General features: G+C 54.3%; 1 protein-coding gene across 2 annotated transcripts; it reads left to right on the top strand.

Annotated features, from left to right (window-relative positions):
- The first annotated feature begins 14,021 nt into the window (after positions 1–14,021).
- Positions 14,022–55,923, top strand: TENT4A (terminal nucleotidyltransferase 4A). Of its 2 annotated transcripts, none has more exons than XM_005221668.5 (13): positions 14,022–14,807; positions 39,353–39,476; positions 40,256–40,302; positions 41,146–41,266; positions 42,232–42,339; positions 43,423–43,551; positions 45,699–45,912; positions 47,753–47,879; positions 48,859–48,959; positions 49,507–49,679; positions 49,935–50,093; positions 53,013–53,177; positions 53,764–55,919. In XM_005221668.5, the coding sequence occupies exons 1-13, from the start codon at positions 14,068–14,070 to the stop codon at positions 53,956–53,958; spliced, it is 2,403 nt and encodes an 800-aa protein (XP_005221725.2). In that variant the 5' UTR covers positions 14,022–14,067; the 3' UTR covers positions 53,959–55,919.
- The last annotated feature ends 13,962 nt before the right edge of the window (positions 55,924–69,885 follow it).

Here is a 69,885-nt window from a genome sequence, read left to right as displayed (position 1 = left end):
GTCATCCCCTTCTCCTCCTGTCCCCAATCCCTCCCAGCATCAGAGTCTTTTCCAATGAGTCAACTCTTCGCATGAGGTGGCCAAAGTACTGGAGTTTCAGCTTCAGCATCATTCCTTCCAAAGAAATCCCAGGGCTGATCTTCAGAATGGACTGGTTGGATCTCCTTGCAGTCCAAGGGACATTACTGCAGCATAAATGAGCAAAGCTGACTAATGAAGCAATTTAAAAATTTAATTTAATTCAGTTTTTGGCCGTGCTGCTCGACTTGTGGGATCTTAGTTCCCTGACCAGGGACTGAACCCTGGGCCCAGACAGTGAGAGCTCAGAGTCCTAACCACTGGATGGCCGGGGAGGTTTCGCAATTTGTATTTTAAACTGTTAAACCACACAGAGTAAGCCAAAGGAAGCATGTGTTAGGCCAGTGTGTTCTTTGAAACACAATGCCCATGCCCTCCCGGGCAGGAAGGTTGATGTGATCTCACTGCTTCTGGCTTGTCTCTACTTCTGCCTCCTGCAAGGCATCTGGGCCAAGATGGGCAAATGCAGCACACAGGAGCACCCTCCTTCCAGCCCCATCCGGTAGGGGGATTTGCTGACCCCACCCACTCAGAAGACTCTTGAGAGTCCCTTGGACTGCAAGGAGATCCAACCAGTCCATCCTAAAGGAAATCAATCCTGAATATTCATTGGAAGGACTGATGCTGAAACTCCAATACTTTGGCCACCTGATGAGAAGAGCTAATTCATTTGAAAAGACTGTGATGCTGGGAAAGATTGAAGGTGGGAGGAGAAGGGGACGACAGAGGATGAGATGGTTGGATGGCATCACCAACTCAATGGACATAAGTGTGAGTAAATTCCGGGAGTTGGTGATGGACAGGGAGGCCTGGCATGCTGCAGTCCAGGGGTCGCAAAGAGTCAGACCCAACTGAGTGACTGAACTGAACAGAACCCACTCCCTTCAAATACCAAGTGAAAGTGAAAGTGAAAGCTTTCATCTTTTCTTTGCTGGTGGTAATACCCACACCTTAATCACAACCAGTGGTCTGTTAAGGAAGCACTGTAGCATCAGGTACTGGTTTGAAGCTTCAGAAACAGGCTGCCTCTCGATCGCTCAGTCATTGCCAGGGGGCTGCCCCGCGCTTTGGAGAACGTGACATCCTTGTGTTTCTCCCAACTACTGCTTTGTTTCTGCTGTGGCTGCCGTTCACAGTGGGGGGCCCTAACCACTGCCCTGTGTGTGTGTGTGTGTGTGTGTGTGTGTGCGTGCACTCAGTCTTGTCTGACTCTGTGCGACCCCATGGACTGGAGCCCACCAGGCTCCTCTGTCCATGAAATTTTCCAGGCAAGAACACTGGAGTGGGTTGCCATTTCCTCCCTCCAGGGGATCTTCCCGACCTAGGGATCGAACCCGTGTCTCTTGCGTCTCCTGCATTGGCAGGTGAGTTCTTTACCACTATCGATACTTGGGACACCTGGCCTGGCTCAAATTCAGAAGGAAGGCAACGTGAGGATGAGGATTTTTCTCATCAAACAGCCGATTTGGTGGACAAGGCCGCCCTGGCCCCGTCTCCACTTGCCCTTGTGGCTGCGCAGAATCCACTAGCAATGTCTCCCCAGCAAGTCTCCGCGTCCAGGCCTGCCTCCAGCTCCAGGGCTGCTTGGCTGGGCCTGCGAGGTCTCACTGTCTTGAGAAAAGAACCCACAGCTCTGTCAACTCGCTATTTTTAGGCCTGAGTGGACTTCAGCCAGTTCCCCGAGTGTAGTAATTACTCAGCTATTTTATTGAACAGAGCCTTGAAAAATGACAGCACACATCCTAACTCCACTCAGAAATTCAAACGGGTTGAAAAATGCCACGCAGTGGATTCAGGCAGACGGTGACGAGTCTGCTTGCCCTGCGCCGTGAGGCGGGTCCTGTCTCCGTTTGTCTGTTCTGCTCACTGACACCCACCCGGGCAAGCTCACCGCCTGCGCTCCATGCCAGCAGGGAAGGCTTCCCTCCAAGACTCGCCTCTCTAGACCAGCTCCTCGTCCAAATGCATCACTTCTGTGGCCGGCTGCCTCCTGGGTATCTCCCCGGGATGTCAGGCCAGGACATCACAAACCTAATGTTTCCAAAGGAGCTGCCTCCCGCTGCCCTGTGTCTCCATCTAGGAGAGGAAGGCTCTCAGTTGCTCAGGGCACCACCCGGGGTGGTGCCTTTATTCTCCCCTCTGCCCCACTCCTCGGTCAATCCAAATGATTCTGCCTTCAGACTGCACCCAGCCCCACCCCACCCCACCCACCACCATGGTACCAGCATCCACATCTCTTTGGTGGGACAGCTGTGGCCCCAGACTGGTCCCCTGTCAGGATCCCTCCCTCCTACCGGTTCCCTTCCACTTAGGGAGATTCGTTAGGAATGTAGACTCTACCTCTGTCCCTGGGCTCAGAATCCTCTTGCCCTGGCCTGTGAAGGGGAACATGTGTCTCTGGGTCTTGCTGCCCCTCGTCTCTGGTCTTCCATGTCACACATGGATGTTCTTGACCCGAGTGCCGGTTCAGCAGCAACGGGGACTAGACATGTCCCAGCCCACGCGCCCAAGGGCTCGGTGTGCACAACAGAACAAAACAGACCCCCAGAGGGTTTGTCTGGGGATGAAGATCTACTACAGAAATAGAAAAATGAATGAGTTCATCAGACCTGCGGAGCAGTGAGCTATTCTCTTTCATCACCAGGGAAGTTGGAGCCTGACCAAGAGCGAAAAAACAGGAAGCAGGGCCCTTGACTGCATCTTTCCACTGAGAGCATGAGAAAACTAGGAAACTGAGGGTGTAAAGAAAATTCTAGCTTCTTTAAGAACCTCTGAGGGACTTCCCTTGTGATCCAGGGGTTAAGAATCCGCCTCGCGATGCAGGGGAAGTGGGTTCAAACCCTGGTCGGGGAACTAAGATCCCACATATGGCAGAGCAGGTAAGCCTGGGCATCACGATTAGAGTCTGCGCATTGCAACAAAGAATCCTGCATGCAGCAACTAAGACCCAACACAGCCAAACAAATAAAATATTTTAAGAACCTCTGAGAAATAACATCATGAATACACGTGTAGGACAGGTGCTCTGTGCCCGTCACTCTGGTAAGCACTACACAGGTATCGATTCTTTTAATCTTCACACAGTCCTATGCACGTGTGCGCGTGCCAAGTCCCTTGAATCGTGTCTAACTCTTTGTGATCCTATGGACCGTAGCCCGCCAGGCTCCTCTGTCCATGGGATTCTCCAGGCAAGAATACTGGAGTGGGTAGACATGTCCTCCTCCAAGGGCTCTTCCCAACCCGGGGATCAAATCGCATCTCTTAAATCTCCTAGTCGGCAGGCAGGCTCTTCATCACTAGCGCCATCCTACGCATAAGTTTGAATTATTGTCACCGTTCTGCCAAAGGAGGAGACTCGGGCCACCCAGGTTAATCAGCTTGCCCGAGGCCTCACAGTCAGGAAACAAACAGGAGAGTGACTGCAGTGTGAACCGGCTCCCACAGGCCCTGTTCTTAACCAAAGAAACTGATCTTGGTTTGAGAACTGGCTGTTTGCTCCAGTCAAGCGCTAAGGCAGGGGGAAATTTCAGCAAACTCCTGAGCTGAGAGCCTGGTCCGTGTACCTGGCCCTGCTTCCCTGTGCAGGGCAGTAGCTTACGGATGCCTCGGGCTGTGGAAGGAAGGTTTGGACCTGGCTGGGGGTGACCTCCGTCAGAGGGGGACCGAGCCCGGGGCTGCAGGAAGCGTCTGAGACTCTGGGGTGTAACGTGTGAACACTCAGGAAGAGCTTCTGGTTGTGGAGGCTTCTCCAGGGAGCGGGAGAAACGCTGCAGCCAAGGAGCCTCTATGAGGCGAGAATGAGAGACCGACGAGCGAGAACTCTGCTGTTTCACCTTCAGGTTGCCTGTCTACACTGGAGGTTTACAGCCGCCTGCATCTGCGGTTCTCTGGCGGGATGCGGAGCTCGGCAGGTGGTGGTGCGCGCTCAGTGTTCTGCTGGGCTTGTAGAGGAGCCCCTGCTAGGCTTGCCCAGGCATCCAGGGGTCCTGTCCCGGGCTCTTCACTGGAAGCTCCCGGCTCCGCCCTCTTCCCTTCCTCCACGTGGAATCAATTACGGGGACGATGATTTTACCTCCAAAACATCCCGCGGCAGCGTCAGCGCTGTGTGTCTGCCAGACGCATTTCCTTTCTGCTGGGCTCGCGGCTCGACTACAATTTATAAACTCCCCCGGCTAGGTGCGGCCGAGAGCCTGAGTTCTGGCCACCGGGCTGCCCGCTGCTGCAGATGTGGGCCACACCAGGTGCGACCCCAAACCTCCTGCCGGACCCATCATCCTTCTCCTTCCCTCCCCTGCCAGTCCTTGCCGGGTACCGGGGGAGCCTGCTGGGCCCAGGGAAGCCAGGACCCCTGGACGGGGTAGCCTGCATCCCTGAAGTACCTTCACATTCCCTCCCTGCCCACACCCAGGCCCCATCAGGCCCAGCTGGACGCAAGTATGAATGAGAGACAAACTCACTACAGCCTGCCGCTGAGATCTGAGGGTGTTTCTTCCAAGAGGCACAGCCCCTGACCTGAGCAAGTTTACCTTCAACTAAATGTTCCTTCGCAAACCTAACACCGTGCTTGTTACTGACTTTCCAGTTCTCTCCTCAGCCCCTGGGTCGTCAGCCACTATCACCACCTTCACCCAGCCTTGTGCATCACAATTCCATCTCCTGAGGCAGAGTGAAAGTGAAAGTCGCTCAGTCCTGTCTGACTCTTTGCGACACCATGGACTACACATTCCATGGAATTCTCTAGGCCAGAATGCTGGAGTGGGTAGCCCTTCCCTTCTCCAGGGGATCCTCCCAACCCCAGGATTGAACGCGGGTCTCCTGCATTGTGGGCAGATTCTTTACCAGCTGGGCCACCAGGGAAGCCCAAGAAAACTGGAGTGAGTAGCCTTTCCCTTCTCCAGGGGATCCTCCCAACCCAGGGATTGAACTGGGGTCTCCTGCATTGCAGGCGGATTCTTTACCAGCTGAGCTATCAGGGAAGCCCCCTGAGGCAGAGTGAGTCTCCTTAAACAATGTAGATCCCGTCGCTCCTCAGTGCAAATCTCCTCATGGGCGTCCAGTGCATCTCACATGCCACGGGGTGGAACATGGCCTTCCCAGGCCAGGCCTCGGTCTACAGTGCCAGCCTCGGGCGAGATTTCTCTGGCCACCCCTGGACCTGGAAGCCGGGACTGTGGTGCTCCTATCCTCAGGGATGTTTCTCTCCCCAGGCGTAGAACATCCTTCCTCTGCACGCATTTCCTGCATCTCAGGTTAGATGGGAGGGGACGTCTTGGGATAGCTGTGCTGCTGAAACGTGGTGACCCCTGCCCTGGAGGAACCATGGACGGAGGTCTTTGGTGATGCTCACACCAAGGGCGCTTGAGGACACAGACCCATCTCCACGGTTGTCACACTTCCCAGAAAAGGCCAACCCTGAATTGAACTGAGAGTCTACATCCAACAGACCAATTTACAGAAAACAGAGGAGACTTCCTTGGAGGTCCAAGGGCTAAGACTCCACGCTTCCACTGCAGGGAGCACAGGTTTGATCCCTGGTTGGGGGATTAAGATCCTACATGCCACAGCCAAAAAGCAAAAATAAATCAATAAGTGGGGTCAAGATCTTAAAAAAAGGAAAAAAAAGAAAATAGAGATGACTGCGAACATGTCAAGTGATCCCACAGGGAGATGTACCTGCACAACAGACTGTGGGACAAAGGAGCCATATTCTTCAACAAAAGATTGCCACCCCCTCGACCCCAAAAAGAGAAAAAGACGAGGGAGAAATCACAGATTAAAAACCTGGGAAGATTCAAACCAACCACTGCAATTATAGAGCTTATGGGGGAAAAAACAACCCATTAAAATTTTATAAGATAATCAGATATCGATGATCCAGTAGTCATGGACAGATGTGACAGCTGGTCCATAAAGAAGGCTGAGGGCTGAAGCACTGATGCTTTCGAATTGTGGTGCTGGAGAAGACTCTTGAGAGTGCCCTGGACAGCAAAGAGATCAAACAAGTCAATCCTAGAGGAAATCAACCCTGAATATTCATTGGAAGGACTGATGCTGAAGCTGAAGCTGAAGCTTCAATATTTTGGCCACCTGATGGGAAGAGCCAACTCATTGGAAAATACCCTGATGCTGGGAAAGATTGAAGGCACAGGGAGAAGAGGGCGACAGAAGATGAGATGGTTAGAGAGCATCACTAACTCAATGGACATGAATTTAAGCAAACTCCAGGAGACAGTGGGACAGGGAAGCATGGTGTACTATAGTCCACGGGAGTCACAAAGAGTCAAACACAATCAAGTGTGTGTGATAAGACACAACTTATCAACTGAACAACAACAACAGATATCAGCTATGGATCAGATGTTTGATGATATTAAGTAAGACATTATCATTAATACGTTGATGTGATTAATACCATCAGATCAGATCAGATCAGTCGCTCAGTTGTGTCTGACTCTTTTCGACCCCATGAATCACAGCACGCCAGGCCTCCCTGTCCATCACCAACTCCCAGAGTTCACTGAGACTCACATCCATCAAGTCAGTGATGCCATCCAGCCTCTGTCCATCTCATCCTCTGTCGTCCCCTTCTCCTCCTGCCCCCAATCCCTCCCAGCATCAGAGTCTTGTCCAATGAGTTAACTCTTCGCATGAGGTGGCCAAAGTACTGGACTTTCAGCTTCATCATCATTCCTTCCAAAGAAATCCCAGGGCTGATCTCCTTCAGAATGGACTGGTTGGATCTCCTTGCAGTCGAAGGGACTCTCAGGAGTCTTCTCCAACACCACACTTCAAAAGCATCAATTCTTCGGCGCTCAGCCTTCTTCACGGTCCAACTCTCACATCCATCCATGACCACTGGAAAAACCATAGCCTTGACTAGATGAACCTTTGTTGGCAAAGTAATGTTTCTGCTTTTCAATATGCTATCTAGGTTGGTCATAACTTTTCTTCCAAGGAGTAAGCATCTTTTAATTTCATGGCTGCAGTCACCATCTGCAGTGATTTTGGAGCCCAGAAAAATAAAGTCTGACACTGTTTCCACTGATTCCCCATCTATTTCCCATGAAGTAATGGGACCGGATGCCATGATCTTCGTTTTCTGAATGTTGAGCTTTAAGCCAACTTTTTCACTCTCCACTTTCACTTTCATCAAGAGGCTTTTTAGTTCCTCTTCACTTTCTGCCATAAGGGTGGTGTCATCTGCATTTCTGCTTTATTGACTATGCCAAAGCCTTTGACTGTGTGGATCACAATAAACTGTGGGAAATTCTGAAAGAGATGGGAATACCAGACCACCTGACCTGCCTCTTGAGAAATCTGTATGCAGGTCAGGAAGCAACAGTTAGAACTGGACATGGAACAACAGACTGGTTCCAAATAGGAAAAGGAGTACGTCAAGGCTGTATATTGTCACCCTGCTTATTTAACTTCTATGCAGAGTACATCATGAGAAACGCTGGACTGGAAGAAACACAAGCTGGAATCAAGATTGCCGGGAGAAATATCAATAACCTCAGATATGCAGATGACACCACCCTTATGGCAGAAAGTGAAGATTAATACCATAACTATGTTTTAAAACAAGAGTGCTTATAACTCAGAAATACATACTGAGATATTTACGGATGAAATGATATAGTATCTGGGATTTGCTTCAACGTATTTGGAAGGAGAGAAAGTGGGTAAGGATGTTAGTGAACACATTTGACCATGAGTTGATAATTACTGAATCTGGGTAATGAGTGTATAGGGTTTCATTATATACTTTCTTGCTTCTGTTGTATAAATTTGAAAATGTCCATAATCAATGGTGAGGGTGATCACTCATTTTACAGAAATGCTCACCCCCAAGGTTTACTCTTTTTTAAAAAAATTTATTAAATCGATTTACAATGATGTGTTAATTTCTGCTGTACAGCAAAGTGATTCAATTATACATGTATTATACATATATATTCTAGATTTCCTTTAAGTAGTGGCCCCAGCGCTCAAGACTTCCAAAAAGCTCAGCCTTCACCTTGGTAGGCACAGAGCTCTTTGAAGGACATCTGTCTTCATGGACAAGAATCCTTGGGGCACAGCTCAGGTAGATGGCTCTCGCCTCCTGTCTCTTTTTTCCTCATCATATTATTTGCTTCCTAGTGACCAGAGATAATGCACAGGCCGCCCACCGATGCTTCCTGTCTGCCTCTCTCTGTGTGGGAGCATTTTCTGAGTCCCTGGCTGTTGTTGTTCAGTTGCTCAGTTGTGTCTGACTCTCTGCGACCCCAACGACTGCAGCATGCCGGGCTTCCCTGTCCTTTATCATCTCCAGGATGCTCAAACTCATGTCCATTGAGCCGGTGATGCTATCTAATCAGTTCATCCTCTTCACCCTCTTCTATTGACTTAATTATTTCCTAGCATCAGGGTCCTTTTCCAATGAGTTGGGTCTTCACATCAGGTGGCCAAAGTATTGGAGCTTCAGCTTCAGCATCAGTCCTGCCAATGAATATTCAGGGTTGATTTCCTTGAGGATTGACCGGTTTGATCTCCTTTCTGTCCAAGGGACTCTCTAGAGTCTGCTCCAGCAACGCAATTCAAAAAGATGCTTGCTCCTTGGAAGGAAGGCTATGACAAACCTAGACATTGTGTTAAAAAACAGAGATGTCACTTTGCTGACAAAGGTCCATATAGTCAAAGATACAGTTTTTCCAGTAGTCATGTAGAGATGTGAGAGTTGGATCATAAAGAAAGGTGAGCACTGAAGAATTATGAGCAATACTGAACTCTTATTTTAAGCCACTGAGTTTAGGGGTGGTTTGTTACTCAGCAGTAGCTGACTAATACAAACACATGCACAATCTGATTTTTGTCAGTTACTTATATCACCTATTTAGTTTCTGTGAGCAACTGAGTTAGGAACCTTGAATTAGATAGAGGTTTTCAAACTTTACTGTGCTTAAGAATTGTCCAGGGAGTTTACTTAAAATATTGATTCCTGGGCCTCACTTCTAGAAAGCTTCAGTAGATTAAATGAGCCCCTGAGATCTGCATTTAGACCAGCATGTCTGATTTTGGTACAGATCATTCATGAAACACACATTGGAAACCATTTGCTCATGAGAACACTAAAACTGTGATGTAATCACAAATATTACCTCTCCTTAATATCAGGAAAGAGAGAGAGTGGGTTTTGGCCAAAGAAGGGTACATGCTTTGTCTGATAAGCCAAGAAAAAGATGTCCCGCTTCCCGGAGTCTGAGACTGCGTTTTGCTGTCGGTACTATTTCTTTTTTTTTAATATGTATGTATTTTTCTTCAGCTGCGTCAGGTCTCAGCTGCGTCACACGGGATCTTTTGCCGTCGCACGTGGACTCTCTCCAGAGTGCCGGTGCTCGGTAGTTGTGGTGCACGGGCTAAGTTGCTCCAGGGCATGTGGGATTTTAGTTCCCCAACCAGGGATGGAACCCAGGTCCCCTGCATTGCCAAGTGAATTCTTAACCACTGGACCACCAGGGAAGCCCCAGGATGGTTTCTTCATTTACATAAGGAAATGTTTCTTCTAAATCACATAAAAGGTTTATGATCAAATGCATAAATAACAAAATCTGGATATAATTACAAGAAGTTGACTGGTGGCTGAGGAATCAGGCTAAGAGGGATTAACTAGAGGTAAACAGCAAAGAGGGAGTGGGAGGTCAAGGGGCGGGGGTGGGTGGGGAGCTTAAAAGGGGGAAAACAAGTGAACAGTGACAAGCTGTGTAATCGATCCTGGAAGCTCGGCAATGCAACTGCCTGCTCTCATTCCCACTGGGTCAGTGAGGTGACGACTGGTCATCCCACCAGTTCATTAAGGGCCCATTGTGTGCAGACACAATCCTGGAGCTGGCCCCCACCAGAGAAAAGGACAGGTAAAAATTTTTCTCCTTGTGGAGCTTACATTCCTATGGGGTGAGGGGACACAGATGATAACCAACGTAAAGAAATTTTACATCAGATGGCATAGTGGGTCGATCTGTGTTCCCTGGCCCCTCCCCCTCAAAAAAAGCTCTGGTCAAGCTCTCCCCCTGGGTGCCAGTAGCATGTGACCTTATTCAAAAATAGGGTCACCGCAGAGGTAGTCGAGTTAAGATGAGGTCAAGCGTGAGCCCTGATCCAAGGTAAATGGTGTCTTTATAAGAAGGGAAAAGACACACAGAAAAAACTTGATGAAATACTGGAGGTAGACAGCGATGTACCCACAAGCCTGAGGAGCAGCTAGAACTGCCGACAGCACCTAGGTGGCACAGTGGCAAAGAATTTGCCTGCCAATGCAGGAGATGCAAGGAACAAGGCTTTGATCCCTGCGTTGGGAAGGTCTCCTGGAGTAGGAAATGGCAACCTGTCTAGCATTCTTGTCTGGAAAATTCCATGGACAAATGAGCCTGGGGGGCTGCAATCCTTGGGGGTCGCAAAGAGTCAGACGCGACTGAGCACAGGCACATACACTTCAGAAGAGTAGGTTTCTCCCACAGAGCCCCCCGAGAAAGGCATGGCCCTGGGGACACCTTGATTTCTGACTTTTAGCCTCCAGGATTGTGAAAGAATGAATTTCCGTTGTTTCAAGCCATCTGGTTTGTGGTATTTTGTTCTGTGGTCAAGGAAACGAATGGAGATAAATGCTAAGAAAAACAGAGCAAGGAAGGGAAGGAGTGAATGCTGAGGGTCAGGTTTGCAGTTTAAATAGAGCCACTTGGAAGTCCTCCCTAAGGACTGAGAGCGGGGAGGGACCTCTGCGGTAGGAGCGTCCCAGGCAGATGTAACTGTAAGTGCAAAGGCCCTGGGGTGGCAGTGTGCCCACTGCTTTGTGATTGAGTAGACAAGGTGATCAGGCAAGGCAGGGACTTGCAGGTCATAGCACGGCTAAGTGAGAAACAGAGCCCCCAGAGGGTTTGGAGCAGAAAAGTGGCATGATTCTTATTTATTTAAAATCAACACTTTCTCTTTTTTAAGGCTCACTCAGGTGGCTGTGGGGAGACAAGGCCAAAGCGGGCAAGAATGGGTTGGGGAAAGCCAGCAAGAAGGGACTGTTTAGGTTAAACCTATGGAAGCTTGGGGCTTCCAGGTGGTACTAGCAGTAAAGAACTGCCCTGCCCACGCAGGCGGCACAGGAGATACCCCTTTGATCCCTGGGTTGAGAAGACCCCCTGGAGGAGGGCATGGCAACCCACTCCAGTATTCTTGCCTGGAGAATCTCACGGACAAGGGACAGAGGAACCCAGGGGGCTGTGGTCCATGGGGTCACAGAGTCGGACACAACTGAAGCGACTTAGCACAGCACATGGAAGTTTGGAGGGGCTGTGGGTGGAGGGTGGGGTGGATGGAGGCTTTTGGCTGTTTGGCAGGTGAAGCCTAGAGGGTGTATTGGCTCTGGAAAGAGGAGGCTGGGATGACTCCGAGGGCTTTGGCCTGAGTCACTGGAAGCAACGAGTTCCAGAATAACAACTGACTTGTTTTGTGTGTTTTTTTGTGGTTTATTTAACTGGACATGTTCTAATCCTTGATCATAATTTCCACATGTACCATATACAGGTGCTGAGCAATGTCTGAACAGAAATAGCCACTTTTATCAAGTAACATCATTTGAGGGAAGAAAAAAAAAAAAAAAACCAACACCAAAAACCTAGGTATGCAATACACGGACTTTTTCATGTTGGTATTCCACTGTCAAGTTTCCAGTGTCAAGTACTTAGCGCAGTCCACTCATCTGAGATACCAATGAGGACGAGACCATTTAAAATCTGCTTTGTTCCGAGGTTCGACGGGAAAGGCGTCCAGGCTGCTGGGTGGGAAGGAGGCGAACAGCCTCAGGGCCCTGGCTCGGTCAGGGAAGTCGCCTGGCCCAAGAACGCCCTTCCCGGATCGGGCCAGGCCGGGTGGGGCCGCCGGGTCCGGCAGGCAGGCAGTCTTAGCTCCCCTGGCACAAGCAGACTCTGGACCTCACCGAACGTGTGTGGTCAGTGGTGTGTGCCAAACACCTCCAGCGTCAGAGCGCCGGGCTCAGAGCACCCTCTGGACACGGGAACGCACAGGGCAGACGGCTGGGCAGAGTCGCCGATGAAGCCTGCAGACCCCGGGCCAGCTCGAAAAACCCAGGCCACCGCGGCCTGCTTCCCTGATGGGCAGCGCCGCCGGGCCGGCCTCGGGAAACCGCACCAGTGAGCTAAGCTGCCAGCTTGAGCTTCCTTTTCCGCATAGAAAATCAGTTTTAAAAGCATAACAACAGCAAACCAACAAACAAAATAAGCCTGAGGCGGGATGTGTATTTTCCTTTGGAAACAGAGAGGAGAGAGAAGCTGTGAATATTCAAAACTGTTCCTGGTTAGTAAGATGGGGTATGAAAAATGTAGAACTTGTTTGAGTTTTTAAATTCAGAGAAGGCATAGCACAACGGGTATGCGCTTTAGGCGTTACAGCCACAACAGAAATTCAATGTTACCACCTACTGCTTGTGTGAGGGTGAGAAAGGACTTAGAAATCTCTTCGAGCCCGGGTTTTTCTTCCACTAGGAAATGAGAACAACAACGCCTACCTCACAGGGACGCTGACCTTAGCCCACCCCGGCAGCCCATAGCATTGTTTGCGTTGTTAAAGGATTCATGCTTTATTACTTTTGCTATGATTTATTACTATGTACGTCTTTTTATGTCTCCTAAAATTGGGGAGGATCTTAATCTATTTAATTATAATATTAAAAATGAAAAACAATAGCCTGTGAGGAAACCGGCAGATGAGGGTCGACCCCCCGCAGGGTGTGGGGCGATTCCTCAGGAGGACGCCGGCGAGCACGTGGGCGGCGCCGACACCGGTGACCGCGGCGTGACCGGCCGCCCGCGGGACCCTGGTGGACGCGAGGGGGTCTTTGTGGCATCTCTGGTCTGCCCGTGGGGCGGCGACCGCCCCGCCGAGGGGCCGGTCAGCTCCCTACGTACAGCCTGCTCCCTACGTACAGCCTGGGGAGGGCGAAGACACGGAAACGTCCCCCACAGGCGGCGCCGGACTCGGACTCCTGCGCATGCGCGGCGCGGCGCGGCCAAGCGTCCGCCGGACACCCAGCGCGCATGTCTCCACGCCTCGGCCGGCGCGTGGTGGAGGGAGGTGGGGCCGGCGGATGCAGACGGGACCGAGGGCGGCGCATCGCCTAGCGGCTTCCCCCTCTGCCCCCACCGCTGCCCCAGTCTGGTCTAGAAAGGCCCACGAAGCCGGCGCCCCCTCTTTCCAGCCCCTCCCCCGTCGCGTATCCTTCCGACGCGGTGCCCCGCCCCTCGCTCCCTCCCTCCCCCCACGCCCTCTCCTCAGACGGAAGGGAACGCCAGTACGCAGGCGCGCTAACCCAGGCGGCGGTGTCTAGTGAGGATTTGAAATCGGCCGCGCGTGCGCACTGGCGTCCGGGCCCGGGCACGGGAGGCCGCGCTTCCTGCCCGCTCGCCCGCCCCCGCCCCCCGCCCGGCTCCCTCCCCGCCCCTCATTGGAGCGGAGGCGGCGGCGGCGCCCCCTCCTTCACCCGCGCCCCGTCGCCGCCGAGCGTGTCTTTTCGCCGCCGCCTCCGCCGCTGCTGCTGGCAGGGACGCGGAGCTAGCGGCGCGAGCTCGCCTGAGGGCCTGGCTCGCGGCGGCGGCCGCCCTCCCGCGGGTCCCGGGCCGCGCGGCGCCTGGGCCCGCCCCCCTTCGATGGCCTCCGCCGCCGGCCCGAGTGGAACGCCGCCGCGACCCCCGCGCCGCCTGAAGGGAGCCTGACAGGCCCCAGCAGCACCGCCGCCGCCTGCCCGGGGCGCTCCCCGTCTCCTCAGAGACCGCCGCCGCGAGCCGGGACCCCGACGGGAGCCACCGCCGCGAGCCGGCCCGAGGCGCGGCGCAGGCCCGCCCGCCCGTGCGTCCGTCCGCCCGTCCGTCCGTCCGTCCGTGCGCGGCGCGGCGCGGCCCGGGGGCGGGGCGGGCGGGCGCGCGGGCCCGCGGGGCGGGCGCGTGGATGGATCCGCGCGTGGCCTGGATCCAGCCCGAGCAGAAGGGGCCGGCCAATGCCCTGTGGATGCAGATCTGGGAGACCTCGCAGGGCGTGGGCCGCGGCGGCGGCTCGGGCTTCGCGCCCTACTTCTGCCTCAACTCGCCGGCGCTGGACACGGCGGCCGCGGCGGGGACGGGGGCGGCCGGGCCGGGCGGCGGCGGCGGCCTAGGGGGGCCCGCGCTGCCCGCCGCGTCGCCCCCGCCGCCCCCGCCGCCGCCCGCGCCCGGCGCGGCCGCGTTGCCCCCCGCGCTGCTGACGGCGCTCGGGCCCGCGGCCGAGGGCGCCCGGCGCCTGCACAAGTCGCCGTCGCTGTCGTCCTCGTCCTCGTCGTCGTCCTCCTCGTCCAACGCCGAGTCGGGCACCGAGAGCCCCGGCTGCTCCTCGTCGTCCTCCAGCAGCGCGTCGCTCGGCCGGGCGGGCGGCGGCCGCGGCGGCGCCTTCTTCCACTTCGCGGACGGCCCCCCGAGCGCCCCCAACGGGCACGCCGGGCCGCGCGGGCCCGCGCCCGCCGGCTCCCCGCCGCCGCAGCACCAGTTCCACCCGGGCCGCCGGAAACGCGAGAACAAGGCCAGCACGTACGGCCTCAACTACCTGCTGTCCGGCAGCCGCGCGGCCGCGCTCAGCGGAGGGGGCGGCCCCGGGCCCCAGGCGCCGCGGCCCGGCACGCCGTGGAAGAGCCGCGCTTACAGCCCGGGCATCCAGGGGTGAGTGCGCGCGCCGGGCGCCGGGAGCGGGCGGCCTCGGCCGCGAGGGGCCTCCCGGGGCTGCGCCGCGGGCGAGCGAACGTCCCCACCCGGGGCTCCCACCTCGTTTGGAGGGTGGGTGTCGGAGGCCGAGGTCCGACTCTGCGGGGAGCTTTGTAGTTTCTTATTTTCATATTCAAAGTATGAACGAGCGGTGTGTCGAGATTCTAGAACTAACGGTGCCGGAAAGGGCCCGCTGCGTTCTGCGCGAGCAGGTGTTTTCCTTTTCTCGCTGGCTAAACTGGAAAGGTGAAGAAAACAGCAGCCCACTCTAGTATTCTTGCTGGAGAATTCCCATGGACCGAGGAGCCTGGCGGGCTACAGTCCATGAGGTCGCAGAGTCGGACACGACTGAAGCCACTTAGCAAACTGGAAAGGAGGTCGCGGACTTTCCCATATTACCCCTGCCAGGTTAGGGACCTTTTGTCAAGTGGGATGCAGAGGGGTGTTTTATGTTAACTTGCAGAGGCTTTTTAGTATTGTCGGGAACTTGAATCAAGTTGAAGGCAAATGTTGGTTAAATGTTAACTTTTTTACCGCCCCCACCCCCCGGCGAAAATCCGTTTAGAACAGGACTAGATTTTTCGGTAGCGATACAGTTTAACCAACAGCGAACTTAGAAACCACTTTCTCGTGAAGGGGCTTTCACATTGTGGTTTAATTTTGTGCCGAAATTGCCAAATAGCGTCTTCTGCAGTTTTTTTTTTTTTTTTTTAATAAGTTAGTAGTGTTCAGAAAAAGTAAAAAAACGTTTGTAGCAATTGGTTATTCTCTGGGAAGTGTCATCTCTATTTTAAGTATTTCCACATCAGCCTAATGGGGATTAGAAGTTCCTTTTACGGTTAGAGCAGTTACAGAGGCCAGGACCTGTGAGGAAGATGGGTGCGTGTGTGGGAGCTGTCCCAGGTGAGACTGTCTGAGGTGTGAGTGCTACTTACCTAACCCTTCCTACGCTTTTCCGAGCACCTGGAAACAAGGTATCCGTAGACAGGTTTTTATCAGCATTTTAGGATTTAAGTTATAAACTTTCTTGTACAGTTAGCTGATTTAAAGGTCACCTAAAGATCTTTCAGGGTGTTAAGGTTGTAAAATATGAGTTTTATAAATCCCACAGTTGCTTGGTATTTGGATTATTTGTAAAAGTAACTGTCTGTCTATCTCGTAGGTCTGTTCATTCTCTTCTGAAGTGTGTTGTGAAACCTAAGTTGATACTACTTTAAAGCGTGTGTGATACGCAGTAATACCTGCTGTTTCTGCAGCTTGTTTCACCTGGTGTGGGTTGGAAGCAAGTTACTTTCAGAAATTCCTCAAGTCTTTGAGTTAGGGCTTCCCTGGTACTTCAGCTGGTAAAGAATCTGCCTGCAGTGCAGGAGACCCCTGTTCAATTCCTGGGTCGGGAAGATCCTCTGGAGAAGGGAAAGGCTACCCACTCCAGTATTCTTGAGTTTCCTTGGTGGCCCAGCTGGTAAAGAATCTGCCTGCAATGCAGGAGACCTGGGTTCGATCCCTGGGTTGGGAAGATCCCCTGGAGAAGGGAAAGGCTACCCACTCCAGTATTTAGTCCACAGGGTGGCAAAGAGTCTGACACGACTGATCGACTTTCAGTTTGAGCTAGTACTTCAGCCCCAAGTAGGAGTCCCACCTCCTCTTCTTGTCTCCCTCCAGTTGTTACTTGTGGAACTTTCTGAGCAGAGGTGGTAGGGGTGGCTGTAGGTTTCCAGCCTGTCTCCCCTGGAATTGACTGTGTCTGAGCCCTAGGAAAACAGGAGGGCATGTGGTCTTCACCTGTAGAGCTCCGGGTATGATGCTCTTGTGGGACCTGCTCAGGCTCTGCAAGCGGTGTCCTCACCTGTGGTTTCTGGTAAGCCTGGGCATACGGGTTGCTGTCGCTTTCCTTAAGGAGCCCGCGACCTGCCAGGTGCTGTGCTGGCGTCTGGGGGAGGGGCTGGCGTGGGACATGGCCCTGGGACGCTGACTCGGGCGCCCCTTTCGTGGGCTGTTGTCCTCTCTAGTGAGGTTCAGTCAGGTCCCCCGCCCCCCGCGCACCTCTCTTGCTCCCCTTAGGTTAGAGGCGGAACAGACGCCCTGCCTGCCCCTCCAGGCTCTTCCTGGGGTCTCTGCTCCCGGGGGCCTGCCTCCTCCACCCTCACCAGCCCGTTAGAACGCAGCTCCGCATGGTGCAGGGCTGAAGAGTGGGCTCCCAAGCCGCCAGGGGTTCTGCCTTTCAGCCCCTTAAATAGGTGGGTTTTTTCCCTCTTTGTATTTTTCCCCCTTCCTTGCTGGACTTTGTGGGTGGCCCTGGGTCTGTCCACTCTCTTCCATCCCTGCCTAGAGGAGGAGACTGCTTGGAGCCCACCCTGTGCCTGATGGGCGAGTGTCCAGCGCCTGGTTCCCTGCTCTGAATCCTAGTGGACTGCCGCTTTAGAAGGGCAGAGAGGAGGCAGAGTGCACCCCAGCAGTGGTCCAGCTGGGGGGTTCGCCTGTGGGGGGAGGAGGGATGCCTCCCCGATGGTCAGTCATGTCTGCCGGTCTGCTGGGCTTCTGGGAACTCACCTTTTGGTGTGGAGAAAGAACTGTGTCTGGAGCTTGCTCCTGGCCACCAGCTTCTCTGGAGTGATGAGGAAGGCCACCAGAAGATCTCTCCTTTGTGGCTTAGAAAGGAAAGGAACTGAGGTCAGAGAGCTGCTAGTCCTCCCAGCAGACGAGACTCTTGTTGACGAGAAGTTGCTCAGCCCTTGTAGTCTCCGGATAGCATTTCTGGATGGATGGTGTCTGCAGCCCTCCAGAAAGGGTTGGCACTTGCTGGTGTGGCGGGAATTTGAGTGGCCTCCACTGAACCCCATTGGGCCTCTGCCTGGCAGCCCCTGTAGCAGCCAGCACCACCCTTCTTTCTTGGGGAGCTTTCTGCCCTTGGGAATTCAGCCTGATGGCTGCCTTAAGAGATGGCCAGCCTGTCTTCATCCTCTAGGAAGATGAAGAAAAAGCATGTGAAAGCGGTTGGGAATGAGGGTGAGAACTTCAGTGTGGAGAAGGTCAAATGTTTCTCTTGTAGCTGGCGTTGCCTCTAGTTCTTAGTCTGTTTCTTTGGTTGAATCTCAGTCTTTGGGGAACCGTGTGGGCAGTGGGAGGGGTGCTCTGCCTGGGCTGCTGACCTGGGGATGCAGGCAGGTGGCGGACGGGCTCAGGGCCCCTGTGACCTGGCCTCTGCCTGCCCCACTTCACTGGCCCTCGCCTCCTGACCTCGCTGAGCTTTGTTACTTTGCCCGGGTCAGCCTCAGCAGCTTCGGAAACCTCAGTTTCAAGGTAAAGAAAAGTCCTGCATAGCAAGTCGGGGTATGGGCTCCAGTTCCGCTCTCACATCCCGCCTGGTGCCCTGTGGGCCCCTGGGAAGGAGGTCCTGGGATGAGAGAAGAGGCCTGGCGAGGCCTGCCATCAGGTCCTGCCCAGGCTCGGGCTCCAAGTTTGCCCCCTCTGGCCTGCCCGCGTGTGCGGGGTCACCCAGCAGCCTCCCCGCAGGTCCCTGGACGTTTCATTTTTAAAGGTCTTCTGTTCCCCCAAAGAGAATCCGCTCAGCCTGAGTGTCCGAGACACCCACAGGTGCCATTCATAGGCGTGTCCAGCCGCTCCCGCTGGGCCTGGCCCGGTTCCTTCTGCCCCAGGCCTGTTGCCTTCTCCCCGCTCTCCTGAGTCAGCGCCTGGAGGAGGTCACAACCTTGCCCCTCCCTCTGGCCCAGCCTGCGGTCCAGCAAGCGGCCTCCCCTGGCGTGTCCTCGGCACTGGTGGGAGAGCACAGGGGAAGGCCCAGCACGACTGCGGACTGCCGTGGGCCTGGGGCTGTCTCCGCTCTTCTGCCTTTGTCTCGTCCTGATGTCGTCCTCTGAGCGTGCTGGGATTCGCAGGAATGGTATTTGGAGATCTGCCTTGAAAGGTGGCGCACCTGGGCCTGGTTTTTTTCAGTGTTCATTCCCAGAGGCCCTTGGTTGTGGAGGGCAGCAAGGGTGATGCACTGGGCATGTGTTTGCTGCTGCCCAGGCCATGCCTGAAATCCACTGCCACGCAGGCACTCACCTGTGTGCTGGTCACATAGCTCTTCCTGCCCCTTGCACCATGGCTGGTGTCTCTGCAGAGTGAAATTGGAAAGCTCGCTCAGGGTGCTGGCTGTGACGCTCAGGGAGGTGGCGCCTGGTCGCTGGTAAACAAGGACGGGCTGACCCTCAGGGAAGGGGCTGCCAAGGAGGAGCGGGGAAGGGGCAAGACAGAGCCCTGGAAGTGGAGGGGCAGCTTGTTACACCGGCTGGCGAGGGGGCCTTTGAAACGGGGTCCCTCAGATGGTTTTGTAAAAAGCCTTCCCGATTGCTCCTGTGTGGAGGGCAGGGTGGGATGGAAAAGCCTCGCCAAGGCTGGGCCGCTGAGACACGGCCCGTGGTGGGGACGTGCGCTCCTAAAAGGAAGTCTTCAGTGTCATGAAGTTCAAAAAAATTCCTAAGTGAAGATTGTTTGTCAAAGTAAAGTGTCAGACTTTCCTTTTGTTTGCCATTTAATTTGTGATTTTGGTCCCCGTTTTAAGTGGGCTCATACGAATGGAAGGAGAGGTAGCAGTCATCCTTGAAAACTGCTGTTGTTAAGGTGATTCTGGTTTAAGCTTTGGCTTTTTTGGTTGTGGAGTAAAAGAGGGTTGTCATAAACAGGCAGACACCAACCTGTGTTTTCTAGTTCACAAACCTGGTTTTGATGACGCAGCCAGAACGTGAGCTTACGGGGTGCGGGAGGAGGGCTGACTGACCCACCCCCGGGAGCCCCCGCGTCGTTGGAAGCCACAGTGCCTGCTGGGAACAGTTGCCGGCCTGTCTAGAAGGCTCCAGCTGGCCCCTCAGGGTTCCTCCGCTCCAAGGCTGCTGAGGGGGTCTGGCAGCAGAGGAAGGGGAGTTGGGCAGGCTCCATGATCGGGACAGGTGCCCGAGACACCCGCCCACAGTGCACTGCAAGTGCAGCGTCTTACGCTGAGATCTTAGGGCCACACCTGGTGTACTGCTGCTGTGTAACAAGCGTCCACGGGCTCCGGGCTGCGGAGCCGCTGTCGCTGACTGTCTCACGGGCTCTGTGGGTCGGAGGTCGGGCTGGGGGCTGGCTCCTCCACTCGGGCACTCGCTGGGCTGAAGTCTGGGTTGCCTACTGCATCCTCCACTGGGCTCAGGAGCCCTCTGCGAGCTCACTCCTGTTACGGTGTGACTCTCCCTCATGGTTGCAGGACTGAGGTCCCTGATTTCTTGCTGGCCGCCAGCTGGGGCCTCTTCAGCTCCTTGAAGCCACCAGTGTCTTTTGTTCCTGGTCCTTCTGTCTTCAGACCTGCCAGGCTTTGAATCTTTGGCAGCCTCTGCCAGCTGCAGAAAGCCTTCTGCTTTAAGGACTTGTGGAGTTGGGTCAGGCCCACCAGGGGACTGTGCTAAGGGCTCGCAGTAATACAGTGTGGTCCCAGGAGACACGAGCATTTCCTCAGGGCTGCAGGTTCTGGATCTTCCGGGGTGGAGGTGGGGAGGTGTTCTCTTGTAGATGACCTGTCTGCCTGGGAACTCGGGCTGCACTTTTCTTTTCCAACACTGCTCTCCTTTGACTGGACACTAGCCCGTCACTATGACTGGCAGATTGTCTGTCTTCTGGTCTGGTTGTCACCAGTGAACTCGGGCAGCCAGCACGACCATAGCTCTGAGTGCCTGTCTGTGTCTCTCTCATGTGGACTGTTCTTAAAATATGTTATCTGAGCAGAGTTTATGTGAATGCTGTGGACATACAAAAATCTCAGAGATTGAGAAGTCATGTGTGTGAGGTGTCCTGCCTTGGCTCGCTTAGCGAAGCTGCCCTTTCTGCGCCGGGGAAGGGTGGCCGGTGACTTGCCTGGTCACCCCTGAATTACCCCACAGTCCCTCTGTGCTTTCAGAAGACCCAGCCCAGGTCCCGGGACTGGTGCCTTGCTCAGAAGCCCCGCCTCAGGGCTCTCCCCTTTCCTGTGGAGTTATTGCTGCTCTTGAGAACTGGCGCTGACTCTCCTGTGTTTTTTCGGGGGAGAGTGGGCTGTGTCCTACCCTGCATTCCCAGTGCCAGGCACAGTCTAGCCACTGGTGTGTGTCTGGTGGGCGAGTGAGCGAATGAATGAGAGAAAGAAAGGAAGAGAGTCTGGCAGGTGTGGCAAGTCTGCAGAGTTGAAATAAACCAAATGCTAAAAATAACTTTCACTGTTTTTCTTAGAATTTTTGAAGATTTGATTGCTAACTGAGGTTATTTAAGTGCAGAATGAAGTAAGATCTATCACAGTGTATCTGCCTCCCTTCCTGAAAAGTTGCAGAAGTCAGGTTTACGCTTTGCAACCCAGGATGTGAAAAACAGAATGTTCAACAGTTAGAAAGGCACCTCCAAAAAAAAAAGAAAGGCACCTCCATTTAGTTTTTAACTGGTTTCTCTTTCTTATTATTAAATTAACGCCTAACACTAGGAGGCAGAAAGCTTGGTGCCCAGTCGGTATCCTGCAACCGGGTCCCACGTGCCCTGGGCTTCCGAGGCCCGGCTTCCCTTTGCTGTGGGGAGGGGCAGTGGAGGCTGGGCCCACACCTGCCTGAGGCGGCTCTGCACTCGAAGGTGGACTGCGCTGAGGTTCCCCTTGGCGGGGAGTGGCTTCAATTATCAGCACCATGCCCTTTTCTTGTGGGTTTGTGCTCCTTTTAACTCCCAAGTCAGCTGCTGTGCATAGCCATTTCAGCTCTGTGTGGTTGAGATCAGAGTCAACTTCCTAAGTGATAACAGGTGGATTGTAGGTAGTTTCTATCTTTTCACGTTTGGAAGGGATTTTGCTAGAAGCACCATCGCACTGACATTACTCGCTGGCTTGCTCGGACGCTGTCAGTTGTGTCTGGCTCTTTATAACCCCGTGGACTGTAGCCCGCCAGGCTCCTCTGTCTGTGGGGATTCTCCAGGCAAGAATACTGGAGTGGGTTGCTATGCCCTCCTCCAGGGGGTCTTCCCCACGCAGGGATTAAACCTTGTGTGTCTCATGTCTCCTGCATTGGCAGGCAGGTTCTTTTCCACTGGAACCATCTGGGAAGCCCTTGAAAGGCATTTCAGATCTTAACATTTCTGGAATCCTGGGAATCAGAAGGAATGGCTAGGGTGGAGGAGTTAAAAGGAAATGAAAAATCAAAACATTTGCCTGGTGGTGGTGGCTGCGTGGGGAAGCACGGGCAAGGCCTTGAGCTCACTGGGTTAGCCCCGTCTCGGGTAGCCTGGTTTTCCTGTCTGGACGTGACTGGCTTCTTTGAGGGTCCTGACTTGTGAGCCTCTGTGTTTTCCCAGTGTGTTTCCCACTGTGGCGGGGGGCCCGGCCCTTCGCCGGACCTGTCACATAAAAGGCAAGCGGGTGAGTTGTCACATGGAGGAGTTAGGAAGGCCACTGGTTTCGTTCCTCCCTCTTCTCTAGAGAAATCGAAACCAAAAGTTAGGTGGTTCTTGTTGCCAACCGGCCAACCGGGTAGTGGCAGCATTCCCTCTCAGGCCAGAGCCTTTGTGTTGGAGAGAAGGCTGCAGGGCACTGGGCGGGTTGCAGGGACAGCTGGGGCAGCCCCACCCAGGCCGGAAAACGCATTCTCCCTTTGATCCCAACAAACTTTTCTGCTTTTAAAAATTAAAACAGTGCCTGAGTCTTGGGTCCTCTAGGTTTAAGCGTCCTGTTTTCCCAGAGCTTCCAGGGTCCTCTGTGTATTTACCAGGTGTGTGGGGGCTGCCCTGTGTAACTTGCTTAGAAGCCTTTGGGAGTTTGGTCTTGTCTTGAGTAGAAGGGGCAGGTGTTAATGCTGTTTCTCTGAGCTCCTTGCAGCCTTCAGCATGTGCTCTGGGTTGTGTCACGACTTGCGACTGAACGGCAGCTATGTGTTGTGCAGGAAAGTGGGGTGAGGGTCCGGGTGGGTCAGAACTAGGGCCGCGCCGCCCACAGGACGTTCGTGAGGACGGGGCCTGGTTCAGTGCTGCCCAGCGTGGGGGCCACTGACCCACTGACACAGGGCTGAGGAGCTGGGTTTTCATCATACTTAAATTTACTTAAAATTTAAACAACTTTACGTTCGACAGCACTGAACTGCAGTAACTTCAGATTCTTTACTCAAAACACGGTGCTTGATTTAGTAACTGCTGCCTAAATCACACCCTCACACCAACAGAGGCTGTGTTGCTCATCAAGGTACCACTGGGAAGCCCCGGAAACGGTGTTTCTGAGTTTCTAGAGGAATTTCTTTCCCAGGGCTGCTGTCTGCAGAGCGCAGGAAGCATAAACCAGGTTCCTGGCGGAGGACTCCGACGGCCGGGGGGTCTGCTCCAGCAGGTGGGCGGTGGTCTCCCGCATCCCAGTCTCTTCTGCAGGGTGGTCTCGCCACCCCACCTCCCCCCGCCCGCCCCACAGGTTTCTCCCTGTAAGCCTTCTCCTGTTGTGTAGACAGAAAAGTACAGCCTGCCCAGGCCGATGTGATCTGGCCAGAGGTGCTGCCCCTGGGACTGTCAGTCTGGCGCTGACCCTGGGGAGATGGCCAGAGACTGGGCTGGAGCTCGCAGCTCTGCAGACCTGGCTGCGGTGTGTCTGTTGAGGGTCATCTGCTGTTTTGCTTTCCTGGAGACGGCAGACCAAGGGACGGGGACCTAGGCCCTCCACCCCTCAGGACTTTGAAGGTCTGATGACCAGTGATAGAGCTGGGGGACCTGGGGGGGGGCCCTTCCGGCCTCTGATGTCCGAGGAGTTCCCCTTCCCCCAGGTATTCTGGAACTGCCTGGGGAAGGCCGCAGGACTCCTGCCATCGGGATTGTTCTTAGAGCTCGGGGTTTATGAACAGTGAAGGGTTTGAGGAGCTGTTGACTTGGGTTCTTCTGGAAGACAACTCAAAGATGGAAAAGCAGGGCTGGCGAGCATGTGCCTCCGGCCACCTCGGTGTCGAGGCTGCTCTCACTGTCCTGCTTCCTCCCAGGTCCTTGGGCAGGAGCTCACTGTGAAGAGCAGGTTAAGTTTTGGTAGATGACGCGTCCTGCCCACGGTGCAGCTAGAAAGCCGAAGAACAGGCGCCTCAGCCTAGGCCTGCTGGACAAGAAACCCGGCTTCCGCACTGCCCGCTGGGGAGGGGTTGGTGCCCTCAGGAAGGCCAAGAGGAAGGAATGTGGTGAACGGTCAGGGGAGCCTTGGTGCAGCGCACAGAGTATTCTGTTATTGGCATCTCCTCTGAATTTAAGCAGACAGGTTAAAAACTTGAGGTATAACTCTGGAAATGACTGAAATATAGGAAAGAGGATACTTTGCCTGGCTTACGAAATGCAAAGGGATTCTGAAGTATTGTTACAAGTTATCTCTTGGGAAGAAGTGGATGATGAATCTGTCTGAAGAGTTGGTGTCTCTGTCAAAGACTGACTCATGAGGGACCGACGTACAAACCTCAGTGCAAGGTGAAGTTTAGAGCTAAGAATACAGAGCTGAGTCCAAATTCCAGACACCGGGGACCTGTGAGTATTGTCACAGGTTAAGGCCTGGAGTGAAGGAGAGCTTGCAGAATTGGCCTCTCAGGATGGGTTTTAGAGTAAGCCCGTGGGAAGTAAGTAGAGGGCGGGGCTGGGGAAGATGGCTCCGTCCCAGGGCAGCTGGGCCTTTGCTGCAGGGATGGCAGTGGTCCTCGGTGCGTGTCGTGGTATTTATTAATCATTGTGGGCCTCCCGAGCCCCCACCTCTCCAGGAGGAGGAGAGGGCATGAGGCTCAAGCCGCTGAATCTGAGTGTGCTGTAGGCTGACTTAAATAACGATATTGGTTTTATAAAACAGATTTGTGTGTTTTTTGGTAAAAAGTAAAAAGCTTAAAATCACTCAAGCCTACCCCCGGGAAATATCCACCGGCCCTCAGGTGACTGCCATTGTGGACATCTCTCTAAGTCCTGTTTGGATGGACACATGGCATTATCAGCAGACGTACTTCAGTGTTCCTTAAATACAATTTACTGAATTATTAATTTTGCTTGAAAGCGAAAGTAGGATTCACTATTAAATAGAATAATAGTTTAAGAATATGAAAAAGATGATGAAAACCTTATGTGGCTAAGTGTAAAGAAAAGTTGGAGTAAAGTTTTTTTTTTTTAATGATTTTTTTTTTTTGCTGGGTCTTCATTGCTGTGTGAGGTTTTTCTCTAGTTGTGGCTGGCGGGGCTCCTCTCTAGTTGTGATGCTTCTTGTCGCGGCTTCTGTTGTTGAACACGGGCTCTAGAGTGCTGGCTTCGTGGTTGCGGTACGTGGGATTCGTTGCTCGAGGCATGGGCACGTGGGATCTTCACTCGTCAGGGATTGAACCCGTGTCCCCTGTGTGGGCAGGTGGATTCTTTACCACTGAGCCACCAGGAAAGCCCTAGAGTAAAAAGTTGTAATAAAATCACTTGCGTTTGCTTGCTGCCACATAGAGCTGTGAGCCCGTGCTGGGGAGTTGCCTCCCGCCAGTCACGTGTTGAAGCCCTGGTGCATGCGGTGTGGTGGTGGTAAGAGGTGGAGTCTTTGCGGGTGATGGGCTCAGATGCGGGCAGATGGGGCCTCATCGTGGGAAGACTGCCCTTATGGGAAGAGGACCGTGTTCCCTCGTTCTGTCTCCACCATGCGGACACGGAGAGTTGGTAGTTCGCACGCCCGGACGAGGCCCTCACCGTCGCCCAGACGTGCGGGGAGCAGGTGCTGGGCTTGCGGCGCCCAGAGTCGTGTAAGGCGCCCATCTGCGGGGCCCACGACACGGCCCTCAGTCTGTCCCCAGCTCCTGACATGGGCACCATTGTCTGTCACTGCGCATTAGGCATTGGTGTCTTGTTCCGTCACTGTGATCACTGCCTTCGTTTATTGAGCTCCTCCTCAGTGCCAGTCCCTGTTCTGAACACTGTGGACTCGTTGAATCTTCATGATGATGCCGCGTTGGGGGTGCCGTCAGCAGCCCCGTGTTTTCCGGGGTAAACAGGCCCAGAGTGGTGGGGATCCCGCCCCGACCCCGCAGTCTGCAGTCGCTCAGCCTCGATTCTGCACTTGTGCAGACGTCATGCTGGGCACCAGGTTGTCCCTGCACGCCACCAGCTTTCCACATTCTGGCAGGCGTCTTTGTGGGGCTACCCTGCGTGTGAGCACTGGCGCTGGCTGGGTCTGAGCCCTCGCTCCCCCTGGCCCTCATCCCCTGGCCGCTCCACGGGCTGGGGCCTACCAGTCTGGTGTACAGGAGAGCTCGTGGGCATGTGCTCCCCAAAGCCTGCGGGGAGCCAGCGTCGTGTCCTCAGCGTGCTGCCCACCGTCTCAGTGTCGTCAGAGATCTGAGGCAGGACAGAGCTCTGCGCAGGGACGCTGGTTGCTTCTGGATGCCCGAGGCTGTCTCCCGTCCTTACCTGGTCCTTTCTGCGGCAGGGCCCTGCCTCAGGCCTTCTTGCAGCCGCCCTGCCATCCACATACCAGGCTCTGCCTTGACTTTCGGGGCTGGGTGCTTGTTGGTTTCATCTTCCTGTTGGCGGGAGTCTTCCACCTTCTCCACGTGGACAGCCTGCCTTCTCTCTTTCCCCTCTTTGTCCGCCCTCCTTAAACTGGCCCTTCCCAGGCTGTTGCTGTAGTGGCTCCCCTGTGCTCCCTGTGGCTCCCCACCCTCCTTTCGCCCCCTGTTTATGGCCACATTCTTAGCTAGGTTTTCCATAGCATGAGGCACAGGAGTGGGTTTTCCTGGCCCCAGCCGGCGTCCACTCCTGCACTGGGTTGCCGTCCTGGTGACCTTCGGCATCCTGGTCTCTGCCTCTCGGTTTGCTCTGCCTTGGTCCTGGGCTGCGGTCCCTGAGGATGCGGCATGAGGGTGTCCGAGCCCTCCCACTCCCCTGGAATGTTCCCTTTCTGGCCAGCTGCAGGCCGGAGGGGCTGCTGTGCCTTCGGCGGGCTCTCTGGGACCCGTGGCCCCTGGGTGGAGAGGAGAGTCTTGGAGCAAGTCTGTGGGCCACCTTTTGGGGCTTGAAGCCTGTTCCCTGAAGAGCTCGGCTTCTTGGGGCCCAGCTCCCGTGCTTTCATGGGGGGTCTCCAGGCCTGGCGTCCGTCTGCTCTGAGGTGAGGTCAGCCCAGGGGTGGCTGGCCCTCGTTGCTGGTGTGTCGGCCCCAGGCTCTCTCTGCTCCAGGCGGTGCCAGGTTCTTCTGGCCTCCAGGGCTGCCCTGATCTATGAACGTCTGGCTGCGTCTTGCCCTCTGTCCTAGCTCTTGCACCAGCTCATTGGGAGGCTGCCCCTGACCCCACACCGTGGAGTAGCCGTGATGTTGGCCACGGCCACCGTCTGGAATCTCTGCAGGGTGTGCTGTGCTTCACGTTGGTTTAGTTGCTTGCTTGGCTTCCTCCTCCACGGCCCCTGACCCAGCTCCACGAGACGAGGGCCTGCTTTTCTCTGTCTGGCGCTCTGTGTAGCTGGGGTCAGAGCCTGCTCCACCGGGGTTGGCTGAAGGAGCCAGACGATGACTCGCGTCTGCTTTCTGGTTTTCAGTGTGGACCTAAACCTTCGGGGCCAGTGAGTTCTGTGTTTTGCCCTCCCTGCCTGCCTGCCTGTCTGTCTGTTTTTACTAGTTTTCAGCACTGTTGTGTTGTCCCCCTTTTCTGTAAAATGTTTTCCTGGTTGTCCTGGGGGGGCCTTGGGAGGTTGGCGTGTGCTTTTGCTGGTGTCTTGAGCCAAAACCCCAGGCCTGACCCTGAGACTCGAGAGATGGACATGTCTCAGTCATGCCGGGCAGAACTGGAATAAACGATTTACTGCCTGCTCTACACATGTCGAGAACTTTTGCCGATTGAATGAAAAGTAAACATTTGATAGTTAAAAGTTATGTTTTTATTCTTGTATCATAGGTCACACTTGACTTTGATGTATACACAAATACTGGATACCGTGAAATTAAGTAGCTTTAATTACAGTGGACTTTGAGAAATGCTGACACACGGGCGTGTGGGGAGACTTGGCTCTCATGTGGCCAGCAGCGCACAGGCGCCTGGCGGTGACAAGCGCCCACGTGGTCATGTCCATGGTCTGCCGGGAGCGGGCTCAGGCTCACCGAGTGCCCCCCTGGGTCCCAGGAACATGGATGGTGGTTGGCAACGCCCTCCATCAGGTATGCCACACAGCGTTCTCTGGGGAGAGGCACACAAGGTGTCTGGCGTCGCTGCCCAGTGGTCGGGGCCAGGGACAGAGCAGCTGGCTGGGCAGAGGTCTGCAGGAAGTGGGGGGTGTGCTGGGGAGCACGGAGGCTCCAGGGGGCTCTCGCAGCAGCGCAAGCAGAGACACGTGAACCTCGGGTTCCTGCCAGCAGGTTCCATGTGGGCTGCGAGGCTTGGGCTGGATGCCAGCCTCTGAGCATCTGTAAGGTGGGAGGGGGAGGGGTTCTGAGGGTCGTGCTCGTAACGTGTGTCACAGGTGAGTGGCCCCAGCAGGCAGGTGTGCATGTCAGTTACTGTCTGCCTGGTAAGAATACTGATACGATAACATTGCTAGTGAATTTTAGCAGTTTCTAATTTGGGAAGATCCCCTGGAGGAGGAAATGGCAACCTGCTCCAGTATTCTTGCCTGGGAAATCCCATGGACAGAGGAGCCTGGTGGGCTGCAGTCCACGGGGTCCCATAGACCCAGACACGACAGAGCACACATGTGACATCTGTATGTAGCCTGAGTCCCACTGGGCACAGCCCTCTGGCAGCAGCACTGTTGACAGGAGCCGGCCAGCGGGGAGCCAGCCGCAGTCCCTGGTATGGAGTGGCCAGAAAGACCAGCAGGGGTGGTGGACATCCCTTTCCTCACTGGTCCCCTCCGGTCAGTCATCCACGTCCGCAGAGGTGGTTCTGGGCTTGTAGGTTGGCTTTCTTAGAAGCCTTGTCTCTCTGCTAATAAGCCAGTGACCTGGGTGTACTTTAACCAGAGTTCTAGGGCTGCACGGCGTTGGAGATGAGCACAGGAGGAGGCCCCTGGGCCCCCAAGGGTGCCGGGCAAGGGCCCAGCCAGAGGGAGCGCGTGCGTGGGTTTGGCCTTAATGTGAAGGCTGAAGGCGGCCCGCCTGAAGAGAAGTGAAGCTCAGCAGTGTCTGACTTTGGTCTTTGGAGTGAAGTCAGTCACTAACCCTGCATGGGGACGCGTTCTCTTGGCTTCCATTATAAAAGCAGTATAGTAGTTACTGAAGAAATTCGGAAAATAAGGACAAAAACGACCGATACTACTTTTCTGTTCTTAACATATTTCTCTCTCATTTTTTAATGTTGCTTTAAATGTGTCACAAATGGGTCATTTTGTATGTTTGTTTAAATCTAACTGTAGATAAATGGCTCCTCCTGTCTCAAAAAGCTCTTTTAAACAGTTTTCCAGGATGAAAATTAATGTACATTGTTTCTCAAATAACTAGGAATAGATACATACAACTTTTCACTTTTTATAAAAGCCTGTTGTGCATATTTCTGCCCGTGTCTGTGTGTTGGGTGACTTGCTGAGCGTGATTCCCCAGCCTGTGGCTGAAGGTCAGGATCATGAGCTGCACGGCTGTGGGTTTGAGTCCTGATCAAATAATACTTGCCTGAAAGACTGTAATGGCACCCCGTCCCATCATTTTATAGCAAATACATGGTGAAAAAGTGGAAGCAGTGGGAGATCTCATTTTCTTGGGCTCCACAATCACTGTACAGTAACTGCAGGTATGAAATTAAAAGATGCTTGCTCCTTGGAGGAAAAGCTATGACAAACCTAGAAAGTGTATTAAAAAGCAGAGACATCACTTTCCTGACAAAGGTTCATATAATCAAAGTTTTGGTTTTTCCAGTTGTCATGTATGGATGTGAGAGTTCCATGATAAAGAAGGCTGAGTGCCAAAGAATCGATGCTTTCGAATTGTGGTGCTGGAAAAGACTCCTGAGAGTCCGTAGGACTGCACAGAGATCCAACCAGTCAATCCTAAAGGAGATCAGTCCTGAATATTCACTGAAAGGACTGATGCTGAAGCTCCAATATTTTGGCTACCTGATGGGAAGGGTGGACTCATTGGAAAAGACCCTGATGCTGGGAAAGATTGACAGCAGGAGAAGGGGGCGACGGAGGATGACATGGTTGGCTGGCATCACTGACTTGATGGACATGAGTTTGAGCAAGCTCCTGGAGACAGTGAAGGCCAGGGAAGCCTGGCTGCCGAAGTCCACGGGGTCACAAAGAGCTGAACACGAACTGGCAGCTGAACAACAAAGACTACTTGGGAGACACTAGTGAAAATGCTGGCAACGCGGACAGTACTGTGCAGTCTCCCAGAGTAGTCCTCTTCCCAGACTCTTAACCGTATTGCTGCCCAGAAGATTACCCAGCTTACCTTCGTGAGTGTAAGCACATCTGGAAATAGGACAGAAGATGTAGCTGTCTCCATCTGAGAAGTGATCCAGCTCCTGGAGCCAGGAGCAGGGCTGGGCAGTTCCCTCTGAGCCCTGCGGCCTGAAGGGCCTGTGCTGCGGCTGCCGTGCAGGGCTGGGTGGCGGGGTCCCGAGCTGTTGCGTGTGGCTCACCCAGGGGTCTTCTTGGCACCGTTTGCCCTGGCAGCCCCTTGGCTGTGAGCTCCTCCAGACTGTGGGTCCTGGAGGGCATGTGGGCTCCTCAGGACCCCACTGTCAGGAGGCTGAGCCCCACTGGTCATTTGCACCCCGTGACGGGTTGAGGACTTGCTTAGTGGGAGTTCCTTGCTGGCTTACTCCAGCTGGTGGCTGTGGTGCATCCTGGCAGAGTGATGGTTCTGAGCAGTTGTAACCACCGGAATCTCTGCTCACATGTCTGTGAAATGCTGAGGTTGGCTTCGTCCTGGTCTGTGGGAAGCTCTCAGGTGTCTTAACCAGCATTTTCTGTGTAGAAATCATGTTAGCATGTCTTTTTTGTTCTCGCAGTGGGTTTGAGAAGACATGCCTTAAATTAACTGCCTCTGCCATGATTAAGAGCTTCTGATATCTGACCTCTTGCTTGCTTCTGTGAGGAAGAGGAGATAGTTGTGATTCTCAGGCTACTCGGGGCCCCAGGGCCCTTGCTTGGTGTGTGCAGTATGGTTGGGTTTGGTCTGCCAGGGGGAAGAGGTGCTTCCCCTGATCCACACAGAGGCACCTCTGCTTCCCTTCAGTTCAGGTGCTTGGACGTCGCCTGCACGCAGTTCTGTGTGAGTCATCCCAGGACAGATCTCTGGAGGGAAGGAGAGAGAAAGCTTGCTTTAAAAAAAAAAAAAAAAATTTATTTTTGGCCGTGCTGGATCTTTGTTGCTGAGAGTGCTTTCTCTCGTTGTGGCCAGCAAGGGGCTACTCCTCGTGGAGCGCTGGCTCTCAGGTGCCTGGCTTCCGTCATGTGGTCTGCAGGCTTAGTTGCCCTGCTGCATGTGGGGTCTTCCTGTACCAGGGGTCAAACCCCTGGCCTCTGCATGAGCGGGCAGATTCTTAACCACTGGACCACCAGGGAAGTCCGAAAGCTTGCTTCTGCCAAGAGCTGAATTTGCATGGACCAGGGTGACAGAGTTGACGATTCCTGAGCTGCAGAGCCCTCTGGCCTGGCCCTCTCGTTGTCCTGGGTTGGCCTTGGCCTGGCCTGGCGCCCCAGGGCCCCCCGTCCGTCACTACGTCCTCCTCCTCCTCTTCCAGTCACTCAGCCCTCAGGACCCTCCCCTGGCAGCAGCTCCCCTGGGGCCTCCCTCTGCACTCTGGAGGTCCCGCAGCTTCCTGCAGCGCTGTGCTCTCAGGAAGCCCTGGACCCAGGTGGGTGCTGGTGGATGCAACGAGGCCGAGGTGCGGCCCGCAGGCAGGCAGTGGGAGCCCTGGCTCGGCGACAACCCAGAGCGCTCTGGAGGCACACGGGCTTGTGGTTTCAGTCTCCTTACACTTTTGAGCTTAGGTTAAAAAGTTAACCTTTGATGGTCTCATTCACGGTGTTCTAAATAGTTGGTAGAGATAGTAATTGGTCTGTAATATTATTTAAAAATAAATGCAAATGATTTGTAATTAGCTCACTAACTGTGTTTTAGAAAGGATTGTCCACCCCCAAAATAGAAGTCATTTGGTCATCCCGTGCAGGTCTGTCTGTCCAGGAGCCTGTGCTTTGTAGCCACGGGGGTGCAGGCCTGTCTGTGCCGTGGGCGGTCGGGCACTGGGCTCTTGCTGTAAGAGCATTCAGGTGGCTTGAAAATCGCCTCTAAGACTCTAGTGGTTCACTCCAGATCTTTTCACCAAGGTGCTGTTGGTGGCAGAAATGCAGAGCGTGAACATTGTGGAGCTGAGGGAGGGCACTCAGGTTTCTGAGAAACCACTGGCTTATCAAGGCTTGTAAGGAGAGCTGGAAGGAGTGGGAGAGGGAGAGAATGAGAATACATCAACAGTGGAAGACGGCTTCTAGTAAGTTCTTTTGCCTTTTTCACTGTAATCAAAAAGCCTGGCTTTCCACAGGCATTTGGAATTGACCAGGTTCATGGAGGGTGTGAAAGGGAGGGTGTGAAAGGGAGGGTGACTCGTAGTCAGCAGTAGGGGGGCAGTGGGGGCGGGGGCCGGGGCGTGGGGAGCACGGGATGGACAAGTCAGACGACTGAGTGCCCGAGAGCGCGGTGCTCGTGGGCTTGGGCACCGAAATGTCCTGTCACCGAGCTGGAGGAGGTCGTATTCATTCATCTCGTTTTTCTTTTCCCGCTAAGCGATGAATGAAGTCTGACTTCTGACCGTGGCTTTCCTTGGAAAAAGCCACGGGGATCTCACATGTAGGGGAACAGGCAGCCCTCTGTGCTCCCCCCTCGCAGACCTGCAGCAGCCGCCACTGGGCCTTCCCGTTTGCCCCGCCCCTGCCCACACTGTTTGAAGCACGTTTCGCTATCCTCGATTCTAGTCCCTGTGGAATCGTCTCCTGCCTGCTGTGGTGCGTCGCCTGTCCTCTTGTTTGAGTGCAGAGATGTCTCCATGGAGCCACTCGCAGACTGTGCCGTGCTGGCAGCGGGAGAAGGAGCCTTTCTGCCTGGGGCTGGGTGCCAGGGCCCCGGGCTGGGGCGGTGCTGCTGCCAGGCGCCCCCTTCAGAACCAGCCAGCCCTCGCTGGCTTTGGTTCAGATTTAGCCAGTGTTGGAAGCCATATAATCCTGCCAGCTCAGCTTCTGCAGGCGAAAATCCTCCTCCTGGAATGGGTCATCTGTTCTCATGAATAGCTGTATTAGCTGTGAAATGACATAGTTTGGTACCCAACTTAATACTCTGTCTTCTGCTCTTTAAAAACACTCATTGACTTGGATTTCATAAATATGGACAGCAGCCATGTATTTACTAAATAGATACTGAAACAAATGCAAAAATTCATTTGGCTAATTAATGTACTAAAAATTGAAAAGTCGCTACCTTTTGAGTGGGTTTGAACTCTTACAAGAGAGTGATTGTAAGAAATGTCTCAGAGGCTTGTTTTCTAGCAGTTCCTTAATTAAAATTCACCGAAAACTCTGGTCTCACCATTTGCATCTTCCTTAAAATAGCCAGGAAGGGCATCAGTTCAGGACTTGCTCCGTTGTGTTGTGTCTGTTTGAGATTCTTCCGCCCTGACTATTGAAGCTGCGTGTGGTCTGCCTGGCCTGTCGCCAGGGCTGGAGTGTGTCAGAGCCCGCCTCGCAGACACGACGTGAGGCTGCCCTCTAGTTCCTCCTGTGCACCTGCCAGCAAGGCTTCCCACCACGTCCCAGCTGACGGCACCTCTCCAGAGGCTAGAGCTGCCTCCACAGGCAGCTGTCCCGGGCTCCGTTGCTTGTGGGGTGACCCCTTTAGACCCTGTGGTGGGCGGCAAGGACACTCGGGTCTCCTTACGTGAGGGTGAGGTCTGTGTTGTGCAGAGGTGTCTGGAGTTGATTCTCCACCTCGTGTCTGCAGAGTCACAGTCAGGCCTCACACCCCGTGACCCTCTGTGGCTTTCTCTGCCTCCCCATGGTGCCTTGTGGCCAGCTTCTAATTCACGTGTTCCTTTGGATCTGAGGTGCTGTTACTTGCAGGAACTCGACCCATTTGAAATTGAAATATAAACTTCATATAGACAACTTTCTGTTCATTAGCCAGCTTAGAGGTGTACTGTTATGAAACATGCCGTGAAGAAAGAAAAATACTTAATTCTGAATTGGTTTGATGCTCAGCCATTGATTGAAAGATGCATCCCAATTTTAGACACATTGAAATGTTAAGGGAATATAGTACGTTTTCGTGATAATGGAAGAATAATAGTCTTTGCCCAATTACAAGTTACATCAGTTACTTGGAAAATGCTCTAATCAGGCACCGTTGTTTACCAGGGTCTTGTTGAGCTGTTAAGTCACAGTTTTGTGAATGTAGCAGTGTGTGTATATATAAATTATATCAAGAACTGTAACGCTTACTTTTAACAGTTGCTGTTCAATGCTGTCTGACTCTTGGCGACCCCAAGAATGGTAGCCCGCCAGGCTCCTCTGTCCATGGGATTTCCCAGGCAGGAATACTGGAGTGGCTTGCTATTTCCTGTTCTACTTTAGTGTTATTTCCGGATGTTAAATACAATTAATGGTGTAATGAGCACACTCATGAGTGAACTTGTATGTGCTTCCTCAGTTGGGTTTCCTCTAAAATGCATCTTTTTTCCTTATCACTTTTTAAACATTATCATTTTTAAAAAATTATACACAATTTAAATTATTTTTTGGCCATACCACGTGGCATGCGGGTTCTTTGTTCCCCAGTCAGGGACCCAAGCCCACACCCCCTGCAGTGGAAACTTAAGAGTCTTAACCACTGGACACCAAGGCAGTCCTGTTCACTTTTCAATTTATACGTAGATGAGTATATTCTAATAAACCCCCAAATTCCAGCAGCACCCAGGTGTCTATAGAGTAGGGGGTGGTCACTCTTGCCAGCTTGTTGATCACCTGGAGGAGGAAGCCCGGTGGCCTTGGCTTGTGGCCTCTTGGACCTTTCCCTGAGTTACATGAACACAGAGCGTGCGTGTGTGTGCGCGCGCGCCAGAGCCCAGGTGTTTCAGGCTCAGTGAGGGAACCTTCGTTCAGTCAGACCCGTGATCAGCTGACCCCAGGGTGTGAGGTTCAGTCTGAGAGTGCCTTGGTCTTTCTGAACAAATCCTTCCTGTTTCTGCCACGTGTAGCTGACAGTTTACACACCACATGTTTTTGGATAGAATTTCTTTGCGATGACTCGGCTGTCTCAGTCTTTGGGATTGTTGTGTTTGTGGTGGAGTCTGGAGGTCTGAGGTAGGTCCCTTTGATTTTTCTTCTGTTTGATATTTTCATTTAAAACTTTACCTCTGCCTCTGTATTACGTTTTCAGATGTAGAACGAGGCAGGAATCTGCCTTCCTTTTTTTTTTTAGCTACTGTGTCAGGATTGAGTTTGCAGAGAGGGAAAGTCACAGAGTGATGGTTCCCTGACCCCAGAGTGCCAGGACCGGGGAAAGGGCAGGCGAAAGGGCTGTGGGTGCACCGCCCTTAAACTCTCTGAGAAGGCCCCTGGGGCTTCTGTCGGGGCTCCCTGGTACCTGTAGGAGCAGGAGGTCCATGATCTTTTAAGCACCTGGGCCCTCCAGGTTATCGTCGCTCCGGTCGGTTTTGTGATCCCGCTTCTCTGATCATGATAGAGGAGATGGTCCGCAACGGTCACAGCATAGAAATTTTCCTTGAGAGGTGTGGGAACGGGTGACGCGGGCCCCCGGAGACATGATGACTAAATTGCATGCTGATGCGAGACTCGAGTGTGGTTTTTACGCAGAGGTCTTGTCAGCTCTGAGACTCGTTAGAGATTTTGCTGTGTGAGAAGAGAAGAGCAACCATGCTCATTTTCATTATTGAATAGAAAAGATGAAACCTCTTCCTGGCCATAGTGCTGTAAACCCTTTGGAGAACTGAAGGTGCGTGCGTGTTCACTCTCGGAAGCGGTGATCGTCAGGAGGCCCCGCCAGGTGTCTGATGCTGGTGCGGTCGGCAGCGCTCCGTGTGGGAGTGTGCTGTTCCGCCCGTCACAGCTCGTTTCTCAGGCTGATGGATGCTTCTTGTGGTGTCAGTTCAGTCTCTCAGTCGCTCAGTCGTGTCTGACTCTGCAACCCCGTGGACTGCGGCACGCCAGGCTTCCCTGTCCATCACCAATTCCTGGAGCTTACTCAAACTCATTTCCATATTGAATAACAACATCCCAGCTGTTTTATTTAGGACTGTGTACCTTTTCCTAGGATACTTGGCCGTTTAAGTGACTTGTACTCATGCATTGAGTTATCCAGTGCCGAAGTCAAACACCTTCTGGATACTCGTTTTTGATGACATTGTATAGGGAAGGCCAGGTCTTCGGTGATGAGGTCATCAGCAAACTATGTATTTGATCAAAACGTGATTGATCCCACGAGTATTGATGGAGTGCCTGCTACAAGCCACTGCTGAGACAGGCCGTGAGCAGGTGCCCTGTCCTGAAGGTCGTGTTCCCCTGGCTGAGCCGGACTCCTGGCCACCTCATGCCTAGTGGGGGTGGGGGCACTGCTCCTCCTGCCCGCAGGCCCTGTGGGGCAGCTCTGCCTGGCCCCCAGCCCTCTCCTGCCCTTGGAGCTTCCTTCCTCTCAGGGTTCCTCTGAGAGCCCGAGCCAGAGGAGGCAGCTTCAGGGCTTTCTGAATCTGTCCAGATGATTGTCAGACCTTGTCATGTCTTTGTGCACCGACGGGGCCTCCCATTCCAGAGCCACAGCAGTACCTTGAGGGGCCCTGCCTTCCCGGAGGAAGAGCCCCAGGGTGGACCAGAGCCTTCTTGTCCAGCCAGGCCTCCAGCAAGATCCCTTCTGTTCCCAGAGGCAAAGCAAGCATCCTCTTCCTGACACGTGCTACAGCAGTCGTGAATTTACAGATGCGATTTATTACGTATCTCAGACACGCATTCTGGAGAAGGCAATGGCACCCCACTCCAGTACTCTTGCCTGGAAAATCCCATGGACAGAGGAGCCTTGTAGGCTGCAGACCATGGGGTCGCGAAGAGTCGGACAGGACTGAGCGACTTCACTTTCACTTTTCCCTTTCATGCATTGGAGAAGGAAATGGCAACCCACTCCAGTGTTCTTGCCTGGAGAATCCCAGGGACAGGGTAGCCTGGTGGGCCGCTGTCTCTGGGGTCACACAGAGTCGGACATGACTGAAGCGACTTAGCAGCAGCAGACACGCATTCAGTGTCTCACGGTGGAACAGGACAAGGCAAGTCAACAGCCGTCTGACGCCGCCGCCGGTCACACGCGGCCCTGAGGGCAGGCCTCGGGAGGCTGAGGGGTGGCGGTGTGTGGCTGTGTCTCGCACGACTGTCCTTTCCACTCTGTGGTGGCGTCTGGGGGGTTGGAGTGGCCTGTCTCCTGATGCTTTCACGTGCTGAATGTGTGGAACGTGAGCTCGGATTTGACCACATCGGCTCTGCTGTTCTTCCAAGTCTTCCAGCCAGTTGCCTGGCTCCTCCAGGCCTGTGTCCTCAGTCAGCGTCTCTGCACCTCTGTGCTCTGCTCTTACCCACAGCGCTGAGCTGCAGGGGAGCCTGTGTTCCTGGTGCTGGGGTGGGCTGACTGCTCACCGACGGGCGGGTGACCCAGGGGTGTGTGCAGCCTCCCGGCAGGTGCTGGGGGTGAGGGCTGACGTCCTCGATAGCAGGAGGGTCCCTGGCGTGGTCACTCACCTGGCACGTCTGGTCATGCTGATGACCGTGCTGAGCTCGGGAAATTGTGGCTCACAGCTCTCACGACGTGCCATCTGAGCCGCTGGAAGGGTTGCGGGAAAAGGCTCAGGATGTCGTTGGCTCTCAGTCATTGTTGAGATGATTAGAAGCTTTACCCCCTAAGTCTTGGAAATTTGATTGCTGTTTTGGTAAAATTACTGCATTTCAGTGTGGTGTGACTTACTACCTTTTCTGATTGACTAAAAACTGGACTCATGGCTTAAGCAGTAGCAGCTTGGGGTGATGTTTTGTTTGGAAAATTAGACATGGTGGGCTCCAAGTTAGGTCCCCGGTCAGTGGTGGCCTCGCCGACACTGCCGATGTGCCGTGAACAAGGGTGTTGAGGGTTTGTCTCTTGCTCTGACCTGTCTGGGCTTTCAGTGGCTTCATGTCACTTGTAAACTGAGTCCTAGGACTGTCAGTGCAGGTGAGCTGTGGGGAGGTGATCCTGCGGGCGAGAGAGCCACAGCTGGCTGTGAGCTGAGTTGGTGGAGGACGAGATGTCAGCCGTCTGGCCTCACCTTCGTGGCTAGGCACCAGATGGCTCCGTCAAGTCGTGCCTGCTCTCAGGTGGACTGTCTTGCTCACTGTTGAGCTGATGTTGATATTATTAATGAATGAATTTCACTTTATCTTCTTTTCCTTGCTGCTGCTGCTAAGTCGCTTCAGTGTCGACTCTGTGCGACCCCATAGACGGCAGCCTACCAGGCTCCCCTGTCCCTGGGATTCTCCAGGCAAGAACACTGGAGTGGGTTGCCATTTCCTTCTCCAATGCATGAAAGTGAAAGGTGAAAGTGAAGTTGCTCAGTCATGTCTGACTCGTAGCGACCCCATGAACTACAGCCTACCAGACTCCTCCATCCATGGGGTTTTCCAGGCAAGAGTACTGGAGTGGGTTGCCATTGCCTTTTCCTTACTAGTAATCAAACTTGGAAGGGAACCAAGTAGATTTGACTTGATACATAATTTCTGGGAGTAGGTTATTTGCTCCCTTATCTTTAATCCTGCAAAGTAACTGAGGGTGACATGTCTTCCTTCCAGCAGAACGATGACCCTACGTTGCCCCCCCAGGGAACTGGCAGAGGAGTGACTCTGGGGGCTGGGGTACGAGGTGGCTTTCGGAGCCCGCCAGTCTCTCCTCAAACCACTGCTTTTTATTTTATATCTTTGTTAGAAACGATGGAGTAGGGGAGGGCTGAACTGACTGGTGTCCCTCACGCCTTGGTCGCTGGCTCCCGAGTCGTGGCCTGGGCCCTTGTTGCCGATCTGGGGCGTTGTCTCAGTGGGTCGGGCAGACCTGGCCGCTGAGACTCGGGCCTGCCAGGCTCCTGAGGTCAGGTGTCTTCTCCTGGCCTGGCCTGTCTCAGAGCCCGCCGTGAGGGCACCCCTGGGCCTGGAGCACACCCGGCTGAGGTGAGACCCCTGGGTAACTGGGGTCCCTGTCGTGCCTCCGTTGAGAGCACCCTTCACCTTCTCAGTTTCTTAACGTCAAGTCACTGAGACGTTTCTTTCGGATAAGACGTTAGATGCCAGTCAGAAGCTTTGGTGCAATGCACTCGTGTTACTCTGGGGTGCTGAACCATACTGCCTCCCCACAGAGGGGTCATCTCACCCTGTACTCTCAAGAGGAAACAAGAAACCGGATTTTAAGTGGCCAGTGATAGCTTTTGTGTCACGCTGATCTGATAACAGAACGAGCCGTGTGGTTGCATCTAATGGTAACTCCAGTGTGTTTCTCTTTTGTCCGCTAGACTTCACGAGGAAATAATTGACTTTTATAACTTCATGTCCCCTTGTCCTGAAGAAGCTGCCATGAGAAGAGAAGTGGTGAGGAGGATCGAGACCGTGGTTAAGGACCTCTGGCCGACGGCCGATGTGGGTATATGCGCCGTGCCGTGTCACTGCGGACATCCTGTCTGCGGGCCTGTGCAGACCTGGCGGGCTGAGCCCCCTGCTGCAGTGCTGGGAGGGCGGCGGCCTCACCTGGAGCTTGTTAGAGACGCACATGCCCCTGCCGAGGGGGACCCCGGGAACCCGGGCTGGGGGTAGGGCTCTCCTCAGCCCGCCACCCCCCACCCCCCACCCCCACTGGTGGTTCTGAGTTTCTGACGTCTTCAAGTGTGAAGACTGTCTGCCTTGGGGAATTCTTTTTTGGAATCTTGTGATTATTTTCCTTGTTTGTAATTTACCCTAAGATAAGTTTACCCCTTCCCGCATCAGACTTCGTAGCAGGGTTCCATTGTGTGAATCCTGGAAGTGTTTGCTTGCAAACTGCTTCCCCAGTGAGTGAACCACATGTGCTCTTGGAGGCGCTCCATGGGCCCTGGGCATGTGGGGGGCAGTGGGAGATGGCCCTCTGGTGCCCTGGTGTCCTCGTCCCTACCGCAGCAGTTTCATCCCTGCCCTTGGGTGCCCTGGGACAGAGCGCTGTGCTGTCCACAGCCTGGAGACCAGCGCTATGCGGCTGTGGGCGCCACAAGGGGCTGTTTCGTTCTTTGATTCTGAGCTTTGGAGAATTCCTTTTGGGGCAGGCTTTTAACTTAAGGCTTGAGAGGATGCTGTCCGGTCAGTGGGGCCCCGGGCAGGAGCCGAGTGAGCAGTGGCGGCGGGCGCTGCCCGCTCGTCCCGGGTCTGAGCAGTGCCCTCTGTTGCAGGTGCAGATATTCGGCAGCTTCAGCACCGGTCTCTACCTTCCCACCAGGTGAGCGCCCACTCCGCACAGATGAGGGTGTGGTGGACGAAGCTGGGGCCAGGGGGTGGCATCTTTGTGCCTGCTGAAGGCTGAAAGCAGCTTTCTTGTGTGCAAATCTGAGACTGGAAATGTAAGCTAAAGGAGAAAGCCACAGAGCACAGGGGGAAAATTGCAGGAAGCAAACATTTACTTTACTGTTACGATCATTGATTGCTTTGCCTTTTTCCTCTTGCACTTACTGGGATGGGCTGCAGAGAAGATGAGAAAGGAGGGGATGGGGAAGATGGGAGCCGTGGAGCACATGCAGCAGAAACAGTCTGAGCTCTTTGGATGCTTTTGAAAAGTTGCTTTTACATCTTAATGAAACTTCAAGCAAAATTGCATTTGAATAGGATTTTGTGAGGATTTTTAATTGATAGAAAACATCAAACAGGTGTTTGCATTTTAAAGCCACTCTCCAGCGTTTCCTCATAAAGGGTTTTTTAATGTTTAGTTTTACGTGCATCATTTTATTAAAAACTTGCATTCTGCTAAGCCAGTTTAATCCTCGGAGACTAAAGAGACTGCAGCCTCAGGATTTTTGGGGTGGCATTGGCGAGGCTGCTGGGGAGCTGGATCCACCACAGGTGTCCATATGGGAGGGCCAGGCCTCCGCAGTCCCCTTGTGGTGTGGCGAGTCGGTCAGCGTCTGCTCTCCACCTGTTACAAGTAGTTCACAAACTTCGTTTTCTCTCACTAAGAGGGAGAGGCTGGTGGGATGATGTCGGCCCTGGAAGCACTGTGGGCCTGCAGCCGGTGTGTTGCCATGCAGACAGGGGAGCAGGGGTTCACGCTCGCCTCTCTTCCGTCCAGTGACATCGACCTAGTGGTCTTTGGGAAGTGGGAGCGCCCCCCACTGCAGCTGCTGGAGCAGGCCCTGCGGAAGCACAACGTGGCTGAGCCGGGCTCCATCAAGGTCTTGGACAAGGCGACGGTGAGTGCCGCTGCTGGGTGCCCCGTCCGAGCAGGGGGCGCACGGCCACCTGCCGGCAGCTGTGGGGATAGCTGACACGGTTTACAGCGGGGACTGGTTCTGTTTGAAGACTGCTCATGTGAATGTGCTCGTGGTGTTTTGTAGTTAGGGTTTCTAGCTGACGATATGTTTGGAGACCGTCTGAAGTGCACATTGTACTGCAAACACTGAACTCTGCAAACACTGAGCTCTTTGGATGCTGGTTAAAGCATGACTTTAAAGCATGACTCTTTAGTCGTGCACTAAAATATACGCCTGGGTCATCCTTTGTGAAGCCGTGCAAGGAGGGGATAATCATACCCGAAGCAGGGCACGTTCAGAGGCTGCCTCTGTGGAGAGTGGGGCCCAGTGATCAAACCACGGCATTTATTACGTAGAAAAAGTTACCATTTGCCAAGTTACACTTCAGAAAGAAAAACTTGCCTGGTCCTTTCTTGTTCCAAAAATGTCCACATATGAAAAAACATACTTCCCTCAGGCAGAAGGTGGATGACCAGGCCTCTCTGGTGTGTGTGTCAGGGTCTGTCCAAACCCAGAGCTCTGCACAGCCTAGGAGCCCTGTGTCACCGGCCTGCTCCCTGATGCGCCTCAGTCTTGGCCCCGCCCCTCCGTGGCCCCACCCCCTCTGTGGCTCTGTCCCTCCTGCCGGGTGGCTGCTGGCCTCTGAGCAGGCATCGGTGTTTACATACAGAGCAGCCAAGGGGGCTCAGCCTGACTGTCCTGAGCAGCCCCCAGAATGTGAGTTTGGCAGTGTTACTACTAGTTTCCAGGATCGGGGGGTTTAGCCTATGAGTATGGGGTGTGTGTGTGTAAACTCCTTTTGTGTTTAAGGAGAAAACCCTCTGTATAAATTGGGAAACATTTTGATACCTGACCATAAACAATGTTGCCTATTAAAGCAAGTTCCCTAAATTAAATCTCTGCAGGTACCAATTATAAAACTCACAGACCAGGAAACAGAAGTTAAAGTCGACATCAGCTTTAACATGGAGACCGGGGTGCGGGCAGCGGAGTTCATCAAGAATTACATGAAGGTGCTGTCACCGCAAGTTAGCACGATGCAGATAAGGGGCTTGTTAAGTTGGCTGACGTTTCCCTTATAAATGTTGAAACCTTTAAACTAACGATAATCTTTAATGAGAAAGATAGTTACAGATGGATTTACGTTAGAGTGTTATTTCTTTGGAATTACATAGCTGTTTCGCAGCTTTGCCTTCCTTTCCTAATAATTTTATACACTTGCGCATCATTATAGAGATCCTTCTAGTTATTACACAGTGGCCATCCCTGCAGCTCATTGTGCCTGATTTGCAAGTTGAGTACATCATAGTGGAGCGTAGGTTTGCTTTCTCTGGGGTTGCGGGGAGGTCTCAGTGCCTCAGGATGGGAGGTGTTCCTCGAGTTGAGGGACTCTGGACTCTGACCAGGTGTGTGGTGCAGTTAAGTGGAGCATCCTTCCCCGTTCAGAGAGCTGCGTTGTCTGGACCCTGCCTCTGCCCCCAGTTTGAGGCCTCGCTCCTCGGGAGCCGCTCACTCTGCAGTCAGGCTGGTCCGCAGAGTCCCCTCTGCTCCAGCAGAGCTGGAAGCGCGGCGGAGGTGGCTGAGCCCCTGCACCCCTCCACAGATCCAGTCGCCCTGCTCTCCACACTTGTCCTTCGTTTGGCAGTGTTGCGTCCTGCTGGCCTCCTGCCTCGTGAGCTGCCCACCCCGCTGCTTGTCTCATGGGTCCCCCTGAGTGTGGGCGTTTTGCCTGCTGGTTCTGGGACCTTCCCTCGCCCACGGCTGCACCCACAGAGCCCTGTGCTCAGCGCCTGAGAGGGGGCAGAGACTTGGAGGAAGCTCCCGTTCACTCCCTGCGCCCCTGGGCCTGGGGTCTCCATGCAGGACCCCCGCCTCAGCCGCGCTAAACCATCATCTGGGGAGGGGCCCCCAGCAGGGCCCTAGTGAGCCCCTCATGGATCTCTTCTCAGGCCCCCATGGGGTGAGGAGGCCTGGTCTCCTCAAGCCTCCCGAGGAGCAGGACGAGGAAGTGAGCTTCTTATCCGCACGTGGAGTCTGCCCAGTGTGGACTCTTCAAAGTAAATAACCAGATGCTGTCTTTCTTTTGGAATTTGCAGAAATATTCGTTGCTGCCTTACTTGATTTTAGTACTGAAACAGTTCCTCCTGCAGAGGGACCTGAATGAAGTTTTTACAGGCGGGATTAGCTCGTACAGCCTCATTTTAATGGCCATTAGCTTTCTGCAGGTGAGTACGCTTTGTCTCAAGAACCCTTGACCTTGAGGCTGACGTGGGGGTCGTTGTTCCCTGGTGTTCTGACCAGTTGCTTCTCGGCTTCCAGGTCTTTGCTGTCCCTGCCCAGCTCTGTTTTGATGTAGTAGAAATTGACTTCTAATCTTGATGATGAAACTGTTTTGATCAATACTTTTTTCCTTTGCATCTGTTTTTTTTGTGTCTGTTGTAACTGTTAGAGCGCTTATCTCATTTTATCAATCAAGTATATATTGACCTAACCCTGAAGAAACATTATGTTCAGAAAAATTGAAAGACATGCCTTGAAAGACAGTGAAAACCTTTTCTTCGTTCTTGACTGTCATTTATACTGAAAAATTTGTCTCAGAAAAAAAGTCAAGTCCCACATATGGGGAAAAAAAAAATAAGAGCTTTTTCCTGAGTGATGAAAAGTTGGTGTTTTGTTTTTATCTGTTGCCCGTATTTTGTTGAGTAGCGTGGAAAAACCTATCAGGAAACCTGAGTATTAAAGGCTGTGCCGCGCTGATGACCTGTCCTTACGCTGCGTTTCTAATGTGCGGTCTCTGCGTGAATCGAGGCACGATCGTGCCATTTACACTTGTCAGCCCCTCTGCTGTGTTCTGGCCGCACAGCGCTGCTCCTCTGTTCTGTGTCTGTGGTGGTGCTGAGGGTTTTGTGTTGAGACTTGTCTCGGTACCGTCGGCACTGCTGATGGTGGAGCGGCTGGGCCCAGCGCCCTGCACCCTGGGGTCTCCTTGGCGTGCCTCTGGGGAGGTCCCGTGAGGGCCCACGGGCAGGTGGGGCTCTCTCTGCTGCTCCTCGCTGCGCCTCCCTCACGCTGCCCTTAGAGCCCTTCTGCCCGAGGTGTCGGACCTTTTTTTTTTTTTTTTCTTTTTAGAACTAAGCATGAGCTGTGTCCTTAAGTTATTTCCTCCCGCTTACCTGAACTGTCCCGGCAGCCTTGTAGTGTGACCACTGCTCACTCTCGTGATGCCGGGTGCCCGGCTCAGTGACCCTGCGCAGGCCACCCGGGTCTGGGCAGGGCGGCCACTGTCAGCTCCACCCCCTTGGTGCCCAGCCCTTCCCACCTCTGCGCTGTGCCCACTGAGACGTCTGATCCATGCCGGGGCTCACGGAGGTCATGGCTCACTTGCTTGGCCTGGGTAGCGCTCAGGCGGGGAAACAGGAGGGAGAAGGCCAGAGAGCAGCAGGACCACGGCGCTGAGCCTGCGTGAGGGCTCCTGAGCCCGGACACGCCTGCAGCCTAGGAGCCGCGCTTGCGCCACGGCCGCTGCACTCTGAGCGCTTTCAGCTGCCGTGCTTCTGCCGGGACTTGGACCCGACGGTCCTCTTCCCGACCGTCACTGTCCAGTAGCGCGGGTGGTGCTGTTTGCTGGGTCCAGTGGGCTGGCCGCATGCGCCCGCGGGGCACTGGTAGGACCAGCAAGCTGAATGTTCGGTTTAACTTGTTGAAATTCACAGCTCGAGGCCGTCACAGTGGGCCGTGCACTCAGATTCCTGAGCCTTTTAATGACACTCAGGAAGGTCAGTAGACAGGGGCTCAGCTTCAGAATAAATCCATTAGCTGCTGCAGGGACAGGTGGAGTGGAGCTGAGGCTGAGGCTAAGCTGTGTGCCGGCCAGTGAGGCGAGTTTGCCGTAAATGCTGGCACAGAGCTGGTGACCGTTCAGTTAGGCCTTTGATTCTGAGCAGTGATGCTTTTCAGGCTCACACTGCCCCCTGCTGGTTGCATTTCAAAATAACGGAATTAATACTAGAATCTATAAATTTGCCTCCACCATCTAGGTGACTCTGAATTGTACAGAATATGGTCCACTCACCTACCACTGTTTGGGAATTTGGGGTTAATCAGATGTCTGTGTAGCAATGTGTGGCTTCTGAATTTCAAAGAATTGGAGTATAATTTAAAAATTCAGATGAGCAGATCTTTTTTCTCTTGAACACCCTTGGTTGACAAGCTCTCCAGGCTCCGGTGATGCCTCCTGGCTGCCGGTGGTGGTGATGGTGGTGGGTGGACGAGGGCCCCTGACTGCATCCTGGGCCAGCCGTCTGAGCTCACTGCGTGTGCAGTGTCTGCAGTGTCCAGAATCCACACAAACCGGGGGGCCTCGCTTTCACAGCTGCATCCGAGAATTGACGCCCGGAGAGCAGATGAGAACCTCGGGATGCTGCTTGTGGAATTTTTTGAACTCTATGGAAGAAATTTTAATTACTTGAAAACTGGTATTAGAATAAAAGAAGGAGGTGCCTATATCGCCAAAGAGGAGATCATGAAAGCCATGACCAGCGGGTACAGACCGTCGATGCTGTGCATTGAGGACCCCCTGCTGCCTGGTAAGGACCCTTGCTCTGCGCGGGCCCCCATCTGCAGGCACTGTGCTCTGGCCGCTGATGCCAGCCAGGAAGCATTCACAGGCGCCCAGCCACGGGCAGTCACTGGATCTCGTGTAGAGTCCTGCTGTACTACTGGGGTCAGGGCTGGCACGTCAGAATTCCTTGTTAATACTTCTAAATAACTTACTCTAAAGTTGCAACTTAGTTTGCTTTCTGTAATCAGAGTAATGTAGAAAGTGTGAATTAAGAAAAAAAATTCTGTTTTTTCTGAATAGAAATGTATTACCTGTCTGTCATAAAGCATCTGTTTCCCAGAAGCTTGTCACATAGAAAAGTGAAGTGTGCCATAATCCCCTCCCCTTTGCACGCTCTTCTCATATTTTCCCTGTGTGGATATTAACATCGAATATTGCCTCGTTATTGATTGGACGTGTGTGCTCAGTCCTGTTTGATTCTTTGTGACCCTATGGACTGTAGCCCACCAAGCTCCTCTGTTCATGGGATTCTCCAGGCAAGCATACTGGAGCAGTTGGCATCACATAACACAGACAACTTTGCCGCTTTCGGTTTTACTTAACGGTAAACCCGAGAGTCCTCTTCTGTGCGCAGAGGGAGATTCCGGTGTAAGACTGGCTCCTTGCAGAGCCCAGGTTAAGGTGCGTTTCCCGCACCTTTGCTGGCCGTCTTTGAAATCTTTGCCCACCTGATAAGGCCAGGCATGTCCATTTTCACTTCCTGTACTTTCTTTAATGATGGGTGAGGTGAAACGCATGGTTACTTGTCAGTCCCACAGGTGTCTGTGGGGGGTTATTGGGTGACACGCTGCTCTTTGTGGGTGATAAAGTCAGAGGCAGCAGGCGACAGGCTGGGTGGTGAGATGGTATGCTCCGGGTGTAGAGCCCCTGCGTGGTGTTTTGTGTGAGCTCAGGCGCTTTGTCCGTCCGTCCGCTGCACTGTCCTCCCTGGTTTTGTAAGGTCCTCTGCGGTCAGGGAAGTCTTTCTTTGTTGACATGTTGTACTTCTGTCTCTTGCACCTGTATTTGGTATTTTTTATTATTTGTGTGTGTGCGTGTGTGCTAAGTCACTTTAGTCGTGTCTGACTCCTTCTGACCCCATGGACTGTAACCTGCCAGGCCCCTCTGTCCATGGGGTTCTCCAGGCAAGAATACTGGAGTGGGTTGCCATGTCCTCCTCCAGGGGATCTTCCCGACCCAGGGATCAAACCTGCATCTCTTTCATCTCCTTTATTGGCTGACAGGTACTTTAGCACTCACGCCACTTGGGAAGCCTTTTGTCTCTTGCATTATATTTGGTATTGTTTTAATGTTTAGCTCCTGTATATGTTTTTCAACACCCTCAGATTTATGGTTTTTGTTTCGTGGCTCCTGGGGTATGACATTAATTTCTTGTCTTCTGAAAGACTCTCCTCTGTGGTCGCGTGGTCTGTGTGGCGCTTCCTCAGCGGTGCGTTTCCCTCCCCCAGGACAGGCCTCCAGCCCTGGTGTGTCTGCGTTTGGTCAGCTAAGTGGCCAGCAGTTCCTTTGTCTTCAGCGTTTGCTGAAATGTAATTGAAATAGGAAAACTCACACAGTTACTGACCGGCTACATGATTAAACCTGGAAAAGAGAAAATGTTGGTGCTCAAGGATATGTTTCCTAAGAAAAACACCCCCACCTGAACTTGAGGAATGAGTTACATGTAAATTGAACTTGGAAAGTCTGCTGTTCCAGCAACGTTCGCTCCTTACCTGGACTCCCTTAATGACTTCAGTGCGCTTCATTTTATTTGCTGTCTGCAAATGTGAGAAGCCGCACCTCTGACGCTGGCTGTCTCTTCTCAGGGAACGACGTGGGCCGGAGCTCCTACGGGGCCATGCAGGTGAAGCAGGTGTTCGACTACGCCTACATCGTCCTCAGCCACGCCGTGTCGCCGCTCGCTCGGTCCTACCCCAACAGAGACTCCGAAAGGTACCCCGTCCTGGGGCCGCGGCCCCCGTCGTTTGCCTCCACGGAGTTTGCCGCCCTGTTTCAGGAGAACCTGAGAATGCTGGGAAAGGAAGGCCTTTCAGGGGCTCAGGGTGGTCATGGCGGTCAAGAGGTGAAAGGTTTTCATTTAGAGAGCTAGGATTTTCCCAGGGTATTAGTTTTTGGGGAGGTCATTTCTGGCTTTTAAAGCTGTAGAGTGTGATGCTTTTTTTCCGGCTGCCCTCAAGAGGTGGGTGTCCGGCCCTGAGGGATGCGTCCGGCCCCCAGGCCCCTCCCTGCACACCGGTCGGCCCTGAGGGACGCGTCCTGCCCCCACCCCCCTCCCTGCACACCGGTCCTTTGTGCCCCTGTTTTGGGCGCTCACTTTTCCGGTGTGCACTTTTACTGGTGAGAAGTGTTTCTTCCTAACCGCAGATTACGCGCCCGTGGAGGTGGGGCTGGGATGGAGGGACAAGCTGAGGGGAAGTGAGAGGCAGGGGCGATGACTGTCATAGGAGATTGCTGAAGCTGGGCCAGTACGCCGTCCTCAGAGGTTATGGAGGACGCAGACTCTGAGGCCAGCTCGGTGGTGGGGGCACAGGGCTCTGTGGCTTCTGTCCCCTGGGTGTCTGCGGGCAAAGCTTTGGGCCTGTTCTGGGCACTCTGTGTCCCCCGTGTGGTGGGAATGGGGCCCCTGTGGTCACTGGGGCTGGGGCCGGCTTCCCTACCTGGTGGGGACTTCAGCAGTCCTTTGTGGACAGATGGAGGTTCCAGGACTTGTGCTTCCCTGCCCCCACTTTTTACGTTCCGTGTAGGTTTGGATTCAAACAACAGAAGTCAGCCGTAAGATTACCTTAGCTTGCCCCAGCTTTCCCTTAGCAGAGTTCCGTGTTAGGATGTAAAGTGGCTATTGGATAGGACAGTCGGCTCCACGGCATGCTCTGTGCGGCACTCACGCCCGCTTGCCTTTGCCCTTCCACAGCACCTTAGGGAGGATCATCAAGGTGACTCAGGAGGTGATCGACTACCGGACATGGATCAAGGAGAAGTGGGGCGGCAGGGTCCACGCGGCACCAGACCCCGGTGAGAGGCCCCCTCCCGCGGCTCTGCACGTCCTGACGCGCTCGCGCAGCAGTGTCTGTCTTTTAGTAACAAACCATTCACACTAAGAAAGCAGCTTGTTTCCTGTAAGAGTTTAAAGCTGTAAGGTTTAGGCCAGTGCTGTGCACACATGGAAGTTCTGAAGTTCCCAGGAACTGCATTGTAAGTGGAAGAAAGCAGGTGAAATTATTTTTAGTAGTCTGTTTTATTCAACTGAGTGCTCAGCATACTGTCATCTGAACGGGTAGTCAGCGCCCAAAGCTGTGGGTCTCTGGTGCCGTGTCCTCCGCGAGCGGTGCGTGTTCACACCTGAAGCGCCTCAGGGCCAGGCTCTGTAACTCACAGGTGGGGCTGCACACCGTGTTGTTTCGAACATAGTTGAGTGCACTCCAGTGGCTGAAGTGTAACTTAAAAAATTAATTGACGTGAAGTGAAATCAGGAGCTGGCTTTGTCAGCCTCACGCGCAGCGTCAGAGGCATAGTGGGGCCGCGGGCTGAGGAGCGTGACGGCTCCACCTTCCTCCCACAGACAACAGGGTGAAGACCGCAGAGCGGATGGGCACCTGCGAGGGGGACCAGCCTCCTCGACGAGACCCCGAGCCTCCCTTGGGCCCGCGCCTGCCCCTGCCCCTGCCTGGCCCACAGCTCCGGTCATCCGGCTCGTCCGCCTCCTCCGTGTCCTCGCTCTCTGGCAGCGACATCGTGAGTGGCGTCCTTTGAGCTGGGGGGCTCCTGGGGGTCGTGGTGTACAAACTTATGGGGAGATAAGACCAGCAGTCGGGGTGTTTCAGCTGCAATTCCATGATGTTCTTCAGTTTTGACCTGACCGGGAGGAGCCCTGGGTGGGGGTGGGGGGGGGGCGCCCGCATTCTGGGACGCCCTGGGTCTTGCCTGTGGCCACTCCTGTCGCTCTGAGGGGCACGAGCCTCGGGTGCAGCCCTCCTCTTGTCCCCCCAGGACTCAGACACGCCGCCCTGCACCACGCCCAGCGTGTACCAGTTCAGCCTCCAGGCGCCCACCCCCCTGCTGGCCAGCCTGCCCGCCGCCCTGCCCATGGCGAGTGGCAAACCTCAGTCCACCACGTCCAGGACACTGGTCATGACAACGAACACGCAGGTATGCGGCTGGCTGGGCTCTTCCCAGTGACGGCCTGGGACCAGGTCCAAGGTGCTGTGCGCTGTAGGCCTGACTGACAGTGTTAGATTAGAGAGAGAACCTTCGACGTTCTTGGAACAGATATGTCTGTCCTGTAGGCCGTTCTCATCCTTGGTGGGTTGATAGAATGTGAGTCCTGTTGTCCCGCAGAAGTCCGTGTTCTTGAGCTTCACCATATGCTGTGTTTGCACCAGGGGACTCTGGGTGGGCCCAGAGCTGCTGCTTGACAAGGTCCACGTGGTCTTTCTGCAAGTGATGCTGGCGTTCAGCATGAGGCCGCTGTCCTGGGCTCGTGCTCAGAGGGCCCCTGGTGCCGTCCCTCGGCTGAGAAGGACACGGTCCTCGATTTCCTCAAAGAATGTCATTGTTTGCACTCTTACTCAGATTTGATACCAGCTTTGACTTCTCCGCGTCATTCACTACATACTATTTATAGAATTTTTTCCATTGTAGTATGTTCTTTTTCAAAAAATTTAGACAAAATTAGTATACCCGTGTTGTTTTTAGAACCCGGGTGTTTTAAAAAGGTAGTTTTTAGAGGTAATTTTTGATGTTTTAGATTTGTAGTTACTTTCCAAATATACATCAACTCTATGTGTATGAAACTCATCACATTAATGCACTTCTGAAGTAGAGTCGGCTTTCACAAGCAGTTGTGATCTGAGCAGAAGGTGATGGGTATGCCCACGTGTCCCCACGTCTCTCTGTGATGCTGGGCTCCCCTTGTAGGTAGGGTGTTCTCAGGACACACCCCAGGCTAGGGGGGTGCGGAGGCAGCAGGCGCGGGACGCACAGTGATGGCCATCAGCAGAGCCCCCAGAATCTTTCACTGGTATATTAGCAAGCAAGAACCACAGAGGCAGTGCCTGCAGTGTGGACGAGGAGGCAGTGCCCGCACGTGGGCGAGGGCCGCGGAGGCAGTGCCCGCATGTGGGCGAGGGCCGCCACAGGCAGACTTGGGGCTGGCCTCTGCTCGGGCCCAGCTCCCTCGAGAGCCGTGTGCAGGTGCTGCTCGTGCACCTCCCGGGTGGCGTCAGGACCATGTGCTGCCTCTGGTCCTGTCTGTCACCTGTACAGATAGGCAAAAGCTAAGGCCACTCAAGGGATTTTTTTTTAAAAAGCAAAATATTTATTTATTTTACTTGGCTGCCCTGGGTCTTAGTTGTGACATGTGGGATCTAGCTCCCTGACCAGGGATTAAACCTGGGCCCCCAACCTTGGGAGCGTGGAGTCTGAGCCACTGGGCAACCCGGGAAGTTGTCATTTAAGGTTTAAGACAAAAAGCTCACTTTATCATTTTATCGCCAAACTGCAAATGTCACTTCCAGTGGGGGAAGTGACTGAGGGAAATCCCACTTGCAAACCCTCACGTGCATGGTCTCTTGAGTGCCTCACTCGTGTTGAAGTCTCCCAGATCAGGATGCAGTGGAGACTGAACAGCCAGGGCACAGAGCTGTCAGAGACCCTAGGAATGGGTTCTTCTCTGCGCCCCTGGGGGCACAGAGCTCCCACTGAAGAGAGGCCCTGGGTGGGAGGAAACGTGAGGAAGGGGTGCCATCCCTGAGGCCAGCTCCTGCCACAGCTGTTGCCCAGGAGGCCACAGCCACCCTCCTGAGGTCTCGGGGACTAATGCGGACAGTTCTAAGATGAGAGCAGAGAGGGTCTGGAAAAGCAGGGGAGGGGCTCCCGAGCCAGCACCTCTGCCCTGATGGGAAGGTGCTGCAGAAATGGGAGGGGAGCGGAGGTGGGGGTCGTCCCATCTGCAGGCCTTCACTCCAGCTGGCCTGGGGCATCTTACCCCGCTTGACCCAGGGCGCTACCCCAAGACTCAAGGGACAGTTTCTCTGATAATTGTAGTTCTCTTGAATTTTATGGTCACCAAAACCTTATGGCTTGGGTGACTGGACATCCTTCATGTTGTCATTGTGCTTCAGAACAGACTGTTGTGAGGTGGTAGGCAGACATAGACTGAGTCAGAGCTACTTAGGAGCCTATTATGGTGTAGTCAGACTGAGGAGCCTGTTGTGAGGTTGTAGTCAGACCCACTGAGGAGCCTGTTGTGACGCAGTCAGACGGAGACTGAGGGGCCTGTTGTGAGGTTGTAGTCAGACATAGACTGTGGAGTTTGTTGTAAGTTTGTAGTCAGAGACAGACTGAGGAGCCTGTTGTGAGGTTGCAGTCAGACCCACTGAGGAGCCTGTTGTGAGGTTGTAGTCACACAGACTGAGGAGCCAGATGTGAGGTTGCAGTCAGACCCACTGAGGAGCCTGTTGTGAGGTTGTAGTCAGACATAGACTGTGGAGTTTGTTGTAAGTTTGTAGTCAGACCCACTGAGGAGCCTGTTGTGAGGTTGTAGTCAGACCCACTGAGGAGCCTGTTGTGAGGTTGTAGTCAGACCCACTGAGGAGCCTGTTGTGAGGTTGTAGTCAGACCCACTGAGGAGCCTGTTGTGACGCAGTCAGACGGAGACTGAGGGGCCTGTTGTGAGGTTGTAGTCAGACATAGACTGTGGAGTTTGTTGTAAGTTTGTAGTCAGACCCACTGAGGAGCCTGTTGTGAGGTTGTAGTCACACAGACTGAGGAGCCAGATGTGAGGTTGCAGTCACACCCACTGAGGAGCCTGTTGTGAGGTTGTAGTCAGACATAGACTGTGGAGTTTGTTGTAAGTTTGTAGTCAGAGACAGACTGAGGAGCCTGTTGTGAGGTTGCATTCAGACCCACTGAGGAGCCTGTTGTGAGGTTGTAGTCACACAGACTGAGGAGCCAGATGTGAGGTTGCAGTCACAGACTGAGGAACCAGTTGTGAGTGGGGCCCTTCTCGGGGCTCCTGGTAAGAGCGGTGTTGCGTGGGCACTCATGCTGTCTCGTCCTCTCCCCCAGACCAGGTTTACTATCCCGCCCCCGACGCTCGGCGTGGCCCCTGTGCCCTGTAGACAGGCGGGCATCGAAGCTGCTCCGGCGCTGAAGGCCGTCCACCACGTGTCCTCCCCGGCCATCCCTTCTGCGTCCCCCAACCCGCTCTCCAGCCCCCACCTGTATCACAAGGTATGGCCCCAGTGCCCAGGGCTGGTCCCCCGCAGGCTGGCGGTCGGCCCGCACTGAGCACCTTTTCCACAGAGGGGGTCCACACATGCTCTTTGTTCTCAAGGGGCAGCTTGATCATTCAGCTTCGTATTTGCTTTCCCTGTGACAAGCAAAGCGTTAAATTATTTTAAAGTTTAGTGTAGTTTAATTCATTGAATTTGTTAGCATAAAAGTTAAGTTCGAAGTAAAGAATATTTTCCATTTTTTGTTAATTTCCACGGTAGGAACTTTGGTTTTCAGGAAGCAAATGATGAAGCAGGAACGATGACGCTGCCCACGGTGTCGCCCCCTCACCACTGCACTGCCCCTGGTCTTGCTGCAGGCGCCCTGGACTGGGCCGGGCTTTCTGGTGCCCGGGGCCCTGGGTCCACTGCCCTGGGGCCCTCTAAGTCGTCCCTACACGTTAGAAATGCAGTTCAGGAAAAAGGCTGGGATGTCGGGAAGAGCCATGGCCGGGGTCCAGGCTCTTGGCCCGCGGGGGAAGTGGGGCTGCGGGTGGGGGTCAGTCCAGGCCGGCCTCGAGCCGCGTCCCTCTCGGTCCCCTCAGCAGCACAGCGGCATGAAGCTGTCCATGAAGGGCTCCCACAGCCACGGCCAAGGCGGCAGCTACAGCTCGGTGGGTACTGGCGGCGTGCGGCCTCCTGTGGGCAACCGGGGCCACCACCAGTACAACCGTACCGGCTGGAGGAGGAAGAAACACACGCACACGAGGGACAGCCTGCCTGTCAGCCTCAGCAGGTGATGCTCCCGGCGGTGCCGCCCGGCCTGCCCGCAGACTGCAGCCGGGCGGCCGCGGGGCCCCGGGACCGGAGACCAGCCCCGGCCGGCCACGCTGCATGTCCCCGTGTGGTGGTCACGTCCTCAAGAGCAGCTCCCTGTGTCGTCTGTGAAGCCTTATTAGACGTGGATGCTGTCTGCTGCCTCCCAGGCGCCTCCTTCAAGGCCGGAGCAGGTCTGCAGGAACCGGGGGCCGCGCGGGGTTGGGGCGCCTCTCGGCACCATGCCTGCCCTGCGGGTTGGGTACTTTCATTTCACGTTGTTGGAGCAGCGGAGAGCGAACCCCATTATTTGTTGGGAGATCATCATTGTTTTACTGCCCTCACGTTTTGTTTCAAATTTCAGAACTGTTTTTCTATGTAAATATTGAAAACTTATGATTTGTGCAATAACTCAGATATTTTTTATTTAATTTCATATTTTCACATAAGTTATATTGAAGGGAGGAGGGAATTTTTTTAAACAAGCTTAGATCCTTTCCCGAGTTGCATTTTCTAAGTTGGGTTCATCGTGTCGGCTGGATGTCTGATGAGCGTTGTTGTGAACACCACGAATGAGGGGCTTGGGTAATTTTTATGTTCCGTCTTCAGGTCAGACGTGAGGCCTCTCAGCCTGTGGTGAAGGAGCCGAGTCCCTGCTCCCCCAGGGCTTCAGCTCCTAAACATTCTGACCAGCTGCCTGTCGGCTCTGCCGTCCGGCCTGTCTGTGGTCCTGTTCTGACCTCGGAGTTTTAATGTTTTGGGTTTGGTTCTTTTAAACTGTAGACAACAGACCCAGCATTTAAAGTGCCAGAGTATAACTTTCTACAGGGAGAAAAGGTCGTCACGTGATAAGATCTCAAGCGTGAACTGTGAAACGCTTCAGTTTTTAGTCACACAGCCTGTCATAATGGGTCTGGCGAGTGTCATCACAGACAATGGTACCCAGTTTTAGGAATGTGGAGAAAGGAGTTCTGTTGATTCCGTTGTGGAATCTGTAGCGGTATGCATTCGTTCTGTTAAGAGCAACTATAGGAGAAGTACTTGAGCTGCTTGGCGCGCCGTGGGGGGTTTTTAACACATCGCTGGAGAGCACAGCCCAGTGTCGGGCCGGAGTGGCCGGCGCCCAACCCAAGAAGCATCCTCTGCAAGTGTGTTCTGCCACGACAACCACTGTCTCTGTTACCCATCCCGAACACCGGCACAGCCACCCTGCCTCACCCTGAGTTTCCCGAGTGCCGCGGGTGTCCCGGGAGGTGGGCGCCTCTCCTGGGTCATCCGGTTCCCATTTTTAAGACGGGGTTCTGACCCTGCTACACTACAGTTGGGATGGTCTTTGAAGTCCACTAGCGAGAAGCGGGATGAGAAGCTTACTGCCATGACCCCGGTGGCGTGCAGGAGCGGGGCGTTCTCGAGGGCTCCGAGCGCTACACACCCCGCCGTGTCTGTGGCCCCCGAAAGGCGGGCCTGGCCCACTGGTGTGGAGAGGGGCTGACGTGCCTGCGGGCTCCCTGGGGGGCTCCCGAGCCAAGTAGCACAGTTTGTCTGCGGTTCGTGATGATCCAAGGTTATCAAAAATATTTAAAGATATTTAAATTGTGAACCTATTGATAAAGAAATATTTATAAAAACTGATACGTAGGCCTGTACTAATCTCTACGCATTAGCAATATTGACTGTAACCCCCCACTCAAGAAACGCGGCGGGGATGCAGGAGCACCGCCAGTGGCCCCAGGACAGAGCCCCAGGCCTGGGCGCCAGGCTCCAGCCTGTCACAGTGAGCGGATGAATTGGCCTGGCTCCCTGTGGCCACACGCCACGGGCTGGCAACAAGATATATCATGTTTCGATTTTTTTTGTGCGTGGACAACAATGTGGAAGCTAAAATTGACATATTTTTATGTGAAGTTTTTCTATTCTTTGATTTTTAATAAACTTGGGAAACCAGGTGGTGGCTGTGTGTGTGCCTTTTCCTTTCAAGGCGGGGGCGGGCTGCCTTCTGCAGGCTTCGTTCTTGCCTTGTCCAAGGCCGGACAGCCAGTGATCATGTTGTCATTGGTTCATGAACTCAGAATCCAGTGAGGTTGCAGGCTGGCCACGGGAGAGTGAGCCCTGTCCCGGGCTAGGTGACAGGATGAGCTAGAGCCATTTATTGATGCTCTTTGTGTGTAGTTTCTGACAAGCCGATGTCCATGGCGCTTAACTTCCCATCAGAATCCTTTGTTCCACTTTTCTCTCTCGAGTCAACACTATACGACTTCAAAATAGCGCATTTGAAACCACAGAAAATCATAGTGTGGCTTAAAATGTAGCTTACGATTAGAACGTATAAGGAAATTTATGAAAATTCTCACTCCCTTGAGTTACTGAGCGCTGGCCTCGGCCCGAGGCCTCTGGCCCGATGCCCCAGAGCCATTGTGCATGGAGCTCGGCGCTGTCGGGCCGGTGTCGTGGGCCCTGTGTATTTTCACGTCCTTCCAGAGGAGGCTCCTTCTGAAGACGCTCTGAGCGGCAGTCTGCAGACACCAGGCCTGGCTCCTCAGGCACCCCCCTTGCTGTGAGGTCGCAGAAAGCCTCCGAGGGTAGCTGATGGCCCACGACCTCAGTGGAGAAGGGAGCTGGGGCTGGGGGTGCAGGATGTGTGCCAAGCTGCTGGAGTCGTGTCCCACTCTGTGACCCCGCCAGGCCCCTGCGTCCATGAGAAGATTCTCAGGAAGTGAAGGGTGACGGGTGCATGTTCCTGAGCAGGGTCCCTCGGATGGCCTTGGGCCAGGACTCGAGTGGCCTGGGGGAGCTGGGTGCGTTGGGTGCACAGGAGGCGGCCTGAGTAGGGTGCAGGAGCTAGCTGGAGGGGCAGAGGGAAGGTTCCTCTGCCCCTGTGGCCAGCTCTGGAGGGCAGGCTGGAGGAGGGCGTTGGGTGGTCCAGCTGAGAGGACAGCTGCTGGGTTTAAGAGGTAGGGATGGCCCGCAGGTGGAGCTGTAGGGCCGCCTGGAAGGCTCAGGGGCGGAAGGGGGTCTCGGCCCACAGCACTCTTTGCACCAGCGTGGACAGCGTGATTCCAGATGCCCGAGGCCTCCTGGAGGGGCAGGGACTCAGTAGGCGAGCCACGCTGGGAGCCTGGGGTGTGGGCTGTAGAGACTGCAGTCTCCTCAAGTATAAGCTGGGTCTCAGGGGGCTTAGGGACGGCGAGGGGGTGCCGGTGCTGTCTGACGGGGCCCTGCATTCTACTGGGACACCACGTGCTGGCGTCAGCCATCTGGAGGGCCCCCTCAGCTCGCTGCCCTGTGGCCTGGCCCCACAGCCTCAGTGTGACTCTCTGTTGGTTCACCACGTTGTCCTGGGCCCATTAGCACGGATTCCCAGGTTTCCAGATGCCCCTGTGCCCCGGTCCTGCACCCCCCGCCACCCACAGCTGGGTCTCCAGGATTTTGTCTGAGTTGCTTTGGGATCTCAAGTGCCTTGTCTTACCCTGATTCGAGGGACCTGGTAGCTGGGCCCCAAGCTGCCTGTGTGCACAGGGTCAGTGACATTGGTAAATCGGAAGCGAGTGTATGTGTTTTTGTTTGTCATGCTGTGATGGGTTTTTTAAAAGTTTATTCTTTATAGTTGACACATTAATTGTAGGTATACAGGTATTCACCTGGGCTTCCCTGGTGGCTCAGATGGTAAAGTGTCTGCCTGCAGTGCAGGAGACCTGGGTTCCATCCCTGGGTCTGGAAGATTCCCCTGGAGGAGGGCATGGCCACTACTCCAGTATTCTTGCCTGGAGAATCCCAAGGACAGAGGAGCCTGGCGGGCTGCAGTCCATGGGGTTGAAAAAGAGTCAGGCACGACCGAGTGACTGCCACACACATAGAACATTGTATTTTGGTATTTGTATAGCTTCCATGGACTGGGTTGCCATGCCCTCCTCCCGACCCAGGAATCATCCTGATCTGGGGACCGAACCCAGGTCTCCTGCATTGCAGGCAGATTCTTCACCGTCTGAGCCACCAGGGAAGCCCACTCCACTGAAAGTCACTATGAAATACTATCTGTGTTCACCGTGTGATGATCTGATGAAGCTTTGAGGAGGGTGTGATGCTTATATCCTTACACTTCAGAATTTGCAAAGCTTCTGCCAATCCCCAGGTCATTTAGATGACCAAAGGAAGCTGACTTAAAAGCTGACTTAAAAAAGGATAGTGGCTACCATGAAACACACACACAAAGTCCCAAAGACCCCATTCAGTTCAGTTCAGTCGCTCAGTCGTGTCCGACTCTTTGCGACCCCATGAATTGCAGCACACCAGGCCTCCCTGTCCATCACCAACTCTCGGAGTTCACTCAGACTCACGTCCATCAAGTCGGTGATGCCATCCAGCCATCTCATCCTCTGTCGTCCCCTTCTCTTCCTGCCCCCAATCCCTCCCAGCATCACAGTCTTTTCCAGTGAGTCAACTCTTTGCGTGAGGTGGCCAAAGTACTGGAGTTTCAGCTTCAGCATCATTTCTTCCAAAGAAATCCCAGGGCTCATCTCCTTCAGAATAGACTGGTTGGATCTCCTTGCAGTCCAAGGGACTCTCAAGAGTCTTCTCCAACACCACAGTTCAAAAGCATCAATTCTTTGGCACTCAGCTTTCTTCATAGTCCAACTCTCACATCCATCCATGACCACTGGAAAAACCATAGCCTTGACTAGACGGACCTTTGTTGGCAAAGTAATGTCTCTGCTTTTGAAGCTATTTAGGTTGGTCATAGCTTTCCTTCCAAGGAGTAAGTGTCTTTTAATTTCATGGCTGCAGTCACCATCTGCAGTGATTTTGGAGCCCAAAAAATTAAAGTCTGACACTGTTTCCACTGTTTCCCCATCTATTTGCCATGAAGTGATGGGACCAGATGCCATGATCTTCGTTTTCTGAATGTTGAGCTTTAAGCCAACTTTTTCACTTTATCAAGAGGCTTTTGAGTTCCTCTTCACTTTCTGCCATAAGGGTGGTGTCATCTGCACATCTGAGGTTATTGATATTTCTCTCGGTAATCTTGATTCCAGCTTGTGCCTCTTCCAGCCCAGCGTTTCTCATGATGTACTCTGCATGTAAGTTAAATAAGTAGAGTGACAATATACAGCTTTGACGTACTCCTTTTCCTATTTGGAACCAGTCTGTTGTTCCATGTCCAGTTCTAACTGTTGCTTCCTGACCTGCATATAGGTTTCTCAAGAGGCAGGTCAGGTGGTCTGGTATTCCCATCTCTTGAAGAATTTTCCACAGTTTATTGTGATCCACACAGTCAAAGGCTTTGGTGTAGTCAATAAAGCAGAAGTAGATGTTTTTCTGGAACTCTCTTGCTTTTTCGATGATCCAGCGGATGTTGGCAATTTGATCTCTGGTTCCTATGCCTTTTCTAAAACCAGCTTGAACATCTGGAAGTTCACGGTTCATGTACTGCTGAAGCCTGGCTTGGAGAATTTTGAGCATTACTTTACTAGCGTGTGAGATGAGTGCAATTGTGCGGTAGTTTGAGCATTCTTTGGCATTGCCTTTCTTTGGGATAGGAATGAAAACTGACCTTTTCCAGTCCTGTGGCCACTGCTAAGTTTTGCAAATTTGCTGGCATATTGAGTGCAGCACTTTCACAGCATCATCTTTCAGGATTTGAAAGAGCTCAAGTGGAATTTCATCACGTGCACTAGCTTTGTTCATAGTGATGCTTTCTAAGGCCCACTTGACTTCACATTCCAGGATGTCTGGCTCTAGGTGAGTGATCACACCATCGTGATTATCTTGGTCGTGAAGATCTTTTTTGTACAGTTCTTCTGTGTATTCTTGCCACCTCTTCTTAATATCTTCTGCTTCTGTTAGGTCCATACCATTTCTGTCCTTTATTGAGCCCATCTTTGCATGAAATATTCCCTTGATATCTCTTAATTTTCTTGAAGAGATCTCTAGTCTTTCCCATTCTGTTGTTTTCCTCTATTTCTTTGCATTGATCGCTGAGGAAGGCTTTCTGAAGGACCCCATACCCAGGGCTAACTCCCACCATCTTCGAGCTGCTCAAGAAAAGGTTTCTTTACTGTGTTTCCATGGCTCCGTGGGGGTGGGGCAGTCCCCCAGTAATGGATGAGGAAGCCCTAGGCCACCCCTGCTGGTGTCATTCACTGTCCATCTCCCAAGGTCCCTGGGTCCTGGAGAAGGACCAGTTTGTGATTCAAAGTCCCCAGGGTGAATTCTGGAGCTTCCCTGGTGGCTCATATGGTGAAGACTCCACCTGCAATGCCGGAGGCCTGGGTTGGGAGGAGGGCATGGCACCCCACTCCAGTATTCTTGCCTGGAGAATCCCCATGGCAGAGGAGCCCGGTGGGCTACATCCAGGGGGTCGCAAAGAGCCAGACTCGACTGAGTGACTAAGCAGCAGCAGCGGTGGCAGGATGAATCCTGGAGCAGGCGGGTGGACCGGATGGGCCTGGTGGTGACGGGTTCCCAGGAGGAGAGGCCTGGAGCAGGCGGGTGAACAGGATGGGCCTGGTGGTGTTGGGTTCCCAGGAGGAGAGGCGAGTTCCGCCTTCAGGGAAGCTGCTCGGCGGGCATCCCGGCCGCCGTGGTGCAGCCCGGAGCTCCTCGAGGCCTCCTGTGATCCCTGGAGAAACTGCTGAACTCAGCCTGAACGCCTTCGCTTTATGCCTGGTGTCGGGGGCCGGCCGGGAGCCACCTGGGTGGATGTGTTCACACGGTTACGCGCAAACCACCCGCACTTGGTTTTCTCTGCCAGTGTTTGTACTGGAAGATGCTCACCTCATACAGACGATGCTAGAAAAGCTTGCTCCTCCCAACGACTGGTCCTTCCCGCTCCTCGCTGGCTCACCGGTCTTCCCCCGCACCTCCCTTCTCCTGTGCGCAGGCCCTCCTGGCAGGACGGGTGGTCCCTCACTCTGCTCCGAAGGTGAGAAAGACAGGAGTGGGGTTGGGAGGCAGCTGAGGCTCCAAGCACGTAGTGGGCCCGCGTGATACCCGTGACACCACCAGCACCGTAGCTCAGCCCGCAGCCATGCTGAGCACAGGTGAGTCAGGGGAGGCACAGAGGTCAAGGAACTCGGCCAAAGTCGTTTAACAGGATTGTACTGAGTGGGACACAGCTTCCTGTGACCTCAGGGCTCCTTGCCCCTTTCCCAGAAATGAGGGTCTCAATGCCCCCAACGCAGCTCACATTCACACCCCACCTCCCCTTGCAGACATGGCCTTGCCTCCTGGGTCAGGAGGAAAGCCCCGGGCCGGCTGCTTCCCTGGGCGGTAAACAAACACATAGGAGGCGCGGCCCCGCCTTTGCTGGGTTCTGCTTGTCCTCTGTCTCATACCCCCGCTTCTGTCTCCCTGGATGTTATAAACACACAAGCTCATGTGGCTAGATGTGAGCCATGCTGCCAGGCGTTCAGGCATCCAAGTGCTCCCATCGGTGGTCTCCGCTCCCACGTGGCCCTGGCAGGGACCCCATCTGGCCCCACACCCACTCTGAACAACAGCTCCCACCCGTTCTCCGAACCTCGCTACGGCCTTCCCGGGATGCATTTATCCTTTGGGAAGGCCCGTGACACACGACGCATGTTTTGTGATAATTCCTTCTTGTGGGTAGCCAAGGGTGCCCACCTTAGCATCATTGCTCTGTACAAAGTGATTCAAACACCTTTGCTGGGCATCTCAAAGGAGGCTTGATGCCAGGGCCCCACCTGCAGAAATTGGCATTAACCGTGTAGACCAAGCCTCCGCCCACCGGCTTTAAGCCATGGGATTCTCCCCTGAGGCCAGGGGTGACAACCGTGGCCCAAAGCATCACGTGTCCCATTCCTAAGACCACCTCACCAAAAGGTTGCTTTGCCACCCCGTCTGTATGACTGTTGGTTAGGTGAACCACTGCCCGCTCTTACACGTGGGATCTGTTCTGTTCTCTCTTGCTCTGTTGCTTTAAAAAGCAGAATGCTGGTGGCTCATTAGCTGCATCCCTCTCACACCCGTGACGGTCTGGACCGTCATCTGAAGCACGGCTCTGGAGTCGGGAGAGGAGGAGCACTGCCTCGGACAAGGAGGATAGGACGTGGGCTTGAGCTCAGCTCCTTCCTGGGGTCCCTGGGGCCAGACCAGCATCCTCCGCAGCTTTCAAAACAAGCTGGCAGGGTGGGCTCCAAGGGGCTTGGCCTCTGAGCATCGTCTCACCGGCTGGAGCTGACCACTGCGTGGTCACAGGCTAAGTGCTGCTCAGTGCTGTTTTGGGTGCAAAACAAAGAGCGGTTGGGAGGTTCTCTTGGCTTCCCTGCTTCCTCACGTCCAGAATTTCCGCCTGGCGGTGATCGTGTAGAAGACGTGGGTAGGTCTGGCGCCAGGCAGGGGTCCTTCCCCACGGAGGGGGCCCTGACGCCCCTGGGTGTCCTGGGCCCCTCTCGGGCATGGGGGCAGGATAGTGTCGGCCATGGTTGGGAGCCCGCCCTTCGTCCATGTCCAGAGGGCACCCACCCCCGCCCCGGTCAGAGCTTCCCAGAGGGTCAAGGGCTGCCTGTCTCCTCCGAGCTGCTCCCGGACTCGCCACTGGTCAGTCCATCACCTTTCTGATGTGCACTAAACAGAGATACGAAGGTAGGGGGCTTCCCTGGTGGCTCAGAGAGGAAAGAATCCGTCTGCAGTGCAGGAGACCTGGGTTCAACCCTGGGTCGGGAAGGTCCCCTGGAGAAGGGAATGGCTACCCACTCCAGTGTTCTTGCCTGGAGAATCCCATGGACAGAGGAGCCTGGCGGGTTACAGGTCATGGGGTCGCAGAGAGTCAGAGATGACTGAGCCACTGACACATGCACACCCCTACAAGAAGGTGGGATTTCTTCTGTGTTGTCTGAGTTTTTCAAATTTATCTTCTTTACTCAGAAGATTGTGAGCTTTCTGAGGCACGTGTGTGGATGTGTGAGAGAGAGAGAGAGGGAGAGAGTTAAAGGGCTTGTGTGTGTCCTTCACAGGCTCAATGCCACTCCGGACACCCTGAAATCCCTTGCTGAGATCTCACTGGTTTATGGATGGGTGCACATTCTTCTCTTGTTCTACGGGCAAAGAAAAAGCGCTAAGTCATGTCCGACTCTTTATGACCCTGTGGGCTGTACTCCATCAGGCTCCTCTGTCCATGGGATTCTCCAGGCAAGAATACTAGAGTGGGTTGCTATTCCCTTCTCCAGGGGATCTTCCTGGCCCAGGGATCAAACCCTGGTCTCCTGCATTGCAGGCAGATTCTTTACCAACTGAGCTACAAGGGAAGCCCTAGGGGCAAAGAAGTCAGGAGCAAAGAGCAAAGCTTGGGTGAATTAAAAAAAAAAATGCTTTATGTGAAAGAATGCAGCAAGAAATAAGTAAGATTCCAGGTACATTTTGTAGGAAAACTGCAATCTAGACACACACTTGCCTTCGAAAGACATCAGGTGCCCCTTGGAGCTGCAGCGGCTCACGGCAGTGCCGCCAGCCCTGCGGGCTTCCTGTGGCTCTGTGACAGCCAGCCTGCAGTCAGCGCTGGGCGAAGGGGCGGGCCGCGAGTGAAGCTACATAACGGATCACCCGGACCCCCAGCCTACGGCAGGCACCCCTCCCTGCCGCCTGCACACGTGCACACTCCATCCACACCCCACACCCCATCCCACCCCACTCCCCATCCACACCCCGCTCCCCATCCACAACCCACACCCCATCCACACCCATCCGCACCCCACTCCCCATCTACGACCCACTCCCCACACCCCATCCACACCCAACTCCTCATCCCAGCCTACACTCCATACCCCACTCCCCATCCACACCCCACACCCCACCCACACCCCACACCCCATCCACACCCCACTCCCCACACCCCATCCACACCCTACACCCCACGGACAACCCACTCCCCATCCACACCCCACTCCTTGTCCACAACCCACACCCCATCCACACCCCACTCCCCATCCACACCCCACTCCCTATCCACAGCCCACATCCCACCCACACCCCACACCCCACCTACACCCCACACCCCACACCCAAGCTACACCCCACAATCCACCCCACCCACACCCCATGACTCATCCACCCCACACCCCACTCCTCATCCACACCTCGCTCCCCATCCACAACCGACACCCCATCCCAGCCCACACTCCATACCCCACTCCCCATCCACAACCCACACCCCATCCACACCCCACTCCCTATCCACACCCCACATCCCACCCACACCCCACCCCACACCCCACTCCCTATCCACACCCCACATCCCACCCATACCCCACACCCCAGCCACACCCCAGCCACACCCCACTCCCCATCCCATCCCACCCCACACCCCATCCACACCCCACAATCCGCCACACCCACACCCCACGACTCATCCACACCACACCCCACACCCCACTCCCCATCCACACCCCACATCCCACCCACACCCCACACCCCAGCCACACCCCACCCACACCCCACTCCTCATCCCAGCCCACACTCCATACCCCACTCCCCATCCACACCCTACACCCCACCTACACCCCACACCCCACACCCCGTCCACACCCCACACCGACACACCCCATACCCCAGCCACTCCCCATCCACAACCCACACCTCATCCACACCCCACACCCCACACACACCCCACTCCCCATCCACACCCAACACCCCATCCACACCCAACACCCCATCCCACCCCACTCCCCATCCACACCCCACATCCCACCTACACCCCACACCAGAGCCACACCCCATCCACACCCCACATCACACCAACACCCCACACCCCACACCTCACACCTCATCCACACCCACATCACACCCACACCCCACACCTCACACCCCATCCACACCTCACACCCCATCCACACCCCACTCCCTATCCACACCCCACTCACACCCCACACCCCCCCACACCCCACACCCCACTCCCCGTCCACACCCCACACCTCACACCCCACTCCCCATCCACACCCACAACCCACACCCCTCACCTCACATCCCATCCACACCTGACACCCCACCCACACCCCACACACCACACCCCACATCCCACTCTCCATCCACACCCCACACTCCACCCACACCCCCCACCCACACCCCCCACCCACACCCCCCACCCACACCCCACACCCTACACCTCATACCCCATCCACACCCCACACCCCACCCACACCCCACTCCCTGTCCACACCCCACTCCCCATCCACACCCCACCCCCCACCCCACACCTGACACCCCATCCACACCCCACACCCCACTCCTCATCCACACGCCACACCCCACCCACACCCCACTCCCTGTCCACACCCCACACCCCGTCCACACCTCCTCCCCACGGCCCCTCCCCTTCCCCAGGCTTCCCGCCTCCCGTCCCAGGTGGCCGTTTCTACTGGCGAGTCTGTGGTCCAGGCCTCCTGCCGTTTGCTGCCCCTGCCCGTGGAGGGACCGCTGTGCAGTGACCTGGCTCTGGGGTGGACATTGCCATCTGTCCCCCTTCTCTGGGGGCTTCTTCTCAGGCTCTTGGCGAGCCCTGTCTGCGGCCTGTGCCCCATGGAGCAGCGAGGGGGCCCCCTACCGCCCGGGAACCCACCGCCCCTCCACCCGCGGGGCAGGCGCCCTGCAGTCACCGCGGGGCAGGGGGGCCCTGCAGGAGGGAGGCTGGCCCTTGAGGCTGGCTGCGAGGTCACTGAGTATCTGACAAGAAACCCCGTGCCCAGGTTTTAGAAAAGTGAAGGACACGAGGCTGCAGCTTTTTTCTGCTGAAAACCAGAGAGACGGGGGACGTCCACTCCAGGGAGTGACTGTGGAGGGCCTGGGGCCACTCCTGCTGCCCTGCCCAGGGGATGCCCGCTTCAGCCGACAGGGGGCACCCCGACTCGCCACAATCAGACCTCCTGTCTCCCTGCAGACCTGCAGCCCTGTGGGGCCTGGGGTCGGTGGTCCTGTTGTGGTCAGGTCCCCAAGGACGTGCTGGGAGGTCTGGGGCGGGGGAGGGGGAAACTCCAGCCGGGACAGCAGTGCTCCGCCCGGGGGAGCGGAGGGTTAGGGGGACCCTCTCCTGGGGGAGGGAACAAGCCTCTCCGGGGAGGGGACACTGGCCCACTGGGCAGGGGCCTGGTCGTGGGGGGCCATGGACAGTGCAGGTGGAGGAGGTCCCTGGAGCTGTCGCCACCACCTCGGGGGCGGAGACGGCCCTGCAGCTCCAGGGGACGGACTGCTTGTGGCCCCTGCCTGCCAGGGGAGAATGGGCTGGCGCCCTCATGGGTCATTAGGCTGAGAGCAGCAAGGGTGGAAACCACTCTTCTAATGGACACACAGAGCCCAGGTTGGTGGAGGAAACTTTTTACAGTTGCTTTACCCTGTTGTGTTAGTTTCTGCATATGTATTGTTATTGTTTAGGCAGGAAGTCGCGTCCAACTCTTTCTGACCCCATGGACTTTAGCCCGCCAGGCTCCTCTGTCCATGGGATCCTCTAGGCGAGAATACAGGGGTGGGTTGATGGTTCCTTCTCCAGGGCATCTTCCCAAACCAGGGATCAAACCCACTCCTCCTTCATCGGCAGGCTGATTCTTTAACACTGAGCCACTGGGGAAGCCCATGTATACATGTATCCCGTCTTTTTTAGGATTTCCTTCCCATTTAGGTCACCACAGAACAGGTAGTGGAGTTCCGTGCTGTACAGTAAGTTCTCATCAGTTATCCACTTTATACAGGGTATCAATAGTGTATTTATGTCAACCCCAGTCTCCCGATTCATTCCTCCCCTTCTTCCCCGCTTGGTGTCCGTATTTTTTTTTATGTCTGTGTCTCTGTATCTACTTTGCAAATAGGTTCATCGGTACCATTTACGGAAGAAAGGCTTCTTACTCTCTCTGCGTGTCTTTCCAGGACTGTGACCCTCCTCTGCCTAGTTAGGTCCTGGGGCAGGTTGGAGACTGTCTTCCTGCAGACCTGGGCCCCCCTCCCCTCAGAGGTGGGGCTAAGCTCCCCCCCCTCCCCAGAGGGCTTGGCCCCCCTCCACGTCCACCAGAGGGATTCCAGAAAGTCCTGCTTTTTATTCTCAGAAAATCAGCTCATGCCAGACTCCAGTTTCTATGTATCTTGCAGTTTGAAGCAGACAATGGTGAAAGCTGTTTCCCTTCGCAAATGTCCAGCTTCTCCCTGATCTTGGTGATGGTATCAAAGTCACAAATCGGGGTGGGTGGGACTCCCAGCCTCCCCCCCACACCCCTGGCGGGGGGGCTCATTCTCCCTCACCCAGTTCAGGACAAAGGTGGGCGCAACACCCAGGTCCCTGGGGACACAGGGTGTTTGGGAAGGTGACCCAGGAGAGAGAGGAGAGCAGGCAGAGAGGGCTTAACTGTCAGTGGGGCAATGAGTGTAGCCTGACCCTGCAAGCCAAGCTTCTTTTAAGCCTCCTCCTCTGTGGCCAAAGTGCCTGGCATGCTGGGGAACCCGGTCCCCTAGGCCGGGGGGGCTCCTTGGATGGCCAAAGGCAGAGTGGGGTCTGTGGGTCCAGTGCGCCCATGGGCTGTGAGCTCATCCCAAACACGGAGTGAGTTTCAGCTGTCCGAAGGCCGGTACCCAGCCCCAGGGCTCTGGTTGGGAGCATAGGAGGGGCTCCTGGGGGTCCCAACCCCCCGGGGCTCCCATCCCGCTTTGTCACTGGTTGCAGGGAGAGGTGTCTTCATGGTGGCTGGAAACCAGCTTCAGGAAGACTGTCCTAACCAAGCAGGAAAATGGGTGGACCAGAGCAGCCTTGTCCCCATGAAATCCTCACTTCTGGACTCCCTGATCACCATTGTCATCACAGGGGCAATCCGTGACACTTTTCAGTGAAGGGGGAGAAGGACTTGTCGGGTTTCTAGTTTTGTCTTTCCCTGGTGGCTCAGATGATAAAGAATCTGCCTGCAATGCAAGAGACCCGGGTTCCATCCCTGGATCAGAAAGATCCCCTGGAGAAGGGAATGGCAACCCATTCCAGTATTCTTGCCTGGAGAATATCATGGGCAAAGGAGCCTATTGGGCTATGTGTGTGGGGTCACAAAGAGTCAGACACGACTGAGCAACTACCATTTTCACTAACCTGTATTTCAGGTGTGGTCTTCAATTGAAGGGTGAGTGAGCAGGGTTCTCGTGCTGCTTCCCAACTGTGTTGACAGAGTGTCCCACCCACGGGGTCAGCAAGAATTTGAAGACATCATGGCTAAAATGTCAATCAGGGATCACACACCCATTTCGGGGCTTCCCTTGTGACTCACCTGGTAAAGAATCCACCTGCAATGCAGGAGGCCTGGGTTTGATCCCTGGGTTGTGAAGATCCCCTGGAGAAGGGAAAGGCTACCCACTCCAGTATTCTGGCCTGGAGAATTCCATGGACTGCAAAGAGTCAGGCACGACTGAGTGACTTTCATTCACTTTCACACACCCATTTCAGGCACACAACTGGATATAAAAAGATAGGCTCAAAGAAATCCGCTCACACTTCCTATTACAAACATAGTAAAGGTTCTGTTTGGAAACTACACACACTCAGTATTATCTCCAATGTTGTATTTCATTGTAAACGCATGATGATGTAGAAAAGGGTATAATTTTTTGCCACCCTTCATGTAGATGCCGCAGATTGCTTCCCGTTTACCCTAATGAACCATAAAAATAAAGTCATAGTCTCTGTGGATTCAAAATCTACTCCAGTTATCACTAATATTAAGAATCCCTGCCTTAGAGGAGAGTAAGTTTTGTGTTTACCGCATCAGAGATGTTCTTATGTTACCTTTATATTTATTCTGCTTTGATTATAAAAATCTATAACTGGTGTGTGTGTGGGGAAACTCGAGAAACTGTGGAAATCACGAAGCAGGTGCCCTTTTCTCTACCTGTGTCATTGCTGTTCAGGGTTCTAATCGTGGGACCTGGGTGAGTGAGAGCTTCTTCTTCACCCGAAGAAGGAGGCTTCTGAGGCTCTATCATGTTATGAGCCCAGCCATCACTTCACATGCACAGACCACAGCGGGGTAGATTGGGCGGGACCCGGGCGGCAGTCACAGCCCAGTCTGTGGGTTGTGATGCTGGAGAAGCAGACCCCCTGCTTCTCAGCTTGTGGGGGATAAAATCTGGAGGGTGCGGGGCAAGGTGGTTGGGTGCCCTGGTTCACCCTGGGCTGGTGGCATGGGCTGCCCGCTGGCTGCTGGGCTGGGGAAGGGCCAGAAGGTGCTGTGTCCGTTTCCTGGGGCAGGTGTGACAAAGCACCGCAGACGGGGTGGCACAGACACAGAGTTTTGTCTTCTCCCAGTTTTGGAGGCTGGATGTCTGGGATCCCAGGGTGGACAGGGTGAGCTCCTCCCTGGTCCAGGCCCCTCTCCAGCTCCAGGTGGTCTGCTGGACACCTTCAGCTCCAAGCATCGCCTGATGTCTGCCTTCATGGCCATGTGGTGTCTCTTTGTCTGAAGGTCCTGTGTCTAAACTTCTTTTTTTGGTAAGGACACACATCAGATCCAGGCCTGGCCAGCTCCAGCCTGACCTCATCTAACCAGTTTCATCTGCAGCGACTCTATTTCCAAATAAATTCACGTTCTGAGGCTCTGGAGGTTAGGGTTCAATGCTTGATTTGCGGGAGGGGATATGATTCAGACCATAACAGCTGCACATGTCCTGATCCTCAGAACCTACTCATTTTACCACACAAGGGGAAGGGCACTTTGCAGATGGGATTAAAATGCTGTTGCTCAGTCACTCGGTCCTGTCCAACTCTGCAACCCTATGGACTGCAGCATGCCAGGCTCCCTGTCCTCCACTATCTCCTTTCATTTGCTTAAATTCATGTCCATTGAGTCGGCGATGCTATCTAACCATGTTATCCTCTGTCTCCCCCTTCTCCTTTGCCCTCAATCTTTCCTAGCATCAGGGTCTTTTCCAAAGAGTCAGGTGGC

Source organism: Bos taurus, chromosome 20 (assembly GCF_002263795.3).
Source record: "Bos taurus isolate L1 Dominette 01449 registration number 42190680 breed Hereford chromosome 20, ARS-UCD2.0, whole genome shotgun sequence".
Classification (NCBI taxonomy): domain Eukaryota; kingdom Metazoa; phylum Chordata; class Mammalia; order Artiodactyla; family Bovidae; genus Bos; species Bos taurus.
This window is presented reverse-complemented; position numbering and strand designations above follow the sequence as displayed.

Coding starts and splice junctions, on each gene's coding strand:
- TENT4A (XM_005221668.5), top strand. CDS start 14,068: ATGGATCCGCGCGTGGCCTGGATCCAGCCCGAGCAGAAGGGGCCGGCC. Junction 42,340..43,422: donor TCATCAAGAATTACATGAAG/GTGCTGTCACCG, acceptor TGGAATTTGCAG/AAATATTCGTTGCTGCCTTA. Junction 47,880..48,858: donor CCCAACAGAGACTCCGAAAG/GTACCCCGTCCT, acceptor GCCCTTCCACAG/CACCTTAGGGAGGATCATCA.